The sequence below is a fragment of the Netta rufina genome (assembly GCF_964035555.1).
Source record: "Netta rufina genome assembly, chromosome: 23".
Classification (NCBI taxonomy): Eukaryota; Metazoa; Chordata; class Aves; order Anseriformes; family Anatidae; genus Netta; species Netta rufina.
Genome location: NC_140147.1, coordinates 5,663,954 through 5,731,966, shown reverse-complemented (window position 1 = coordinate 5,731,966; position 68,013 = coordinate 5,663,954). Strand labels below are relative to the sequence as shown.

The following is a 68,013-nucleotide window of genomic DNA, read 5'->3' as shown; positions in this document are numbered from 1 at the left end:
TGGGCAAGTGTCACTTGTCTATGGTGTGTTGGGGACCTAGGCAGGTGCTGGCCACTCCAAGGCAAGTCACAGCGCTGCACAGCCTGGCTGCAGCTGCAGAGCTCCTCTGTTCACAGACACACACCAGCTCTCCCAGAGGGGGCTGCAGGAAGGTTGCAGGGTCCAGACTGCAAGGTACAGGGTGCAAAGTGAATGGTGGTGGAGGGTGAAGGCTGCACGACAAAGTGCAGGGTGCAGGAGGGAGGATGGATGATGTAGGGTGCAGGGTACATGATGCAGACTGAGGTGTGCAGGATGCAGGATGCAGATTGAAGGGTGCAGGGTGCATGGTGCAAGGTGCAGGATGCAAGGTGCAGCATGCACAAGACATGATGCAGGTTAAAGGACATGGGATATAGAGTATAGGATGCACGTTGCAGGATGAATGAAGATGTAAGACGGATGGTACGGGGTGCACAATGCAGGAGGTAAAATGAAGGGTGCAGCGTGCAGGACTTAGGTTGCAGCATGCAGGGTGAAAGGAGCAGGCACAGGACTCAGGTTGTGAGGCGCAGGGTGTAAGGAGCAGGGCAAAGCTCACAGGGCAGGACACACCAGGCAGGACACACGGTGTAGGACAGGATACGCCATGCAGGACACAGCACGCAGGACAGGACACTCGATGCAGGATGCACCACGAAGGGCACAGGACACAGGACAGGAGAGGACAGGACACACCAACACCACACAGGACAGAGGATTCGGGACACAGCACGCAGGGTGGAGGAGGACACACGATGCAGGACTCACACACCAGGCCACGATGCGCTGTGCAGGACGCGCCCTGCAGCGCGTGCCGCCAGCACCACCTCGTGGCTGCCGTCGGGGCCCGCCTGAGCCGCACGGCCCGGCCCTCCCCCGCCTCCCCAAAAGCCCCACGGTCCCTACCGCTCCCTCTGCCCTCCCCCCGGCCCGGTTCGGCCCCGGAGCTGACGAGGGAAGAAGCCGGGAGCGGCCCCGGGGCACAGGTCCCCACCCCCCGTCCCCAGGGCCCCCCTGCGCGGCGTGCGCTCACCGCGGGGCACGGCCCCCCCCGGGGTGCACCCCTGAACCGAGGGTCCCCATCGTGCTGCAACCCCGGCACGGCGTGCACCCCACCGTGGTGCAACCCCTCCTGCTGTGCACCCCAAAAATGCGCACCCCCCAAGCCCCAGTCTCCCAGAGGATGCAGGGTGCAGGATGAAGGACACGGGGTGCAGGGTGCAGGATGAAGGCTGTAGCACATAGAAGCACAACACAGGCTGCACCCCGCTGCTCCCCACACCATGCAGCATGCCCACCCCATCCCAGGGTGCCCCCACTGTCAGGTGCTCTGATCAGGGCTCACTGGGCCTCCCTACCACAAGTCACTGTGCCCCAAAACATTGCTCCCCTGCTTGCACACACACTGTGCCCTCACCCCAGCACTAGGTCCATACCATACATGCCCCAGAAAGCCCCACAGAAGACCCCAGAAGGACAAAGATGCCTTTTTCTTTTTTTTTTTTCTTTTTTTTTTTCCAAACAAGACTTTATTGAGGAGGAAGGGAGAGCCCTGGGGGAGTCAGCCGACCCTCCAAGGCTGGAAGGGGTCACAGGCGACACACAGCCCCCAGCTTGGCTTCCCTCCAGGCTGGCTGGGGAAGCAGCAGAGACTGGCGGCCGGGTCCTGTCTCCTTGTCACAGCTGGTCCCCAAAGGCCCTGCAGAAGGCACCGCGGTCCCGGGGCACTAAGCAAGAGGAGAGCAACTCGGGCAAATGCAACCCTCCAAAGGCCAAGAGGAGGGCAGCTGGAGGCACTGCTGAAGGCACGAGGCAAGCACGGGCAGTGTTAACTGCGGTACAGACGTCCTTAGGGAAGTCCCAGCCCTCTCGCTGACTGTCCCTGCTTGGCACTTTATCCCTTTTAAATCAAGACTGAAAGCCTGCTAGAAGGCACAACCCACGTGCAAAACTTGAGGCTGGGGCCAAGGCAGAGCTGGGGCTGCCCCCGATGGGGGGATGCCCGCGGCCGCCTCAGCTGAAGTCCCGGTCCGGCAGCACCAGTGGAGCCACCAGTGTCCAGGCATAGAGCAGGAGCCCGGCCCAGCTGGAGCAGATCTTCACCCACACGGCCGTCCAGGGGCTGCTCAGCACTCGAAGGCTCTCGTCGGGCCTGAAAGGGCACGAAGGGGGCACTTGTCACCACGCCATGCTGGCACGGTGGCACCCTGCAGCCCCGAGGTCCCCAGCCACGTAATGGGGGATGCAGCCCCGGTGCTGGGTCCCTGCTCCCCCACGTTCCCAGGGTGCAGGGGAGGATGCTGCAAGGACGGGGAGGATGCTGAAAGGATAGGGGGGATGTTGCAAGGACCGGGAGGGGGTGCTGCAAGTGGGTACCCAACAAACTCACACCCAGAGCACATCCATAGGGCGCTCAGCCACCCCCAAATAATCAACCCTAATTGGGATGCCCGTGAAGTTTGCTCACACATGGATCCATCCCCAGCAGCCGTGCCCAGCCCAAGTACAAGGAGGACCCCACAGAAGGGGGGAGCAGAGAAGGGGGACGCCCCCGGGGTTGCTGCCCACCTGTACCAGTTGGTGAGCGTCATCATGATGTAGAGGGCAGCGAGGACGAGGCAGAGGTGGAAGAAGCTGTAGCTGTAGGTGACGCCGTCCTGCTCATTGTCGTAGGCATGGTGCACTCTGCTCTCTGCCGCCGCTGCATCCCCAGCGCTTGCCCCGGCCCCGCTCTCCTCTGTCAGCATCATCTTGTTGACCTGCGCGTGGTCCGAGGAGCGGATGCTGCAGACAGACGGACAGACAGATCAGGGTGACTGTGCCTCAGCATGGGGACACCCCACAGGGGTGTCCCTAGGGTGGCAGGGCAGTCTGGGGGACATGGCTCATGCCGAAACCCCCTGACACTCTAAAAGCTGTGAGCAGAACCCCACGGGGTGCCCAGAGCTGGGGACGGGATGGCTCTGCAGGCAGCACTTGGTGCCAACACCCCAGAACAAGCTGCTGCACCGATTCCCCTAAAATCCTCCTGGTGCCTCTGGGCAAGCAGAGGGACCATGCAGTCCCTGGGGCCACGTGCCACATCCTCACCTGATGAAGAGGGTGCAGAGGATGAAGATCACCAGCCCCACGATGCTTGGGGCATCCCACCACGTTGTCAGCGGCTGGGCAGCCTCTGCTGAGCCCGTGCTGTTCCTGAGCAGCAGCGTGGGGTTACAGTCCTGATCTGGGGGGGCACATAGTGGGGTCAGCATCTGTCCCCAGCCTCACACCCCCCCCGAGCAGCAGGCAGCGAGCCTGAGGATGTGCTGTGCTTACTGGGGACGTTGGCCAGGGCAGACCAGGTGATGAAGACAGTGTAGAGGGTGATGAGGGAGGCCTGCAGCAGCCCCGAGTGCGGCTGGGCATCCTGCAAACACAACAGGGACACTCAGGGCTCATCCCGGCACAGGGGGAGGTGGCAGGGCCATCAGCCTCCTGGTCCCCCCCGCCACCTCACCTGGATTTTGGGCAGGATGGACATGGTCGAGACGATGACGCAGAGGATGAGGTTGATGCTGATGAGGACCTTGCCCTCCGTGCAGCCCTGGGGCTTGGTGTAGTAAACATAGAGCAGCACGATGGCCACAATGGAGGCAGCGTAGAAGATGAAGGTGACAGCGCAAAGGGCTGGGGGAGGAAGGAAAAAAGGAAGGGGGCTGGAGCAGAGCCCCGGGCACCACTGCAGGGCAGTGCCCGGCCCCAGGACGAGGTTCCTGGGGCAGCAGGGCGCAAGGCACAGCCACACCAACCTGCGTACCAGCCCTTGGCACTGCCCTCGCCTGCGTTGCGCAGCCACAGCTGGCTCCAGGAGTGGGCAAAGTCGATGAGGAGGATGAGCTGGATGAGGATGAAGAGGAAGGAGCCGACCACGCCAAAGTAGAACCAGACTTGGGTGGTGGGAGGAAGAGAAGAAGCCGTTAGCCATGGGAATGTGACAGTGCTGGGTGCATCGGGGCAGCACCCAGCGCCAGGACACACGGACACAGAGGGCAGGATGGTGCCCCTGGCGTGCTGCAAACCCTGTGGCCACCCCACAGCCAGCCTGCAGCCCCTCACCTGAGGTGAAGGAGCCATCAGGGATGTAGAAGGCCCCCACCGTGAGCCCCACCAGCACCAAGAACTTCAAGAACCAGAAGCTGCAGGAGGGAAGAGGAGGTAGGGTCAGCAAACGGGAACCATCGCTGCTTGGAGTGAACCCCCGAAGGCTCCCAAAACACTGGGGCAGGGGCTCTGCTGCCCCCCTCCCAAACCAGTGTCCCCAGGGAAACATGCTCAGGGGCTACTCGGCTCCTTGTTCAGGACCCAGGGTCCAGGCATCCCCCAGACAGGAGCGGTGCTGGGGGAATCCCAGATTTCCCAGCATGTTGCACCAGCCAGTACGTGCAGCACTGGGGGGTAAAACAAGCTGGACATCCCCAGAAGTGTTGCATTCGACCCAAAACTTGAGAGTGAGCTCAAACCGCTCTTCTGCTTTATCCCCCAGTTCCCCGTGAACAGAATGGGGACAAAAAGGGGAAAAAAAAAAAAAAAGAAAAAAGGAAACGGGCTCCCCCCAAACATGCTTCAAGCTAAGCGTGGGGTCTTGCTCACCCGTTCTGCACAGCCGCTCGCGGGTCCTTGCTGCTGCGCACGCACACCATGATCACGGCGAAGAGGAAGAAGAAGGAGGCCGCGGCGAAGCCCATGCGGTACACGGCCTTGTGGCCCAGGAAGCCGCTGCAGTCAGCGTGGACTTGGACCCCCAGCACCGAGCCGCTGCCCTTGCAGAAGCCAGGGAGCTGCAGGGGTGAGAAGATGGGGAGTGAGTGCCCCGGCTGCTCCCTGAGCACCCCGCACTCTCAGCCGGCCAGCAAGAGGGTGGCACAACTGGGGACATCGGTGGGGTGACCCAGCCAAAGCCACCCTGCGGGGCACTGGGTAGCTGGGGTGAAACCGGCATTTCCCAAAAGGTCCCAAAATGGGATGTAGGAAACCTTTTGGATAGACAGCTGGGAGAAACTGATATCTGATATTGCAGGAATTTATCCCACTGCATTGTCATCTCCATGGAAAGCCAGGGTCAATGACACCCTCTCCTGGCGAGATGCTTGAAAAAAAGCATCAGAAGCAACATCATACCCCCAAAAAATCACGTTTTTAATACAGCCTCATGTACCCATCCCAAGCTAAACCCCTTCCCCAGCGTGATCGAGTCCGGCAACCTCCGCGAGGGCAGCAGGAGTTACCTTGTACAGCTCCTTCTCCACACCGGGGATGATCATGATGATGGAGACGAGGGTGCAGAGGAAGAGGAAGAAGGTGAAGAGCAGGCGGGACACGGTGGAGTTCCTGGCCGAGGGGCAGCAGCCGCAGAGCAGGCATGATGCGGGGCCGCACAGGCAGGACACCTGCAATGAGAGCAGGGGGGGCGTGGGAAGGGGATCACCTTTTCGACCTAGTAGGGGATGGGGAAAAAACCCATACCAGCACCATGGGGAAGCCAGCTAGTTCTGCCAGCTCTCCCTGCAGGCCGTGCTGCTAAACCCATTTTATAGGTGGGAAAACTGAGGCGCAGCATCCTCAGAAGTCCACGGTGGTTTCTGGTGGTCCAAATCCCCAGCTCCAACAAACCGTGGTGACAGAAGCATTTGGGAGATGCTGTTCGCATCCCTGCAGTTGGCCTTCAACAAGTTTGACTTTGCTGCTCCTTGAAATGTTGTTCCCACTGGATATTCACCTGCTTATTTAACGCCTACAAGGTTTTGGATTACCCTGAGCAACAATCATTGCCCTTCAAGGAAGCACAACCGAGGGGTTTTGCATGAAATCGGGTTTAATGCTGGCTAGGGGGCAGGAGGGCAGCATACAGCCAGCAGCCAGCCCTGGCCACCACGTCCTGGTCTGGATGTGACTGAGCAGGACAGGGACAATTTACAGCCTCTTCATCACCTCCATGGACCCACACATCTATTGGGCCACATCCAAAACCCCTATTTCCCAGAAGGGCATAGAGTTAGAGAATAAACAACGTTAGAAACGGTTCAAGAAACATTTGTGAACTTTTAACCCACTCGTAGGTCATATGAGCAAAAGGTCCCGTGTTAAATATGTGTCCCACTCGCTGGTCCTCACCAAACTGCTCTCCCTCTATCTGCAGGTAACTTCATCAATTTATTTTGCTTCTGACGCTTTTCTTCTTCCCCTCAAGCAGCTTTTTCTGCCCTGCACTTGAGGGGCCTCAGCCAGCCACAGGCCCACAGACACTGGAAGGGCTCAGCTCTCTCCCATAATGGGGATGTGCACGTTGTGTGTTCATTATTACCCAGAAAAGGCCACACACTTCCTTAATTATGCCCAGCAATCGATGGTAATTAAATATCTGTCCATATCAACTAAAATGCACATTCCTCTATCCTAAAATTAGTGGGGGGGAAATGGAGATGGCAGAAAAGAAACGCAGCTTTTCGGGTGGCTGTGCAGGGACATCAAACGTGCAGCTTCCTCCTCAGATGCAGGAGTGTGGAGGTTCACAGCACTCACTGTGACTCCCCAAAATCACTAGAGGAAGCTTTGAAGTTATTTTGGAAACCTCAGCACATCACTGCTCAAGCAAAATCAGCTCCTCCCTGATGTATACAGCATCCAGCCCAGCCAGAGGCTGTGCTGAGCAGGCAAGAGGAGCCCACCTTTCCTCAGGGACCATGAAGGAGCTACTCAAGAGACATCACTTCATGCTTTTGACTTGAGAACATGAAAAAGCAGCCTTCAGTTCAAGATTACTTCCTCATTAAGTGCATTGTTTGCACAAGAATGCATTTAAAATGTGTTGGTGTTACCATATGTAACCTTCAAATTGAAGAAAGGAAAGGAAAGGAAAGGAAAGGAAAGGAAAGGAAAGGAAAGGAAAGGAAAGGAAAGGAAAGGAAAGGAAAGGAAAGGAAAGGAAAGGAAAGGAAAGGAAAGGAAAGGAAAAGGAAAGGAAAGGAAAGGAAAGGAAAGGAAAGGAAAGGAAAGGAAAGGAAAGGAAAGGAAAGGAAAGGAAAGGAAAGGAAAGGAAAGGAAAGGAAAGGAAAGGAAAGGAAAGGAAAGGAAAGGAAAGGAAAGGAAAGGAAAGGAAAGGAAAGGAAAGGAAAGGAAAGGAAAGGAAAGGAAAAGGGCACTGAAAACAGCCTGAAAAATCGTGAGGTTTGTCATTTGTGGCTGAATTTGGGGGTTCAGCCCTCTGCTGCTGTCACATCCCACCGTTGAGGCTGCTCAGGCTTTGTGGTTGCAGGGTGACCACGGCACGCACGGCAAGATGTGCAAAGGCATCACAGCACAACCCACAGCCTGAGCAGAACCTCGTCCCCAACACCCACAGCTTTCTGTTTAAAAGAGAAATGAAGCAACAAGGGCTTGGTTAGAGTCAGACAAAAGGGAGAGAGGCACGGGCTGAGCATGGCCAGGAGATGTGCTTATACTTGGGAATGCTCCTGCACAGCACCCCACGCTTGAGCATCTGCAAAACCCTGCAGGAGACACAACCCCGGGCACCCCATTTTCCCTGGGATAGGTACATCACCATGCTGCAGGTACAAGGTTTTGGGGAGCCCATGTCCCCCTGGAGCTTTCCATAATCATAGAACCACTGAACTTGGGAATGACCTCTAAGATCATCAGGTCCAACCAAAGCTGGATTTAGGGTAGGCTCTTAGAGGACAAGCTCTGTGGCCTCATTTCAGTTTGTATGGCCTCCTGCAAGCACAGGGAGGCACCACCCAGCACAACGGGGTAGGGCGGTAACCTGAGAGTCCCACGTCACCAGCAGGCCCTTCGTCACTGGGGACCTGCCTACAAACTGCCCTTCTCAAACACCTTTGCAAGGGAAGAGGCAGCTCTTGATTTCAGCTTTTTCCTTTGTTTCTCTTGAACAAGTGAGTGGAAAAAAGGCTAAAGAAGCCTTCCGTAGGAATACAGCACTGGAAGTGCCCCATTGCACCTCCCCAGTGGGCTTTCAGGAATGCCCACGAGTACAAAGGTGGATCCAGCAGGACAGAAAAAACAAACGAAGGGAAGTGACCCACAAACGTGGTGGACTGACGAGGAAGCGTCAGGTTTCAGCTGCCGCAGATTAAAGTTTAATCCCGCCAGTTTCACTATCAACATCCTCACAAAATACAGCTCGCTGCCAGAACTGCAGCTGGGGGAGCAGTCGGTGCAGGACGGGCACCGTTTACACAGCCCAAACCCAGCACCACCCCCTCCTGCAGGCTGCCCTCGCCCCCACATCCCCGAGGATGCAGAGACTGAGTCAACCAAAAGCAATGCCAAGCAGCCAGTCATCATCTAATGAGCTGGCAAATTAATCAGTACCAAAGGCAACGAGGTCAGCGCAGGCTGGGGAGGTGGGAACCCCTGGGCACCAGGTCCCAGCATCGCCCCACAGCCAGGTGAAATGCAGGGGCCTGACCCTACACAGAACCTACAAGTGAGTGACTCTATCATGGGCCAAAATGTTTTCTGGGGGGGAAACCATCCAGAATTGTGTCAACACCCTCCACAGCCCTGCCCTGGAGTAACTCCTGGCGTTTCCGATACTGCCAACGGGTCCAAGTGAAACCCTCAGAACTTTGAGGCTGAGTTGCGAAAGCAGCCCCATTCCCGTACCCGTCCCCGTTCCTGTCGCTGTTCCCAGCCAGGTGGGGAGGTTTTGGGGACCTGCCCCAGCCCATGCCCAGGAAGGCAGCGCTGGGTGCGCGTCATGGGGCACGGCACCGGCAGCACCCATCTGTGTCACCGGGCACAGCACCAGGCACGGCACCCGCACAGAGCCCCCCTCCCAGCCCCTCGTTCACAGCCAGGATGCTGGGGATGGTGCAGGGGGGTGTCAGCCCCTGCTTCCCACCCCCGGTGTATCGGGGCAGAGGGTGAGCCCCCTTCCTGGGATTCCCTGGGAGCCCAGGATACCCCAAGCCCTCCCCAGAGCTGGGTGGAGGCAGGACCCTGCTTTCCCTCAGTGCTGTAGGAAGAGTGCCCCAGCTCCCCACAGCCCCCCCAGGTGCATGGGACACACCCCCGGGGGGTGCCCTGATGCTATGGGATCCCCCTGAGCACGACATTCATGAGCTCCACATCTCCCTTGGACGAACCCCACGGGGCTCCCTTGGACACCCCCGGGTGCAGTGAGCCCCCCTGCCATGGGTGTCCCCTGACTCCCCCGGGGTACAGAGGGGGGCACCGGGCGGGTGTCCCCTACAAGCCCGCGGGGGTCCCCTATGACCCCCCGGGTACAGAGGGGGGCACCCTCTGGGGGGGTCCCGCGCATTCCCCCGGGGGTCCCCTGCGCCGCCCCCGCTTCACCGGGCCGCACCCCCCCGCTTCCCCTCCCCCGTCCGGTGCCTCCTGCGCTCCCCCCCGGCTGCAGCGGGCCCGGCTCCCCCCTGTCCCGCCCCAGAACCGCACCGGGGCGATTCCCCCGGGTGCCCCCAGACCCACCCTGGGTGCGCCCAGAGCCCCCTCCGGTCCCGTCCCGGAGCCGAACCCGGTGCTGCTGCGGCTCGGAACCGGTTCGACTCCGGTTCCCCCCGAGGTGCCCACCCGCTGCCCCGGCACTCACGCAGCTCAGCAGGGAGCAGACCCCCAGGCAGGCCCCCATCGTGCGCCCCCGGCTCCCCGGGCCCGGCGCGGCACCTCCCCGGGGCGGGCCCGAGGCTGCGGGGCGGGGGCAGCGGCGGGGCGGGCCCGGGGGGGCGGCAAGGGTACGGGGGGGGGAACGGGAGGGTCCCCCCGGCACGGCGAGGGACGAGGAACCCGGGTCGGTAGGGTGGGAGGTGCGGGGGGGGAGCTGGAGAGTAAGGGGTGGGGGAGATGGGGCTGCTGGTGGAGGTCCCGGCCCCGGGGGTGGGATGGGAATGGGGGTGTGGAGGGGGGAGTGTGGGGATGGGATGGGATGGGATGGGATGGGTGGGGTGGGGTGGGATGGGATGGGATGGGTGGGGTGGGATGGGTGGGGTAGGGTAGAATTAGAATAGGGGATAGGATAGGATAGGATAGGATAGGATAGAATAGAATAGAATAGAATAGAATAGAATAGAATAGAATAGAATAGAATAGAATAGAATAGAATAGAATAGAATAGAATAGAATAGAATAGAATAGAATAGTTCTGGTTGGAAGGGATCAAGTCCCACTGCCAGCCTACTGCCGAAGCTGAAGCACAGCCCCCTCTCTAGGAGGCCTGTTCCCGTGTCTGACAGCCAGGAAAGTTTTCCCCAGCTGTGCTGGGTCTGGCTGGGATGCAGTCACCTTTCCCTGCAGCAGCCCCCCCAGCGCTGTGCTGTGCTGGAGCAGTGCTGGTATCACAGCGGTGTTGTGCCTGATGCTGAGCAGTGCTGGCACCGCAGCAGGACGCCCTGCGACCCCCCAGAGGCAGCAGGCTGGGGGTGGGCAAGAGGGGAGGAAGGAACATCAGCAGGACAGCTGCCCTAAACCCACCAAAGGGATGTTCCATACCATGTGGGGTCACACTCAGCAGTAAGAGGTGGAAAAAGGAAGCAGAGGGGAGGGGAGGGCTCTTGTGAAAACATCTGTCCTCCCGAACAACGGCTACGTGCCTTGGGGCCCTGCTTCGAGGATGTGGTCAAGCATCGGTTGTTGGTGGGAAACAGAGAAATTTCTTTCCTCTGTGTTTCCACATGGCCTTTGTTTTTCTTTCTTTTTTTCCCCTTTTTCCACTTTCCTTTTCCCTTTCGTTAAATTATTTAATTAATAATATTTTTCCCTTGATAATTATTTTTACTTTAATTAAATTGTCCTTATCTCAACCCGTGAGTTGTTTCTTTACTTTTCTTCTTCCCCTCCTCTCCTGAGGAGGGGCAGTGAGTGCAGTAGTGGTGGCGTTCAGCTGCCTACCACAGTAAAACCACCACACCGCCGCCTGGTCCGAGCATCCCCCAGGGAAGGTGAGCGCCTCCCCTCGCTGCTTCCCCTCTGTAGGGAGCAGTGAGGGCACCCCTCAACCTCCAGCTCTCCAAACCAGACCTACTGTTGCCCTCCCCTGAACACAGTCAGGTAACTTAAAATCCTTTTTACATCATGGTGCTCACCCCAGGGCCCAGGGTAATGCAGCTCATGGGGAAGGGCTCAGGTCCTCAGACACAGCTCTGAACCAGGAGCTTTTCCTCCACGCATACCCTAACCAGGAGGTATTTTGAGTTTATTTGCTGTGAATTGGGGCACACTGGAAGCTCCAAGTCAGGTCCCACCCACGTCTTGTCTCTGGAGCAGCTGGTGCTGCCGGGGAGCGCCTGGGGTTTCCTGATGTATGGCTTCAGGAGGGAAATTAATGACACCCCGTGATTTTTAACTGTGGGGTGTCTCCTGTGCAGTGAGATGTGCCCCTGCCACGAGCTGCCAATAGAAGACATGGGGTCGGCAACTGCTGCTCCATCACACGTCCCAGCCCCAGCACAGCCCCCAGCTCCAGCACACCTTGCCCTGCTCTCCCTGCTCAGAGGAGGATCAGTCTGCAGGCTCGCTAATCCGTCCTGCAGGAGCCGTCCACTCCCCATCTCCCTCTTCTCCCCCTGCCTCCCAGCTTCAGTGGGACAGAAACAGCGCCCAGGTGCAGGGAGCTGGGAAACGTGGACGTGCCAACAGGGCTGGGGGGTGAAATTCAATTTTCAAGACGAAATTCATTGTAAAAAGGGCTGTGACCTGAGCAGGAGCTTCTCAAAGGGCTGGGGGTGAGGTGTGAGGGGCTTGGCAGAGCCGGGACACCAGGAGCAGCAGCCGGGGTGATGTCGATGCCCTTTGGGAGCTGCTCCTGGCATCCGTAATTCAGAGGCTGGGACCAAGCTGGCTGCACCAGCCCACTTCCAGGCCCCAAATTCAGGCAGTGCCGGAGGTAGGATCCTCCCTGCAGCAGGATCAGGGCCAGGCACCCGCCGTGCCCTCGGTGTCCTTGAGGAAGAGGAGGGCGTCGGGAGCCTGCGGGCAGCGCTGCGGGGCTCGGGCTCGGCCTCTGCGCGCAGCCGGAGCTTGCTCGAGCCCCCCGGGGTCCCCAGGAGCTGCCAGAGCGATGCCGGCGTGCAGCAGAAATCCCACCCGTGCCCTGTCCCTGTCCTCACTGTCCCCACTGTCCCCACTGTCCCCTCCGTCCCCTCCGTCCCCTCGGCCGGTGCCGCCAGATGGCAGTGCCGAGATGAGCTGGATGCGCTCAGCTCCCGGCCCCGCCGGCCCCGAGGGGATGTCCCCAATGTCCCCATGTCCCTGCCACCACCCCCAGCACCAGGAGATCCCAGCCCCCGGCTGCGTGGACAGGCAGCGCTCCCCACGCGTGTCACAGCACCGAGGGGGCTTCCCCATGGCACCGCCACCAGCCCGGTGCCACCTGCCTCTTGCTGTCCCCATCCCCAAAGGGCCCCCTTGCTTCTTGTCCCACGGGACAGGGATGCTGCCAGGGATGCTTGGGGTGCTGCCAGCCCCCCTGTGCCAGAAACCCCCAGACCACCCCCGGCGCTCAGCAGGGCTGGGAGCAGCCTGGCCCCGAACAAATTCCCCTCCTTCCTCCCCAGCACCCGAGGCACCAGGCTCAGGGGGTGATTTTCCACCTGCACGGGGGGATTTAGGGGCTGGGGGTGGCACCAGAGCGGCCGTGGAGGGACCGGGCTCTGCTCCAGGGATATCCTCCGGGGGGGGGGGGGGGGGGGAAAACAAATGTCCTCATGTGACAGTAACTGGGACAATACCAGCTTAGCCGTGGGCGCAGCCAGAAGGGTTCCTGCTGAGCCTGAGCGATGCTATTCACGGATAAACCTACATTACAGTAATTAATAATAATTAATAATCGAGTCCGTATTTGGAACAAAAAGCTCAACCCATCAAACACCTTCCCTCCAGAGCATTGTCTAGCAGAGGTGTGACACAAGCAGGGTCATTTTGGGGAGACGGGGGCTGATGCCCATGTCCCTGGGGCTCCCTGGGAGCTGGCCCCACTCCTTGATGAGGTTTTGGGGCACCCAGGACCCTTTCCCAGACCCCTCAGGTCACCACCAAGCACATCACAGCCTCATAGTTTGGGTGTTTCAGGGGAGTGCTCGAGACCTCAGGGTGCTGCTCATCCACATGGGGAGGTGAAGGGGTCCCCGGATCCCCCCTGCCCTTCCTGGGGCCAGGCAAGGAGGAGAAGAACGAGGCTGCCCCCTGCCCCCCCAGTGAGGTGTCTCATTCCTGCTGCCCCTCTTGGTGGCTTCCAGGAGGGGACAAGCACAGAGCCAGCCTGGGATGGGAAAGGATAAATGCCAAAGTCCTGAGATTGAAGCATCTCCCCCCTTGCCTAAGGACACCGTTGAGTCGGGGAATTAGTTTTGTGCTAAGCTCTTCTGTAATGAACAGACACGGGACTGGGGATGGGTGATTGCAGGGCCTTTAATTACAGGCAGAGTCATCGTGCTCAGCGTCACGGGAGCAGGGATTCAAACCCAGTGGATAAAAAAAGGAAGGGTTGGGCAGCGGGGCTGTTTGCTGGGAGATGGCTCTCATCAGGAATGATTTTGGGGTGGCCACCGCCAAGCTGCAAAGCCTTCTGTACCTGACCTCCTGCTTTCTCTCTTGTGTTGACCATGACCCTCCCATCCTGCAGCCCACAGCCCTCAACAGAAACCCACAGCCAAGCACACCTTCAGCAGCCTGGACCCTCCTTGAGGCCCTTCTGCCAATTTGGGATGCCGTAAGGGCCAGCGGGGCTGCCACGGCTGCTGCTTTCCATAAGAAAAGCCCCAGACCACCACCAAGCCTAGTGCTCATCACCCAACGGGCTGCGATCCTCTCCCCAAAGCTTCTCCCAGCCAGGAAAGCAAAGAACCAAGAGTTTCTGGCCACCCTCTGCCCTTGAGGCTTGATTCAGCTCGTGCTCGCAGGCAGGGCTCCCAGCTGCCTTCGCATTTCTCTGCCAAGTCGGGACGGAGGCCGTTTGTCCTCACTGCAGTGGCCAGATGCGGGGCCGGTGATGGATGGGAGCATTGTGTAGGAGCTTCTGCACTGTCACAGCGACTGCTGACTCTCCCACGGGGTGGAAAATTTTGGGAAGTTATGCTCCACAATCAGCTAAATTGCATCTCCAAGGCCCCAGGATCCAAATCGATAGAGGTGGAGGGGCAGGGAGGTGGGGGAGCAGGCACTGGGGTGAGGGCACAACCTGGAGGTGCCCGTGCTCCACCTGGCAGGAGGACGTGGTTCTTTTTTTGCAGCTATAACTCCATTTTTGAGACATTTTTGAGACAGCTCCTGCCAGCCCCAGCTCACCCCAGCTCCAGGTCCAAGCATTGCTTTCCCGGGATGTCTTCCCAAAATCTGGAACAGATCCCCCCAGCTCTCCATGTGCATTTCCCACCCCAGCACATGGGGCTGTGTGCACCATGACAGGCTGGTCCCACAGGCAATGGGGTGTCCCCAGTGCCACCAGGAGTCCCAGCAAACGTGGCCCAGACAGGACATGCAGGGGGTGTGCAGAAGCCTGTAAAAAGCTGTGCACGCCATGAGCCATTTCCTACCCTGCTCATTTTCAGATTTAATGATTATTCCTTTTGGAGAAATGTCTAATGAGCCATGGGGATCCAATTAGATTTCTCTAGTCAGCATTTTGCCTCATTCCTTTCTGTTTAAAGGAAGAAAAAGGAAAAAGAAAAAAGAAAAAAAAAAAAAACAGCAGCACCAACGTGGAGACAATTAGATCAGTGTCTTCTTAACGAGTCCGTGGCTCCGGTGGAAGCAGCTGGCTGGCAGCAGAGGCAGAAACCAGGCTGCACCCACGCACAAGGGTGCCGAGGGGCTGCTCCACCCCACATCCACCCCTCTGCAGGCCCCACAACATCCCCACATCTTTCCATGGCACAGGACAGCAGAGAGCCCATGGGTGCCACAGAGCTTGGCTTCACTGCCTGCACCGTGCGTTTTGCACAGCACCCACATGCATCCCCGGAGCCACACGGGGTTTTTTGTAAGCACAGCAACGATCTGGGGCTTTATGCTGTGGTTCTGCTGGCAGGAGCAGGGCTGATGACAAACTCCAGCCACTCCCCATCCTAAAATGCCCCGGTGTTGATGGGTGTACCCCAGGAGACACCGAGCAGGACAGAAATGGTGATGCTGGGGCAAGGAGAGGTGTGAGACCCCATGACATCCATCAAAGCAAGCAGTGCCATGATGCTCACCGTTTATGGGGACAGGGGACAAGAAGACAAGGTGAGCACTGCCACCACCCAGACCCCGCACACTCCCGGCACCAGCTGAGGCTGCAGAAGCGCTGCCGAGCCCCACGTGCCCAGCCGAGCAGATTTTCCTTGCTGCCTGGGCTATATTTAGCTCCCTGTAAAAGGGGTTAGCGAGCAGCGCTGAAGCCGGTGGCACAGCTAGGAATGTCAATGGAAGAGCAGCCAGGGATAAAAAAAGCCCAAGCCGGGCTCTGGGAGCTTTGCACAAATCCCTGCCGCAGCGGGAAGAGGAGGAGGAGGAGGAGAGGAAGAGGAAGAAGAGGAGGAGGAGGAGGAAGCACCATGCCCCACACAGGTGGCACTCCGCGATGGCCACTCGCTGTCCCCATGCTCGGCAATTCCGGTGATTTCGGCCGGTTTGCTGACCTGGCAGTTCCAGTAACTGGAAGTTACTAGAGCACAAACAACAGACTTTAGCTCTTTTTGCCCATTAAGACATCTTTTCAGATGCTTCATTTATGCTCTGTTAACTCATGCACACCTTTTTTTTTTTTTTTTTTCCCAGACTCTCCTTGCTGCCCTGGGCTGCCCTCCTAGAGCGAAACCTGGGCAGCCTCAGCGGAGCGACTGACTCAGCCCAGGGGTGAGCTCAGCTCAGGAATAACCTTTCCTCTACATCGCCCATGTACCCTGCAAGAAATCAGGGCCTAAACAGGGCTGGAAAATACGAGGAGAGGTCTGACAGAGGAATAGCAAAGTGCTGCTCTCCCTCCGAGGTGACTTTTGGCCCAGATCAGACCTGCAGGAAAACAAACCCACTGCTTCCCTGCCTGCCTCTGCCTCGTCACCTCCATCCCTCCCCGGGGGGGACCAGCAGAGGGGTGGTGGCTCAGATCAAACACTCCTGAGCCCATTTCCACCCTCTTCTGGGCCTTTCTCCTTGGGAGCAAATATAATTTAGGGTGGGTGGCAGATGGGGAACTGCCTGACCCCATCCTCGCTGGCTTCGCTCCCCTGATGGACAAAGAAGGGTCTCTCGGGGGCATCGGTGTTGTGTTTCGGGTACCCCCACCAGTGATGCTCGCCCTGCCCACAGGGCTCTGAGCTGGAGGTCTTGCTGCTCACCACAGAACCCAACTGGTCTGGGTGTTTCTGTCCCTGCTGTCCCTTCACCTCTGCACTGCCTCAGTTTACCCAGATCCCTTGGCCTGGCCATCCTCAGGGGCCTGCAGTGGCAGGGGGGTGGAAATGGGGGCAGCGCTGTAGCTCTCCCCCAGCTCCAGGGCAGAACATCCCTTGGGGGCACCCAGAAGGGAAAGCCACCCTTGGGTGCTCCAGTGGGGCCTGCGAACCTCTCCAAAACAGGAGTTCCTGAGCATGCAGAGAGCTGGAGTGGGAGACAGGACCACATCCCCCTGCTCACGCCCCAGTGCGGCTCCCTCCCAGCCCTCCCCAGATAGGAGGCTTCCCCCAGTGTCCCCTCCCAGTCCCCCCAGTGCCCCCTCCCCGCTCCGACTGGTTTCCCGGGGCAGGGGGGTGGCAGCCGCCCCCCTCTCCCTGCGACAGCCGCTGTCACAGCCATCAGGTACCAGGATAAACATCGCCTCCCGCCGATGCCTGGCCCGAGACTGTTCCAGCGAGGGGAGACAGTCAAGGAGAAAGCAGAGCGTGAGCAGCTAAAAATAGCTAAAAACAGCGGCTGGCGAAGGCTCCCTCCCTGCTGGCAGCGCGGGAGCCGTGCGTCGGCCGTCACCGTGCCCGAGCGGCAGGGCAGGGTGTCCCTGGGCGACCCCAGCACCGCGGGGCACAGCAAATTTGCCTTGCTGGTGGCTGCAGAGCCTGGGAAAGCATCGCTGGTGAGCACCCTGTGCTCCTGCAGCCGGGCCCTGCTGAGCCCCAGAGCTTGTGAGCCCCGCTCAGGACTGAGCTCCCCAGCCCTGGGGGCTCCCCAAAAGCCAGGAGGGGACATTTGGGACCCGGGGAGGCGTTTTGCTGCTCCTGCCTGCAAATGTGGATTTCTTTGAACCCTCTCTCCTCCCTCACCCCTCTGGCCCAGATGGGGGGGCCGGGTGGGGAGCTCACATCGCCGCCCCCCCCCGCAGTCCTGCTGCTCCCCAGCCCCACGCGGGTCCCCCAGGAGGGTTCAGCGGCTGGACCCACTGTCCCCAAACCTGGCCCCACACCCCAGGGAGGTGCAGCCGCCTCACTGCCCGTCCTCACAAAGGTTCTGCTCCTGGAAACGGGTCTGGGCTGAAAGGAAAGCACCGAGAGGCAGAGGATGGGGGCATCAGCGCCTTCCTTGCCCCCCCCCCCCGCCTTGACCCGGGGTCGTGGCGACCTCTTTTGTCCCCAGGGCTGCCGCCAAGCACCCGCTTCAGGCATAATGGGGCTTTCGCCCCTTTTTTTCCCAGCGGGGTGCCCGGGGGGGGCAAGGGGGTGCTGGCACCCGACCCCTTCCCTTGCCGGGGGGGCAGAGCAGGATGCGCCCAGCCCCGGCGCCGGCATCCCCGGGCGGGCAGCGACCAAGCGCGGGGCCAGCCGGGGGTGGGCTGCGGGGGGGCCCCGGCTCGGGGGGGGGGGGGGGCCCGTCCCCTCCAACCCCTCCTCCGAGCCTGCCCGAGGCCGGGGGGGTCCCGGCGGGGCCGCGGCAGCCGCGGGGAGGAGGCGGGGGGGGGGCGGCGGGGGGGAGGGCGGGGCGGCGGGGGGGGCCCGGTGCGTGGCGGCCCCCCCGTGCCGCGCGTGGGCCGTGCGGGAGGCGGCGGCGGCGGCGGGGACCCGCGGCATTGTGCGGGCGGCTCCGCGCCCTGCGCCCCGGGGGGGCTGGGGCGGCCCTCGGCACCGGCACCGGCACCGGCAGCAGCACCGGCAGCGGTGTCCAGCACCGGGAGCAGCACCGGGAGCAGCTCCAAGCACCAGGACCCACACCGGTACCGCACCGCCATCGGAACCAGTCCTGACAGCAGCATCAGCACCGGCACCAGTAGCCACACCGGTACCAGCATCAGCATCGACACCGGCGTCAGCACCTAGATCAGCACCGGCATCACCATCAGCATCAGTATTAACACCGGCAGCACCGGCAGCACCGGCAGCACCAGCATCAGCACCAGTATCACCATCAGCACCAGTATCACCACCTGCACCAGCATCACCATCACCACCAGTATCAACCCCAACGCCAGTACCGACACCGCCGCCGGATCCTGCACGGCCCAGGTGAGCAGCAGCTGGGTGCTGGGTGCGGGTGCTGTGGGTGCAAGGAGGCCCCGAGCCCAGGCTGGGTGCTGGCCCCTCCGTGGCAGCAGAGCAGGGCCCTGAGAGGAAGGAGAGGGGGGTGCTCAGGGCATGGTGGTGCTCTGGGGACTGGGGGGTGAAAGTTGGCAGCAGGCTGTGGTGCTGAGCAGGGCTTGGTGGTGGCACTCAGGGGTCCGGTGGTGTCCCCCATCCTGCCCGGAGGCTGGTGGCTCCGGGGTGGCTCTGGGTGAGCCGTGGTCAGGCACTGAGCACGGTTCATCCATCCCGGGGCAGCACCTCGGGCCCATCCTGGCCCCATCACCCCCAGCTCCATCCTCTTTGGCAGGTCCCGGGCTCACTGCCATCCCCTCCACCCCGCTCCATCCTCACCTCAGGTACCTCCAAGACCCTTCCAAGCACCCCTGCACCCAGGCTGAGAGCAGGTTCCCCCCTCGGGGACGGGGAGCTGGGGGAGCGCAGGCAGCGGGAGCGCTGGGACAGCAGGCATGGGCTGAGCACCGCTCCCCTGCTCATCCCACACCTTCCCCTGGGCATCAAGGCATCCCCTCGGGACCGAGGGGTTTCCCCAGGGACAACCCCTCCTTGCTGCCTTCAGGGCAGCACTTTGGCAGGTTGCCCCCCGTGACTGCTTGGATCAGGTCCCTTTGGCCCCCGGAGCTGGCTCCTGTCCCTTGGCTGGTGGCAGTGCCACCGAGGGGGCGGCAGGGGCAGGATGGCTGCTTCGGCTGTCCCCTGCCCCCCCAAGGACTCACAGCCTGTGACCTTGGGGCTGTCCGCTGAGCGACACCTCAGCCCTTGCTGTCACAGAGGTGCCCTCCCTGCCCCAATTTGGGGTCCTCGGGAGGTGGCGGGGACACGGGGATGCTCAGGGGAGCGGTGGGAGGTGGCAGCACATCCCCTGCTGCAGGAGCCCAATGTCCTGGTACCCGTGGTCGCAGCCACCACTGCAGGATAGGGCGCTTTGGGCTGTGGGGTGCTGCCCTCGGTGCTGCCCTGCCTCCACACACACGGTGAAGGACGCCCCATGGTGTCACCAGGGTGGGGACAGGGTCCACCACCCGCTCTGACCTTGGCTCCTGGTGCCCGTGTCCCTCAGGCAGGTGGCTCGGGCTCAGCCAAGTCACAGCTGCTCCGGCTCCGCTCCATCACCGCTGACAGCACGGGGCTGAGGATTTCAAACCATGCCTTTGATCCCAGATCTCTCCCCTCCCTGGCTTTCAATCGCTTCCCTGCCAGCTCCCGGGGCCGGGCAGGCAGCGCTGGGGATGGCTCATGCAGCGGGGAATCCCAGAGATGCTCCCAGCACCCACGTAGGGGGAAGCATCCGCAGGCTCAGCCCACCTCCGTGTGATGTCTCCCTCTCCCTTCCCACCCAAAAGAAGCCAAATCCATCCCCCCGAGGGGATGCTGCCCAGGAATGTGACACATAGGACCCCTGGGATGGTTTCCACCTTCCTTCTTGGGTGAGTTGTGTTGGGAAGGAGAAATCCTGCCAGCTGCCGGGGAGCGGGTGGGCGCACAGCCACAGGGCTGGCACGCACAATGGGGTCCCCAGGAAGCCACAGGTCCCAGCTGCAGCCCGCGGCCCCACAAGCCGTCAGCTGGCTGTGCTCCCCAAAGTGCCCCAAATCCAGGCTCCTGCACGTGCTCTGCTGCTTTGGCACAGCCAAGGAGCCCGCTCCCAGTTCCCAAAGCACCCAGCTGAGCAGCAGCACCCGTGGGCTGAGCGGGGCTCCCCATGGGGTGATCAGCCCGGTTGGACCAGGAGCTGGAGTGTTTTTGGAAGCAGGGTCCCCAAAAGTGTCTCTGGATTCAGCAGATCTGGGGATCTGAAGGAAGGGGATCCTGCGGGGCGGGGAGACCTGTGTGGGGCTGGGATGGAGGCAGCAAGGCGGGGAGCCCCAAGTGCTCCCTGGATGTGGTGCAAGTGTCAGCGTGGTGCTTGGGGATGGAGGCACGGTGCATCACTGCTGGGTGTGCTCACCCCAACCCGGCTGCAGGGAGCAGGGAATGGTCCCCAGCTCCGGGACTGGGAGCACAGTCCCCTCCTGGTGACCACAGCCTGTGGCCAGGGGTGTCCAGCACAGCTCCCTGGGGAGGACCCAGCAGCTGCCAGCCCAGTGGGTGCTGGCAGGGAACAAAACCAGGCTGCAAAGCACCCAACATCTGGGTTACAATGAGCATGGGAACCAGGAGGAGAGGCTGTGAGTGAAAGCAGCATCGGGCTGCAGGAGTGGGGATGGAGAAAGGGGGTTTGCACTGGGAGAGGCTCCATGTGTCCCTGTCCCCTTGGATCGGGTCCATTGGCTCTGGCAGGAGCAGCTGCTGAAGAGCCATTTGCCAAGGAGGGAGCCTGAAACTGCTAAAGAATGAAACCAATTTAGATGTGGGTGACACGTTTATTATGTAAAATTATAGTTTGTACCGTCGTCAGAGCAGCTAACTAAAGGTTACAGTGGGAGCTGTATTACTGAGGGCTCAATCAATGTAATTACCTCCCATTAGATCACCTTCTTTGCAACTGAGACGTGGTGGAAGGGAAGCTACAGGAAGAAATTCCTGTCCTCACGCTCTGTCCTCCTCCAGACACACGGCTGTGCCGGCAATTAGAGGTCATTAGCTGGTGGGGGTGTAGGCAGGGCTGGTCTCAAGCCCTGAAAGACGTCAGGGGCTGGCAAAGCCCAGGGTGTCCCGGGAGCAGCACCCATCCTTCCCTGGGGTGAGGACATCCCCAGATGCTTTCAGAGCCCAGGAGCTTTGGGAATGGCCACTCCTGGCCCTGCTGCTTTTGTGCAGGTGGGAGGGAACCCGCGGAGGACAGGGGGAACCAGGGGTGCTGCAGTCTGATGAATAAACACGATGCCCAGGGGCAAGGAGGCCACTTGGCACCATCAGAATTCATCGATGCAGGGATGTGGTACCAGTCCTGATAAGGGATGGGGTCAGCATCGTGCCTGGAGGCTGGGGGCAATGATTTCAGCCAGCATGAGCCCACTGAGCCAAAAACCTTTCGAGGTCCCCATCCCCAGCTCCCGAGAGATGGGGCTTGGTGGGGGACGGCACTCAGAGTCCTGGGCTCTGCTTTGTGCCACGGGGCCGGGGACTCGCGTGCTGGGGTGTGTGTGTGCGTCCTCTGTGACTGCATCCCTGGGTGCCCGACTGGGACACACCCAGACAGAGCCGTGCCCTGTCCTATCAATAGTTGGAAATTATTAAGAAGAGCACTTCTGAGGAGGAACCAGGGAGCATCTCTCATTCGGGATCCCCGGTGCTTCCAGGCCAGCGCAGGCACCCTTCATCTCGCAGGGGCTGCTGCTCCCCGCAGGAGATGACTCAATTTTATCAATTTATGAACTTCTAGGAAATCCTGGCTCACAGGTGCTCAGCAGGGCTCTGTTGGGATTAAGCTGCTGAGTTCCCCCCAGGCACTTTTCCTGCCCCAGCCTGGTCCAGCCCGGGTCTGCAGGGAATTTCTGCAGCCTTTGGGGGTGGTACTGCCCCATAGTGTAGGGCACAGACATGAACGTATCGGGGTCTGCAGGGCTGGGGGATGCCTCTGTCTCATGAAAGCATCCAGATTCATGTTGGCAGCATCTGGGTTTGCCCTTCAGATGCTCAGGGAAGCTTTGAGTTGGGATGTCGGCGAGCGCACGAGCTGGTCTCACTGTTCCCCTCGAGCAGGACTTGCTCTGATTTGTGTTTTCAGCATTATAAGCAAAAGTGACAGTTTATGCAAACAGCCTGGAATCCTGTCTGGAGAGACTCAGGTTGGATTTTTCCTGGCTTTAATGAGGGCATTAAATAGAGCCGAGCTTCGCTGTCAGCCCCGAGCACAGATCCTGGGACGGAGCCACGGAGCAGGACCACAGCGCTCGCTGCTCCGCGGGACCCGGTGGATTTCGGCAGCACATCACCGCCTGTGCTCACCTCCGGGGTGGCACCCAGGGGTGGCAGAGGATCAGGATGATCAGCCTCCCATCTCGGGGCCCCTCATTCTCCCTGATGGCCCCGTACCGGTTCCAGGTACCAATACTCCAGCAGCCTCCAGCCGGCAGGTGCACGCGGAGGAAGGTGGAAGATGCCCACGTAACCAGAGTGTGGTTGGGGTGGAGTAATTCAGGACTGCTGAATTAGCAGGGATGGGAGGGAGCATGCAAGGGGTCTGGAGAGGAAGATCCCCTAGATGTGGTCCTGCCTGCCTGCGGGGAAGGGAGGGGGAAGGAAGGAGAGGGTTCCCCCAGGTGAAGCAGAGACACTTTGGCGTGCCCAGAACTGGTGGGGGAGGCAAATCCCCCAAATTCAAGCACAAGCAGGAGCCCTGGAGATAAAGGAGAACGGGTCACGCTGCGAGGATGGGTGTAAAATAGCCGGGCAGCTATTTCTCTCATTTTTCTAATTCTCAGGCTGGGCAGCAGTTGGGGTAAGCTCACGGGGCCGTGGCTTGATGCTTTGGGACCACACTGGGGCAAAGGCACCAGATCACCTCCCCAGAACCCCGGGACCAACTTGCTGTGGGAGATCTCCAGCTCTCCAAATTGCCTCCAGTGTTTAATTATGGCCAGCTGCTGTTCCAGGCTCCAGGGGCTGCTGGGTGGGCTCAGATCAGCCCCGTTGGGTTTTGCCTCCCACTGATTTTCCTGGCCGATGCTCCCGTTGTCTTCTGATACGGGGCAGCTCTGTGCTTCTCAGCTTGCAGCCCTCACTGGTGTTCAATGTTATGGTTAATGAACCCTTCCCATTTTTAATTGTGCTCATCATCTCCTAATAATCTCAACATCGTGGGGTTGTGGTGGATTTTTGGAGGCTCCTGGTGGGCTGCAGCTTTTCCAGCCTTCCGTCCACCAGAGGACACAACGCTGACCCTTTCCTTTGGAGCTAAAGAGTGTGTAAAAACCTCCTCAAAAGGCAACCCAAAAACCTTACATGGCCCAAGCCCACACTTCCAGCTTAGTAAATGATCCGTTAACCACTTAGAACTTAAAAAGGAAAATCCTTATGCCTGTGATTAAATGAATCCCTCTTAAGGGCAAAACTCCACAGCCGAGGCTGTGATGCCCTGGACACCCCAGATCATTTATTTTATGTGCCCTGAGGGGGGGAGTTGTGTTTGGCAGCGACACAGCCTGGATAGGATTTGCCCATCCTTTCTGTTTCCCTGTGAGTTTTATGATCCTTGGTGCTTCTCATAAAACTCCAGCACTGCCAGGGATGCTCAAGGTGCTGTGTCCCCGTACCGTGTCCTCCCTCCACCCCACCCAAGCATCCTCAGTTGCAGCCCATCTCTCAGGGGGATTAAAACCTATTTCTGCACCACCCTCCTCTATCCCATTAGGGGCATTACAGCGTGAACCAGCAGCCCCAGGACCTTCCATGTGACTCCCGAAGCCTTTTAAAATAGAGGCCACACTAAGCCTCACAGAAACATCCCTGCTCAGAGGGGAAATCCCACTGCAGGGCGGAGGCTGGGGTTTATGCAACGTTATTTGCCCTGCTGTGGGGTTAATTCCCTTCCTGTGGGGCTGGGGGAAGCTCTGGGCACGGGGCAGCCGTTGGCACCTTGGACCTTGCTCCTGCAGGAGACACAGCACAGGGCCGGGCAGGATCCAGCCGGGTCCTGAGGGATGTCACGGCACGTTTCTGCAGCACTGGAGCCAGCGAGAGCCGCGGGGGCTGCCGGGAAGCAGCTTTGATCCAGCCTTGCAGGGCTCCTGTCTGATGGGATGTGCCTGGCTGGGCAGAGAGAGCTGCTGCATGTGCATGTGTGTGTGTGCGTGTGTGTGTGTGTGTGTGTGTGAGCAGTGTGAGGGCACGTGCACTCGTGTGTGTGCATGCATCTCTGCATGGTGTGCATGCCTGCATGCATCTCTGCATGGTATGCATGCGTGTATGCATCTCTGCATGGGTGTGCAGGTGTGCATTCATCTCCGTGTGTGCACTGCGTTTGTGTGCATGCGTTTGTGCGTGCGTGTGCATGCTTGTGCACACCCTCACGCTCACACCGCCCCGCTGGCCGGGACGTGAGCAGCCAGGTCCTGTTCCCAAATGGTTGCCAGGGCGACACAGCGGGTGCTCCCGCACTGCCAGGGATGCTCCTGCACCAGCTCGGATGCTGCAGCCGTGTGCCGGGGCTGGAGCAGGGCGCTGCTGGGCTGGCGGCTCCTGCCAGGCAGGGCACGGAGCTGTGGGATGCTTGGTGTGGGGTGAAAGAGGGGAATTTGGCCACGTGTGGTGGGATGAGAAGTGCTGTGAGCCAGAGGTGACACTTCTCTGGTGCTAACAGCTTCTGGCAGCAGCCCTGGTGCTGATGGAGGGGTGCACATGGGTGCCAGGGTGCACCATGCATGCACATACGTGGTCCATGGGGCACCACTCATGCACACATGTGTGTCAGGCATGCACATACATGTGGCACAGTGCTCTGTGCGTGCACATTTATGTGCCAGAGGGTTCCATGTGTACAGAGATCCGGCTCAGATCCATATGGACGTGTACATCCGTGTGTATGCACACATACATGCACTCACATCCAGCAGCACAGCCTGAGCGCGCACACACACACACGCACACACACACACACACACACACACACACGCAGCCACAAGGTGCCATCGGTCGTGCCCATTTACAGCCCCAGCCCCTGCCTTTATCACACGTGCACCTTGCTCCCGTGCCTCGGTTTCCCCATTTGAAAGGGCCCGGGGTTTCTTGTCTGGCCCTGAGGCAGCGCGGGGCTGGATCCTGCCCCGTGACTCACAGCCCGGGTTAATCATTCACCTTCTCCTCGCCCGCAGCCCGAGCTGGGGTCACTCATCCCGCTTGCTCCCACGGACGAGGGGACTGTGACTCGCCGCCTGCCCCAGAGCCGCTCCGAGGGGCACAGCGGTGAGTTTTCTCCGGGGCAGCAGGGCTGGGGGACAGCAGCAGGGCTCCTGGGCATCATCTGCTCCCCCCGGCACAACACCGATTCCAGGGGGAGGGAAATCCCGAACTCACCCCATGATGCAACACCCAAGGGGAACATGGACTGGTGGAGGAGCTGCAGGGAGGGGGACCATGCCCACAAGGTCACCTCCTGTCCCCAGTGCTCGTCTGCAGCTCCAGCCTGCAGAAACCCTTGTGCAAAAGCCCCAAATACTCCTCGGTGCTGAGCAAACCTCCCCAGAGGGCCTGGCAGCGATGTGTGCCAGGCCAGCCAGAGATGATGTCCCCCAGCTAGCCACCTCGGGGGGGTTCAGAGGGGCTGTCTGCAGCAGGAGCTGCTCCCCGGGGAACACTGGGGGGTTCGCTTTGTGCGTGACCAGGCTGGGGACAGCGCGCCCTTCGCTCCTGGCTGAGCAGCCGGTCCCTCGGTGCCCTCTCTGCCTCCATTGTGGTTGCACCTCCCAGTCAGGTGCCACCTCCCTGTCCCCAGCTCTGTTCCCCATCCCTCCCTCCCTCCATACCTCTCTGCCTGCCACTGAGGTCTCCCTGCCCTTTACTCCCCATCTTGCTTTGGTCCCTGTGAGACATACAAGAGGAGGGTGCTGGGTGCCACACAGCCTCCCCCCCCCGAGCCAGGGGCTCTCGCTCACCCTTTCCTCTTCCTCCCACAGGTTGGAGCAGGGGGGGACCCAGCCCGCAGCCCCCATCCCTGTGCAGCCCCTGGGAGCTGCAGGCCGGGGCTTGGAGCAGCACCCAGGGCACCGCGGAGACGCAGCCGGGCCAGGCTGGAGGGCGCCCGGTGAGGATGCTGGATGGGGACGTGGTGGGGTGGAGGGTCCCGGACCCCTGAGCATCCCCTTCCCCCGTGATGCTGCAACCAGGGGGGCTTCCCGTGCCCAAATCTGCCAGCTGGGCGCTGGGGATGGGGCAGCCCCATGGGGAAGGGCTCGCTGGGTCCCCACCACCCCACGGGGACGCTGAGCGGAGGGGACGGTGTCTCTCCAGGGCTAGCATGACCGAGGTGGAGCCAGTGCTGGACTTCGCATCCTCCGGGAGGACCGGGCGGCGCAATGCCCTGCCCGACATCCTGGGCTCGCCGGCGGGCGTCAGCCCCTCTGACCTGCCCCTCAAGCTGGCCGAGATGTCCCTGAGCGCAGGTGGGTGCCGGCAGGGCCGGGGGTGACGTGGGGGGGATGCAGCGGAGCCACTCACTGCCCTCCTTCCACCCACCGCAGGCAGCTCCCAGGAGATGCAGTCACCTTCCACGGAGGTGCCCCCGCCGCAGCCCCAAAGCCCCGAGCTGAAGGACACGTCCTAACCCCGTATGGGGCCGCGTTTCTGACCGCCAGGAGAAGGGAGGCCGTGGAGCACCACCTGGAGCACCAGCCCAGCTTTCCTGGCACGGCCGGAGCCTGGTGACCCTCCCTGGGCACCATGCGGCCACCGCATCGCCTGAGCCCCGCGGGAGAGGAGCCACGCGGGGACCTGTGGGGACCAAGGGAAGCTTCACACCCACGCCGGGCGAGGACGGGGATGCTTGCCCTGCGGGAGGACAGTTTTCTGCCATGGCACGTGCTGAAGCATGCGGAGGGGTTGCGCTGGGGGGGATTTTCTCCTCCTCTCGGCAGCAGCCGTGCCAGGGGGGCTACGCCAGGAGCGTGACGAGCAGCCCGGGGGGGTTTGTCTGAGTGTGTTGTTCACTGTGATGTTTTGGGTACCACGTCCATGTCCTGTCCTTTTTCCAGTGATCCAAGATCTGTTTTTTTGTTTGTTTTTTTTTTTTTGTTTTGTTTTGGTTTGTTTTTTTTACTTTTTTTAATTGAGGATACAGAGGGGGGGCATCAATGGGCTGGAGAACACAGCCCCCCAGCAGCCAGCACCTCGCCAAGGGGTCCCCCATGGAGCTGGGCACCCCAGGGTGCTCCTTGCCCAGCGGGAGATGGGACCTCAGCTGCTTCTCCAAGTCCCAGGCACTGGGAGCCCCTCGCAAAGCCATGCTCTGGGAAGGTGACACCCCTGCCATGGGCTGTGGGTGATTTTGGAGGGTGTGAGCGCAGTGATGCTGTTTTGGGCATCCCCAGCCCCGCTCATCGCCCTGTCCCTCCTGCCAGGGCCACCCACAGCACAGGACGGGCCATGCAGCCTGGCCCCAGGGCTGGTGGCACGTCTGGGACAGGCACCCAAAGCTGTCGCTGTGGGACCAGCAAATAAAACCCAAAGCCCAGATCTGCCCAGAGCCGGGGTGGGCGAGGGCTGTGCGGGGTGGGTGGCACCCAGAGCCACCGTGGGTGTCTGTGGGCATGGGTGGGTGCCTGGGGGCACGGGCACCAATGTGTGCGGGCACCTTTGTGCACCCATGTGTGGGTGTGGGCATGGGCGTGGGTGTCAGTGTGCAATAAGGCATGGGGGCCTCTCTGGGTGGCTGCCCGTGTGCGCACATCCACGTCTCACGATCCCACTGCCTCGAGGGAAGGCTGGGTGCACATGAGGAGCCCAGGGCAGTGCGGATTTGGCACACTGGTGCCCAGGGACAGCACTGGGAGGGGTGGAGCAGGGACAGCCCCCTGCTCTGTTTGTCCCCTCCAGGCCTGTCCCCATCCTGTGGCACCAGGAGCGGGGTGTTCAGAGAGCGCTGAGCCCCATGGGGGGCGGCTGGTCGACTCCCCGAGGACTGGTTTGGGTAATAAACTGTGCACATTATCCCTTGTAGCCACGTGCTGTGTGTTCTCCCTCCCCACGGGGGCTGCTGTCTGTCCTCCCCAGGGGACAGGGGCTCCCGAGGGCAGGGGCTCCCGTTCACAGCCCTCCCCGGGGCCCTTGGGAGGAGGCTGAACTTGAGCCCCCGGCTATTTTTGGGTGTCTGCAGTGACACCTTGGGGCCGGGGAAAGGGACCAAGTGTCCCTGGGTCTCACCCAGACCTGGTCGCTTTGCCCCTGATGCCCATCGCTGCGCAGTGCAGGGGCTTGGGGACACCCAGCATCTCCCACCCAGACCCCAAACCCCGTGGGCAGAAATTGGGCAGGAGGTGCCTGACCCCCCCAGGCTCTGCCTTCACCCTTGATGTGTCCCCGAGGTGTCAGCCACCCCCACGTGGGGAGACCCAGCAGGGGTTTGGCTCTGGGCTGGGGACACTTTGACCCCAGGACCCCCGGGGCTGTCACCTCAGGGCACCGCTGGCAGGGACAGGGTGGCACAGGAGGCTCGTCCCCCCGTGAGCTGTGACAGCCGAGCCCGGCTGGGTGCCCAGTGGGGCAGGGGACACAAAATCCCACTGCCACAGCGATCCCTGGCACGCTGCAACCGGAGCCTGAGGCAGGGGGGCGCGGTGGGGCGTGCCACGGATGTCACCGGCCCCGTGGGAACAGCGAGGCACGAGTGGGGACCCTGTCCTGGGGGGCAGCACCCACGGGGCTGTAGAAATATAGGCATGACCCCATCAGGGCTGGGGCCGATTTGGGGGTCCAAAAGGCGTTAAATAGGAGGTGGGGGGGAAGCGACGTGGCTCTTCTCATCCCCAGTGTCCCCCCACAGAGCCCCGCGGCGATCACCCGCATCCTCCCCACGCGGGCACAGAGCAGGGCCGGGGGCACGGTGCCCCCACGGACACCCGGCCCCAGTCCCCGTGCCTCAGTTTCCCCACTGGGGGCTCCCACCACCCTCAGCACCCCGGCGCCCCCCGCAGCCCCACGCGCGTTCGCGACCGCAGCGTGCAGGGGGGCGCCGTGCCCGGGGAGGTGCCGGGGGGTGCCGGGGGGGTGCGAGGGGTGGTGGCTGGCAGCGGTGCCCTTCCCCGCCGGGGTATTTCTGGAGCCCGTGGCCTCTTCCCCATCATGTGATGGGGACGGTATTTAAGGAGCCGGCGGCGCTGGGCGGCAGCTGCGGGCGCGGCGGCGCGGACGGGGCCGGGGCCAGGGACACGGGGACACGGGGACACGCGCGACCTCGCCATGGTGGAGGCTTTCGTGGGCACCTGGAAGCTGGTGGACACGGCCAATTTCGATGAGTACATGAAGGCGCTGGGTGAGTGGGGGGCTGCGCGGCTCGGCAGCCCGGAAATCGCTTTTTTTTTTTTTTTTTTCCCCCTTTTTTCCCCCTTCCCCCCCCCTTTTTTTTTTCCTTTTTTTCTTTTTTTTTTTTTTTCCCACTTTTTTATTTTATTTTATTTTTTTTATTATCGATTTTTTTGCTTGCTTGCACCAGCCTCCCCGCCGGGGTGTGGCCAAGGGGCTCGCTGCCTTCTGCGGGGCTGTAATGGGGGGAAATAAAAAAATAAAATCAAAATAAATCAAAACATAAATGGGAGAGCCCAGCCCAGTGCCGTGCGGGGGAGGGGGGATGGGAGCGGGTGAGGACCCCCCCGGGCAGCCCCCATCCTCTGGCGGGGGTGCAGGGGGTGTCCCCGGGGGGCGCAGGGGGTGCCCCCAGCCCCGGGCAGAGTGAGCCTGCAGCCCCGGAGCGGTCCGGGGGGGGGACACAGCGGCTGCCCCCCGCCCTGCTCAGCACCAGCGTTGCCAGCTGCTGGTGCAGGATGAGGCCCCGAGTGATGCCAGCACCCCCAGAACCCCCCCTCCTGTCCTCCCCCCCAGCGGGTCCCCCTGGGGGTGCGGTGGGCAGCAGCCCCGTGCCCCCTCCCAGGAGCAAGCAGCCCAGAGAGGCTCTGGGGCTCACACGGCAGCACCCTGCCCCAACGCCTCACCCCCCTTTTGCATCATTGTCCCCCCCCAGGCGTGGGCTTCGCCACCAGACAGATGGCCGGGCTGACCAAACCCACCACCATCATCGAGGTGGCGGGCGACAAGGTGACGGTGAAGACCCAGAGCACCTTCAAGAACACGGAGATCAGCTTCAAGCTGGGCGAGGAGTTCGACGAGACCACAGCCGACGACAGGCACGTCAAGGTGAGGGCTGCGCGCTGCCTCCAGCCCGGGGGTCTCCTTCCCTCCCTCTTTTTTTTCCCCATTGGAGCCGTGGCCCCCAGGGCCCTGCCCTCGCCCCCGCGTGCAGCGGGGTTTTTGCGGAAGGCGATGCCGCAACCGGCACCCAGAGCTGCCAAGACGGGTGGCGGTGTTGCAAAAGAGATTCGGGGGCCCCTGTGGGGCTCGTTGGATGCAGAACGCCTTCCTGAGCCGGGGGCCGCGGGGAGGAAGGCGCGAGGGCTGGGTGCAGGGGGAGGACGGGGTGAAATGGGGCGAGTGCGAGCAAGGCGGTAGTGCCGGGCAGACAGCCGGCTGCACGCCCCTGCCCTCCGCCTTGCTGCTCCGCTCAGCCCCCCCAGGGCTGCCCCTCCTGGGGGGGGACCAGGGCAGCAGCAGAGTGTAGGTCTGGCCCCTGGGAGCTGTTTCCACGCACGGCTTCGACTGTTTACAACCGCCCTACCTGCTCCGTCTCGTGACGGCTCCGCAGCGAGCGTACGGCCGCTCTGCTCGGGCTGGTGGAAACTATGCTAAAAGCACTTTGGCTGCTGCTGTGTGGCAGGGACGGGTGTAGCAGCCAGGGACGTGCCCTTCAGATGCCCCTCGGCCGGCGGCCAGAGGGCAAACAATAGCGGGGGGGGGCTGGGGCTGGCAGCCCCCGGGCAGCTGAGCAGGGAGCTGATGTGCCGTGGGGTGCCCCGAGGTCAGGAGCAACCAAGCTGGGGGGGTCCCAAGAGGTGTGGGGTGCGGGGCTGTGGGGCACACCTGGGCTGTGGGGCACCCGAGCTACTGGAACATCTATGCAGTGGGGGCACCCAAACCATGGGGAGACCCAAACTGTGGGGTCACCCAAACCACGGGGAGACGAACCATGGGGATACCCAAGCCACTTGGGGCCCCAACCCACAGAAGAACCATATCATGGGCTGCAGGGACCCGAGCCATGGGGGACAGCGAGGTGTAGGGGGCCCCGTGCAGCATGGGGACACGAGCCATGGGACAAGCCAAGCTCAGTCCCTGGGTACCTGGGAGGGTTCGCAAGGGGACGAGAGGCTGCAGGGGCTGGGGCAGCTGGGGACATGCAGTCCCCTGGGCTGGAGCTGGGAAATGCCACCAGAAGCCCCGCAGTGCCACCGAGCACCGGGGCAGCACCGCAGGGAAGGGGAACAGGGCGGGACGGGGCCAGGCAGCCGCTGCCACCGCGCGTGCCGAGCTGCCCCGTGGCACAGCCGAGCCCGCTGTCACGCTAACCTTGGCACCGGCCGGGCTCTTGGGGCTGAGTCAACAGCAGCGGCTGTGCAAACAGCAGCCCGGATGAGCAGGGGCTTGTTCGCCAGCTCGGCCCCCCCCAAAAGCCCTCGCCAGTCTGGGGGGGAGGCAGGGCTCCGGTTCAAAGCACCCACAGCCGCGCGGGTCCCTGCGCCGCCCCTTTGATCGCCTCCGGCAGCGGAACCAGCGCGGGAGTGGCTGGGAACAGGTCCTGGTGCCCCAGATCCAGAGCAGGATGTGGCCCTGGGCAGGGAGGGCAGGGAGGGCAGGGAGGGCAGGGTCACCGCTCGGTGTCCGCGCTGGGGCTCTTGGTGCCCTCCGCTGTGCTGGGGGCAGCCGGGGCCACGACCCAGCTGGAGGCCAGGGCAGGATGCGGCCCGCGCTGTCAAAACCAGGTGGGTGCCAGCACCAGGGCAGGACCCAGGGCTATCAGGACCCCGAGCTATCAGCCAGCGCCCAGAGGCACCCCAGCACTCCTCCGGCTGCAGGGATGGGGCAGCTGGGAGCGGCAGAGCCACGGACACGAGGGTCACGGCGGTTTTGCTCTCTCTCCGCAGTCCGTGGTCACGCTGGATGGAGGCAAACTGGTCCACGTGCAGAAGTGGGAGGGGAAGGAGACATCGCTAGTGCGGGAGCTGAAGGACGGGAAGTTGATTCTGGTAAGGAAATAGAAAGGATTTTAGACCCGGGGCTGCACGAGCCCCCCCTGCACGTGGTGCAGCCCCCGGTGCTCACCTCCCCGCTCCGTCTTTGCCCCCAGACTCTCACCATGGGCAGCGTCGTCTCCACCCGCACCTACGAGAAGGCGACATAGGCACCGAGCCCAGCTCCCTGCCCGTCACCCGGTGCCGGATCCATCACCGAATTGCCTCTGTCCCCCCACACGGCGCATGGCTCGCCGCGGGGCCGGAGCCCTCCGAACCCCTCGGGGCCGCGTCACCCCGATGCTGCGGTCTCGGGGCTGGTTGGGGTTGGGGTGTTGTGTTTCTTGGATTTATTTTTTTTTTTTTAATGGAAGAATACACGTGGAAAAATAAAAACAACGTTGTTACAGCACTGTGACCGTGTATGTGGGGAAAAAAAAAAAAAGGCTTTTTGGCACACAAACCCGTATCGCTGTCCCCTTTACCCCTGTGCAGCGTGTGCTGCCTTCTCCCAGGGCATCCATCGGTCTTGCAAACACCTCACCCACAGCTCAACCATCGTGGGGGAAAAGCCCAGCGTCAGCCACTGCCCAACAGACAGGACCCACACGAGCCCACTTTGGGATGAGAACTGCAGCCCCCCCGCTGTGCTACACACCTGGGGTCTGTGCCACCACGGCAGCAGTGCCAGATGGACGTGCAGCCTGGCTTTTTTGGGGGAACATTAGGTAACTCCCGTGGCAGCTCTGCTATAAATCATTCAGGATACGAGCACACGCCATGCCAACAGGAGTGATCTTTCCAGCACTCACCCGGCCGGGTGCTGTCTGCCAAAGCATCAGCTGACGTGCCGTGCCCGACCGCAGGGCAGCCAGGGAGTCAAGGTCAAGAGCACACCGGGTCCTGGTGTGGGACAGGAGCAGCCCCAAGGCAGGCTGGGCTGGGGGGGTTCAGGGGCCAAACCGCCACACCCAGCCCAGTCCTGACACGTGGGGATTTGGGCGAGCAGCACTGGAAGTGGCCTGGTTTTAGCAGAGTGCAGGGACATGGGGTGGCTGAGCCCTCCTGCTGTCTTAGTACTGCGTTAGCTGCTGCTAAGGGGTGCGAGGGCACGCTCCCAGTGCCACTCTCACTTCCCTCAGAGCCAGAGGCCAGTGATTCAGCCACCCCCCTTCTCAATTTCAAGCACCCGCCCCAGGAAGGGATGAGTTGCACCCTCCGGGCTCCCTCTGAGGTCACCAGGCTGGAGTGAGGGGCTGCAGAGCACAGCGGGGCTGCCCAGCCCTCCAGGCTGCCTTCCCCTGACCCGCAGCTCCAGTTACGAGGCTGACACCATGGTCACGCCTCCAGGTCATAGCCAAAAGGCACCATGAGCCCCAGCACCTCTCTATGAGGCTTCCTGGGGGGGGAAAATCACATCCTCACAGCACCCCCAGTGAACCTCTGCAGGCTCTTAACCTCCTCTTAACACAAGTCACATCCCCTCCGATGCAGGCAGGGCTCAGCTTGGAGCCTGCCCTTTCATCCACTGCTCAAGATGAAGTGTGGGGTGTACAAAAGAAAAAAAAAACAGTACAAAGTACAACTGGAGATTTGAGAGATTTATTTTCCATCTTTTACAAAGGCAGCAAATACCCCACAGTTAATGTTTACTTAAAATATCTCCACTCACCAATTTGCTCCTTACTCTCCCACTCTCAATATTTACAGACAAAATGAACGCGGCGGGGGGAGGGTTTGTGTACCAAAACCAAATCATGAATCAACCCCCTCCAGGCAGGGTTAACAACACCTCGAGCTGGGAAAGGGGCAAGTGCAGAGATAGCAGGGCCCTTTCTCAGAGCTGCTCTGCAGGGACGGTGTTGGTCAGGGCTGCGATCGGTCCCTGCACTGCTCTGAGCCAGCAGCACACGTGCAGCAGGGCTGGGAGCACAGCCAGGCAGCGCAGCTCCACCTCATACAGGCAGCAGGATCAGGGCTGATGGCACACGGGCTCGGGGCAGCCGCCTGACGCTGTGTGAGGAGCTCACCCAGCCGGACAGGAGGCTACAGGACAGGAGAGCTGCTGCTGGAGGGGTGCAATCAGCCTCCTGGGGCAGGCATGGCTGCTGGCCTTGATGGGAGAAGTGGCAGCCCACGTCTAAGGTAACAGAAAAACTTACAGCAACATCAACAACTTCAGCAGCACAGGCTGAGTGACTTTGGGAAGAAGGAATCTCCTTGACTTGGTGTGAGGAGCACACCGATTCAGTCCCGCTTGTTCCCAACAGCGTGTTCCAGGGATTCACAATACCAGTGCCCGTCTGCCCGGTCACTCCTTGGCCTTCTTCTTATGCTTCTTTTTCTTCTTCTTCTGAGCCTTGCTGGTCTTCCCCGAGTGCTTGGCCCTCTTGCTGGCTGGCTGAGCCCCATCGCTGTCCGAGTCAGAGCTGTCCGAGTCAGACTCGGAGGACTGCTTGCTCTTGTGCTTCTTTTTCTTCTTCTTCTCCTACGGAACGAAGCAGAACAAAGCCTTACACGTGGGAAAAGCATCACTTGTGCTCGCTGAGCCACGTGCCGTCATGAGAGCCTGAAAAGCTGTGGCAGAGCTGAGCCTGTTCTGACACAGGACAACGCCCGCAGCCTCTGCCCTGGCTGGCCTGGATGTAAGCACCTGTGGGAGCCCCCAGCTGCAGCAGGCACCGCACGGCAGGGGTGGGGGTCCCAAAATGCAAACCCCAACCTGAGCACAGCAGGGTCAAATCACAAGGAGAGCACCCTTCAGTCTGACTCTGCCTCCAGAGTCAGGGCGTCCTCCATTATTTAAGGCTGCTCCTTTTTATAGAGGCTGGCAGGGTGAGGCCCTTTGCCAGGTTTCTAACCCAGCCAGCTGGAAGCGAGCGCTGTCCCCGCTTCCCCACAGCAGCAGCAGCCCACAGACTGCCAGGAAGTGCAGTGCTAATGCACTGGAGCACTAACAGCACGGCCTTCTCACTGCAAAGACCAAGCACAGCAGAAAACCCAAGAGGAATGGTCTGGAAACCTTAAACCACCCCATTCACACCTGGGATCCTCTGAGAGAGGGCAGGGACAGCTCCACAGGGCCCCTCAGCCTGAGAGCAGCCATGGACACCAGCCCTCCCGCCCCCAGGGCATGAAACTGCTTTTTCCAACACCCAGTTTCCCTCAGCCCTCCCTAGAGGAGGGCAGGGATGAGGAAAGTGCCCTTTAGCAAGCAGCCCCTTTGCACAATCTCAAAACAAGTTGCACGCATCCACGTGCGGGCAGGGGTCGGGGCATCACCGAACCCCCAGGCTGTTTCTGTGAAGCCCTGAAGCAAAAGCTGCACAGAGCTGGAGAGACCTACCCATGTGTGCAAGAAGAACACGTGGCGCTGGAATAAACCTTGTACAGAGCTTTGAAAGGGATCCCAACTCTCAATTTTGAGGCACCTTGCAACGCCACCAGGCACAGATTGCTCTGAAATCAGTATTGCAGCCATCTCCTGAAATCTCACCAAGGCAGACAGACTTTAACAGCACAGGATGGCAATTTATATCCGTGTAATTAGACAGCAGTACTGAGGGGAGGGACCTGATCCAGCTGCACAGAGCACACACACAGCCCAGGCACCAGCAGAAACCAAACGGTCCCGGCACCAGCGGGGAGCAGAGAAGCACAGGGGCACCGCTGTGAGTGCTGCGTGACACCAGGCCTGAGCAGGAGACATCAGCTCTCCCATCCTGGCACAGGGAGGGACACCCATTTCCAGGAGGTTGCATTAAATGGGGAAACAAATTGCTCAGAAGGCAGCAGCTGGCACAGTCTGCCTTCGGGCATCGATCAGCAAATATCCAGAGCTGAGCACAGGTCAACTCACCTTTCTGTTTCCCTGAATAGCCACAACACTGGCACGTAAACCAGCTCCTGGAGCAAGATGCAAGTCGTCTTCAGGCATATTTTAGGAAGATGGTTTGAAAAATCCATGATCATCTTGCAAAATAAAGGTTTTTTCTCTAACATCCCTTGATTCTGAGAAATAAACTAAAGCAGCACGCAGAGGAGCGTGCCCATGATGTAACATTTTGGGAAGTGCAGCGAGTCTGCCAAGAGCCGTAAAGGTTCCAGCAATACTGGCCTCCAACAAGGACCCACTCATTTCTTCCACAGCCACATCAGCCGTGAATAGAAGCCTTCCCCAGCAGATGGGTACAACGAATTATTATTATAGTTCGAGGACATAAAAAGGACACGAAGAAAGAAGCAAACTAAGGTTTCATGGAGCTGGGATGGGCCAGTGCAGCAACCCACAGCACTACAAGAGGCTGCGATGGGCTTACACAACACCAGCAAGGAACACAGCCCAGCAAGCAAAGCTCCTGCTCTGCGCCGTGCACTGGTGCTTTGCTTGCAGTGAGCTACGTGTGTGCACTAACTGCTCTGGAGCTGCACACATAGGTCTGGGCCCTGTTTTCCCAAACATGCTGCAAACCAGCACCCTGTTCTCTGCTACAATAGCTGTGCAGCCAGGTCCAAGTGACACACGTAGCTGTACGGGATGTTTTCTGGCTCCTGTCTCTATACTCACACTTTACCTTTACTCCCTGAACGCTATTTAGACTCCTGTCACTGCCTCATTTAACAAGTCCTGTATTCTCCACGCTTGGGCCCCCGAGGAACGGCCTCCCCTGGAAGCACCGAGCTGCAGCGTGGGTTTGTATAAACACAGCTGGAGTGAAAGTGAGCTCATGGAAACAGCCTCACCACGGAGCGTGAGCAAGGAGCCACGGCCAGAGCTGGGCACTGCCTCCGGAAGGCTGAGCTGTCAGCAGCGAGTGTGCTGAGCCTCTGCCAGCAGGTGGGAAAAGCCCAGGGCACTCACCTCGCTTCTGGACCAGAAAAAGGAGCCTTGGTGAGCCAGACAATAAGCTGCGTTCCCCCCTCACCACCTCTAATTTAAAGAGGCTGAACGATGCCGTTTTGGGAGCACAGCACTGCCCAGGCTTTGGGGAGATGGACAGCTGTCAGACAGCCCCAAACACAACACACTCAGCCTTTGTCACATAGAACATGTTTTACATTCCGCTGGGGAAAGGAGGGTAACAGGAGAAGCCTGGAGCCCCCAGGCCACCAGCTCTGCTGCTGTTCTTTGCCAAGTGTTCCCAGTGACTTCAAGGTCATCCTCGGGCTTGCAGAGTTTTACTGGAAGAGGCTTGCTGTAAGTCACCCCGCCTTGGCAGGGCCGATTGTGCCATTCCATGAGGAAACCAAAAGCAGCAGCAAGCCCAAAGGCACAGTTGTGCAAGCCCCAGGACAACAGGCAGAATGAGTCCTCTGGGAGGCCTCCCCCTCAGCCAGCAGCGCTGTACAGCCCCAGCCAACCCAGCAGAAAGCCAAGGGAGAGAGCAGGAATCCACGGTGAGGTGAAGGGAACAGCAGCAATCAGCCCCAGGTACTTGTACAAAGCCAGAGTGACTCACATGGGCGGGCATTTCCACCTGCTCCAACAGAACCAGGCACCCAGCTGGGCACTGAAGGGCTGAACCCAGCACTGACACCGGTCCTGTGCTTGTCCTGAGTCACTGCACCTCCCTCGGGTGCCTGCAGCGCTGCCCAAGGCTTGCTACATACCCACCCCACCCAGGGGAAAACACCCACCTCAGCTGAAAACTGGAAACCATTCACCTAAAGACAACTTGCTTCACAGGAGGAAGCCTGGGAAAGGCACTGAGTGCTCACTCACCCACATGCTGCGAGCTCAAACCAGCACTCACCCGTCAGAAACAGCTGCCAGGAGCAGCTGCTGAGCACAGCACAAATAGTGAGGCAAAGATGGGGAGCAAATCCCCTGCGATGATTTCTGCATCCCAACCCTGCTGCAGCTGCTGCTGGCTTGAAGGTACCTCACCAAGGCAGGTGAGGTCAGAGCCGAGCCCACCCTGCATTTAGGGGTGCTTTTATGGGGTATTTCTCTTGGTTCCTGGTAGCCCTCCAGTGCCACACCACAACACACAAGTCATCTTATGGCTGCTTGGGGAAAAAAGTGCCCCAACACAGAGAGTGCAGAGAAAGCTGGGTTCTCCCCCTCCTCCCCATGAGACATTTCTTCCATTAGCTTCAGCCACTTCCAGGCAAGAGCAGTTTCCATATGAAGATTAATTTACTGGCTTACAGGAAGACAGAAGTCTGTATGTGTTTCATTTAAAACCCACACGCTCTCCTATTACAGCGGGACACAAGCAGCCCAGCTGAAGACATCAATTTCACATGGGCTGCGTGGCGCAGCACCAGCTACACGCTGCCAGTCGAGGACAAAGAAGGAGGAGAGCTGGTGGCTTGTTTAATATCGAGCAGAATGACTCTTTCAGGGAGACAGACTAGCAAAGACAAGGCACGGCGTGGAGCTGGGCATTGAGCCTCTGGGACCCAGGGAAGAGAGCAGAGGCTGAGCTGCCTACACACCTGGCAGCCTTCGGGCAGGTGTCAGTTTCTGCAGCCCCACAACAGCGTTACAACAACGAAGTTTTTCTGTGGGACAAAAGCAAGCTCACTGCAAAGTTTCCTGCCCATGCAGCAAGGTTAGAAGCAAAGCACTGCCATCATCTCCTAGAGACTGTGAAGAGTTAAACCTTCCAGGGAAAAGGATGCAGCAAGGAGAATTTTCTCAAGCTTTTGCAGTCTGTGCACATGGTGAGAAAGTCTGAGCAGACCTCAGGCTAAGAGAGCATCATTCCAGAGCTTGGGAAACTTTCTCAGCATGTGAAGGCTGAAGATAAGACAGGATGTCACATCAGGCCCTTCAGGACTACAGGGAGCAGTGCACACGTGGATGTTTTGGGGATGCTTTTCAGCCAAAACACTCCCACCAACACAGGAAAAGACCTTAGGCTACAGGCTTCTCTAAGTGCTGGCATCCCAGCACCACCGGGCAGGCATCAGCTGCCTTCCTGCACCTGCTGGGCGGCCACAGCTCTCCAGGAAACACTGGTGTGGAGGTGGGAGCCCTTCTCTGGGTTCTACCTCAGTGCCAAAGTTCAAGCCCAAATTCTGCCTTCAGCACCAGCAAAGCCTCCCCACACCCAGAGCTGGGGCCAGGTCTCCAGGAGGGATTGGTGCTGAGGGACGGAGCCAGGCTCAGCTCAGTTCTCAGGCACACCCAGCCACTCCCCCAGCACTGCAAACACTGCATCTGTGTGAACATCCTGAGAGAGTTCTGCCCAGGCAGACTCCAAGTGGAAAGAAAAAAAAAAAAGTGACACTCAGAGGGGGACAAACCGAGCACGAAGACAATCACAGTTCTTTGCAGGTCCTGCTCAGTGTGGTTAACAACTACAATTCTACCAAAACAGAGCACCAGCTGTTCTGAGATCCCTCAGATACCAGAGCTGTGCTGAGCTACAGCCCGATAACGCTTGCCTACTGCTGTAGGTATTTTGAAGCAGCCCCTACCAAGAGGGCCCACATCAGCCCAGCAGGCTGTTTCCTGCCCTTTGTAAGGAAAGTTGCTCAGGGCTGCATTCTAAGAATGTTACAACAGCTCATTCCTGCTAGAAGTGTTTGATTTTGAGATAAGAGGGGAGTGTCCAGAGCTCTCCAAGAAGTATTTTCCACTAGCACTTCGCAGGGTTATGGTTTTATTTAGAGGATTTACGTCTGTCCTTGTAAAGAGAATAAATTTCCAGATATATGTCCACCTGCATCTCCACAGAGATGCCAGCATTCCTTCTAGGTTCATTCAAAAAACAAGCAACGAAAACAGCAACAAAAAAATCCACCTCTCAGCTTAATAACAAAAAAGATTAATTCAAACTCAAATGGAATAATACAGTTGGGTTTACATAATTAATCTGATGAGAAGAATCCAGGCTATGGCCATTAAATAAATGCAGCAAAGGTCAGAGACAGATAAGGACATTAAAGGGAAGAGCATATTGTGTGAAGAGCGTGAGCATGACTCTGCCGTGCCCTAAGCCAGTGCCACTGAAGAACTAGTAAAACGAGTACTAGCTGCAGGGGAGGATGGATTAAGACTGGATGAGCCACAGGTCACTGAACAAACACTCCACGAGGTGTGGCTTTAAGTGGGGAAAAAAACACGTGCAAGATTTCATGGAAATCTTTCACATGGGAGAAAGAGCAGCAGAGGCTGCAGACAAGCTGTCACAGGTCACATTTACCACACAACTCCAAGGACCATCCCAGAGCTACAGCGGGGCCAGCTTAATCACTGAGCAGACAGGGCACTTTCTGCAAGGGGCAAGTAAGAGGCGCTACTCCTGGTGCTGAAGCAGCAGCCCTGTTCTCAGAAGACAGGAGAGCAGGATCCGAAGGATTTATTTTCTCTCAGCACGCCTCCCTCCTACGCAAGCCCAGCACAGGCACACCGCCGCGTTCCCATAGGAGCTCCTTCACCCAGTGACCCACGGAGTAAAAGCGGAAGGGACGCAGCAACGTGCCTGCACAGCTGTCAAAGGCTCCTTAGATGCTCTCTGTACTTCCGCACAGCGCTGTCACAGCGGCAGCTCGGCTTCTGCTGCCAGCCCCTGCCTTCTCACTGACTACTGGAGGCAGGACAGCACTCCCACGTGCCCAGCACTAACGTGGGCACCTGTAAGGAGAAAGATTTGCACCCACTGTCGTGCCAGGCGCCTGTTCCAGCTGTCCCTTAGAGGCCCAGAGAGGAGAAAAGCAGGGAACTGAAGAACTTTGCATCTCCATCGTGGCATGGAAGAGATTCCACTGGTACGAAAACTCTTTGGGTCTTAAAGATTATTTCCCTGGGAGTCTTACAAACTCTGTCCATAGCAGCAAACCAGATGTCTCCAAACAGGACCGGTCCAATGCCAGCGCTGGGCAGCCACACAGTGACCAGGCTTAAGCTACCAATGATGGTGACTATGGGGATGGCAAGCAGACAGAACAGGGAGAGCCAGGACCACAGAGCATCTCCATGAGGAGAGGGATCTCTGGGGAGAGGGGAGGGCACCCAGGAACCGCAAGGACACAGAAAATGCTGATAATGAACTACCAGAAGTGTTGGTACTGTTATTATGACACTAAACAGATCCTTGTTAGATAGGAGATAGCGGTTTCCTCATTTAAAGATATAATTTCTACATCTGTGTTACCAACCTCAGATGGGATGGGGTCAGCAAGGCAGCTGTCACTAGGTAGATTCAGCTACTCCTGTCCTGTGCAAACCCTCCTGGTGCTCCAGACAAGCAGGGAAGCACACGGTGGCTCCCAGACAAGATCACAGCAGGCAGCTGGGACAACAAGGGAGCTATTCATTTCAAGGATCCCACATCCTGCCTCCAGAAAGCTCACAAGTTTTGTTTTCCAGTGCTGGAAAACATCTGAAAATGTTTGATCTCCTCCTTGAGAAGGGAGAAGATCAAAGGAAGAAGCAACATTTAAGGGAAGGCTGTTAATCCACAGACAAAAAAAACTAGTAACAAGTTTAGGACAGTGACCCACATATCCTGTAGTGTCAGTAGGGCAAGAATCCACAGGGAATCCCTGCCCCAGTGGACAGACACTGATACAATCAAGCACTATTTGTGCACCTCCCAGTACAGCTTTTCCCTGTACCATTTTAAGTAGCAGTTACACTGCAAGGCAAAGTGAGCCAATACCAGATAAACCATCATTATTCCTAGATGGAGAAGAACCCGAGGCAGAAGAAGCCAGCCCTGCAGAGGTGTTACCAGCACCCTGCTCTTACACCACACCATGGCAGGACAGAACCAACCCCCGGAGTCCCGGAAGGTCACGGTTAGGTTGGGGTCTGAGAGCCAGCTCAGTTCAATTGCCTGCTTCTGAGATCAGAACAGAAAGGAAAACGTGTACTCTATATTGCAGAGCAACAACACTCCACAGACAAGCCCGAGACATTCCTGAATAAAAGCCTATGTGCCAGGAACACAAAGAACATCTCAGGATTGAACCAGGTGCCACGACCAAGTGAAACCCCACTCATGACCAGATCAGCTCTTCAGAGCACTACTGGGCAAACAAGGGCTGCAGAGTAAGCACCAGATTAACACCAACTTCGTTTTGCACTGACTCTAGGACAAGCAGGTGTGCCAAAGGCCAGAGGCTATGGCAAGGAAAGCCACCACACACCCAGCTCCTGTTCTGGTGCGGTCACAACTTACAGTCCCACAAGCAGTACCAGTTACTCCTCTCTCAAGGGTGTACTAAAGTGCCAGAAACCAAATGGTCAGTGAAAAACATGACTGGAAGTCACGATCCGAGTGCTGCCATCAAAATACACTGACGACTCCTTTCCCTGTAGGCAGCATTTGCAGTCTCCCCCACCAGTACAGTAAGCCTGTAAGAAATAAGCCCTCAGAAGTTCATTCTTGCCAGGGAATTGCTGGCACAGTCTTTGTGCCTCTCTTGTGAAAAGGGAGCTACTACTTCTGTTGGTAGAACGCATGCAACACTTCATTACCTCTGCCGTTTTCCCCTTCTTCAGCCTAACCTGTTTCTAAATGTTGGAAATCCCACCACCTTTCCTGGCTGCTGCCCCTCTCCAGAAAAGGGGACAGGCCACAGAGCTGAGGAAGGAAAGAAAATTGAAAAGCTCTGGAAGTGTAATTGAGAGCAGGACTCCAGCTGTGAAAGGGGCTGAGAGTCTGTAATTGGAATGCTCGCCTCTGTATAATGAGACAGAGCACCAGGCAAACAGCCTTAAAAAAGGAAAAACAGAGAAGTTCTCTTACCCTGGAATTTTATAGCTTTATGGCCTGGAAATGGAGCACGCTCCCTGGGCAAACACAAACCCTGATTTTAGCCCAGCACACACAGACATGCCCAGTTCATGGCACACAGCCTGGGTCAGAACGTGCTGCAGCAAGGCAGCAGTGGGTGCCTGGTTCAGACTCAAGGAAGTTGATAGGACAAGAGCAAAGAGACAGGAGAGGGCTATTGACAAGAATCAGAAATTCAGGAAACCCACAGAAGTTCTATTGAGCCTCACAAACACAAGGAAAAAAATTCCCCTCTCATTATAAAGAAACTCTTTTGAAAGCTGTGCATTATTATACATGTATAATAGCACAAAGCCATCTTAGGGACGGTTTAACAAGGATAAAAAGAGGATGTGTAAGAATTACTACTAGAGCCTGTAGAAGAGGTTCCTGTTTTGCTACTGCACATGCACAGACCTGAGCCACTTTCTCAGCCCAGAACTGCCTGCTCCTAACTGTGACATCTGTGATTTACCACAGCGAATCTCAACAGAACAATCCAGCTCACTGTTGCAGGTCAGCAGCAGGGCACCTCGTACCTTTTTCCTTTTCTTTGAAGAATCATCAGTCAAGCTGCTCTTTTTGTGTCTTTCACCTGCTGCTGCTGTCACCTCCTCTTCCTCCTCTTCTGGAATCAGGCTATATTTGGTTCCTCCAGGCTGCATGAAACACTCCTTGGCAAAGTGACCTGCAAAACAGCGTTTGAAGCTGCAACCCCTCCTCCCACATGCTTTTTTTGTGCAGCTGCATTTCAGACACCTGAAGTGCCAACAACCACCTTATTACTGGTCACCTTAAAGAAATCCACACTGTACAGCTTTTGTCCAAGTGTTTCTACTACTTTAACATGCCCTAATTAAACAAGACATGAGAGCAAGTACAACACAGAATTCTGGAGACATTCACCAGGCAAAGCTAAGGCACTTGTCTGAACAGGGAAATCTGGGTGAGGGCTTAAGCAGAACACTAAAGCACACGGGGAAGGGAGTCAGCTGCTGGGACAGACATCCAGCAGGTGAGATGAAAGCCACAAACACTAAAGTCAGCTCATTCTAGTTCTGGACTTTTTACTCAAGACTTCAAAGCTGAAATAGTGGTGGCAGAAAACGCAGATAGCCAGCATCTGCCTGCCTGTTCGGAGCAGACATCATTAAAAAGCAAACTAGAAATATGCAGAATCTAGCTTAAAGTGTTGGGGTTTCTTTAAAATGGTACTTCAAAGACAGTTATCTACCACTGCACAGAACCACACTGGTGTTTAACAACCACCCTTATAAACCTCCACCAAAATAGCATCAGCTCCAGCTCCACCACTTTATGATAAGAAGTATGGTGCAGCAAGAACTCCACGTATAAAAGACTGTCTTACACCTCAGCAACTTGCAAAAGTACCACATAAGTCAACTTCTCATTCCTGTACGAGGCAAAATACAGAACTTATCTGGTAAAAATGCTTAATTTGAGCCCTAAGACAGCTGCTCACAAGCTTGCTGGTTAGTTGGGAACGCGATGTAAAGTTGTTTCCACTGACCTTTTTTTACCATCGTTAAATGGCCTGGTGAAGGCATACGTGTATTTCTGAACATGCACAACTGGAACGGAGCCTCAGCTACGAGAGGCTTTAACACAGGAAGAACAGCCTGTACTCAGAACTGTTCCTTATAGAAATGCCAGGGACACAACTTTAAGAAACAGAAGTCTTTAAGGAGTTTTAGCTCTTTCCTTTGCATAACAAGTGATGGAAAATGTAGCTCTCTTCTAAGAAAGGCACTGCAAAGCAAAATTCAGTCCTTACGTGGCAAGACAGAAGAACAAAACCCTATAAAAACATACCTTTGCAGCCGCATTTCTTACACACAGTGTTCAAGACAGCTTCAAGTGTGATCTTCTGGCTAGTGTAGTCTCTAAACATGCGTTTTTTCCTCTCATCCTGTCTGGAGAGAGAAGGAAAGTTGCAATTGCAATCCATCCTCACCTGGTCCTGTGTTTATGTAGACACTCTAAAGACTTTTTCTCCCCTCCCAATGTTGCTGTAAGAGCACCTCTGAGCTAAATCAAAGAATGAAGCCAACCAACTACACATTAGAATAAACCACATCATTAAGAGCACGTTAGTGTCATCTGCTGCAGCTCTGCCAGCCTCTAAGCAGCACAACCAAGGGGGTTCCTTTACTCAGCCCTCCTCCCAGCCAGGGCATCCCCCAGGGGCTCAGGAGCAACCCCCCTCACCCTCCCAGGAAGGGAGGACGCAGTTCAGTATGGCAGGAGGGCCAGGAATGAAGGCCAGGAAAAGCAGGTAGCAGCAACCTGCCCGACCCACCACCCTGTACTCAGTAGATTTACCTACTCAAGGGCAACATTGTTCGGATCAAGGTCTTTTCCTGTGCCTTGGTTAACAACCTTCATGGAGAGGGAAAGCTTCAGTTTGTCATCCTTCATCTGGAAGATACGGAACAAGAAGAGTTAGTGACAATGATGTTCATTAATACAATCCATCTGGAGGCCTACAGAAAAGGAATGAAGTTGTCAGATATAAGAAGACATCTAGATATATAACATTTCTTTAGGATATAAAAAGGATACTATATGAAAGTGATTTTGTTCTTTCATGCTATAGATACATTAACATCAGAGTAGTCTCATTAACAGCATCATAAATGGGATAAAATCAAATTATAAATCCCTTCAGATTAACATTCTGCTTTCCATACAACCAAACCTGTGCAAGTTTGGAAGCTTTGCTACAATTCTCAAATAAATCAGCTGCAAGGGATCTGGTAGTCTGGCTGACTCACATCCTGAAAAATGAAGCTATATATGTGTATACATATATCCATCCCTTTTCCCATATCTATGAGATGGGAAACATTCTAAGTACCTGTTTTAGAAGCTAGCATCTTCTGAATCTTAATATGCCCTTGATCACTACAGCACTGCTTTAGAAGCAAGTGCAAAGTGTACATTTTAAGCTTCTCTCACAACTTCCTGCATTTTTACCAACACTGCAATTAAAGGTTTTTGTTTTGTTCATGTGTGAGTTCTATGCAGTTATTTGCAGGCAATCAAACAACAAACTCTTCTGTTGTTCACCTCTCCAACATGCTTCTTCCTCTACAACAAAGAGGCCAGGAACCCAACAACTGTTTCAGACAGAAAACAGCTGTTTGATAGAAATTTATACAAACAGCATTAAAAAGAAATGTACACTGCAGATGGCTACAAAGGATCTGTAAAGCCTTTCATGCATCCCTTCTTTACAGTAAAGGAGACTAAAATGTTCTCAATGCTCTTCCCTTACCTCACACAAAATTAGGTACTTGTTTTGTACATCAACCCCATCATCATCTTTCAAAAAAAAAAAAAAAAAAAAAACACTCCAAAGACACAAAGAGCTGTGTGGCTCTGAACTGAATGCTTCCACCATGCTCCTAAATAGTCATCTTCCTTTGCTTTCACAGCTCACCAAAGCAAGAGTCTTTAGTCTTTGTTCCACGTAATCTCTAAATAGAAAGGACGTGCCTATTGTCACATCTATGTAATAAAACGCAGTGTAGGTTGTAGGAAATAAATTCACATACAGATATATATTTAATAATGTCTCTCAAAAAAGATAAAATCCCCTCCTCTTGGGCCTAATCCGTTGCCAGTGATGCCCTCCTGAAAAGAACAACAAAAAAGTCGCAGCTTCTAAGAACAGGCCTGTCTCTCAGAAGTTATTGAACCCTGTTTACCAGCTTTTATCTTGGGATTCTCCCTAATTGCTCATTTAGCTACCAAATCACACAGCAATGGCTGAGAATGGGTGAATGGAGACAGAAAGGGAAGAATTTTGTTGCTTGCAAGTCAAAAGCTTTTATGAAGTCCCTCTTCCTGAACTCCATTATTGTAAGTCACAGAAACCCAGACCCCGAAGCCACGCATGAAGGCAGAACTCAGCCCCTGGTAAAAATCAGTACGTTGTACCCCGACAAAGTGACGAGAACACATGGCCACTGCACGCAGACATTCATAGTTTATTGTTCTTGCAGTAAACTTTATCACAATGCATTTTATCTACACAGAACCAAAGGAACAGGAATTAATGTTACCTCTTTTCCAATAACCTTTACCCACACTTTGTCTCCGACATCCACCATCTCCGAGGGCTTATCCACCCGGCAGGAAGACATGTGAGTCTTATGAACTAGGCCTGGGCAGAATTTGGGAGGAAAAAAGAGAATGAATTTTTGCACCATTAACAAATAAAAACATAAGTGTTTATTTCAGCTCATCCTCTCTAGATTTCTACTTTTGTTCACATTTTATGATGTACAGGAGTAATACAACACACATCATTTATAAGTCAACATACGTATGCTGAGGGTGCACGCTCAAGAATTTTTTTTTTTATGGCTAGAGGTGCACGATCAACAGAACAAAGAGGACATTTCATGCCCCAGCGACACAACGCTGCTGGCAGTGTCAGAAGCATTAAAAACCATGGCTGCCCTGATCTTCTGTCGTGCTTGCGAGGTCACGCAGCCAGAACACTTCATTTCTGATCTGCACAAATAACCCACGTGGGCCACAGGGTTACCAAAAAACTGATAAATATGGAAGCACCTTGCTGCTTTGGCTCATAATTCAAGGCGTGTCTGCACCTCAAAGCAACTTCCCCCAGCAGCCACACTTCTGTCTAAAACCTTTTATTAGAACTGGCACTAAAAGTAACTGGGCATGTCAGGATGACAGCAGGGAAGGGGCTACTTGTGGGCCTCCAGCAAATAACAGAACACCAAGCTTAAGCTGCTCCTTCTGTAAAATTAATTTCTTTTACTCTGCAAGTTTCCCACAAGCATGAGCAGAGCTTTAAAACATAAATCAGAACAGCTGCCTCATTTGAGCTTTGTTTTAGTTTTCATTAAACTCATTCAAATTGGCGATTAAGGAAACAAGTGGTACGAACCATGAAGCTGTAGAAATTCTCTAGTGCCTATCCCAAGACCTTGAAATGATTCTCTGAAGTATACCAAAGTTACCAAAAAAACACATTTAAAGAGCACTGAGTCATTTCCTTCTTCATGCAAGGATACCACCTAAATTCTCAAGTTCTGAGAACCTCCATTTCTTCCTTATTTAAATACGCTTTTTCTGAGCTTTTTAGGAAGTGAGAAGTCTTAATTCTGAAGCTGACTGTTTGGCTTCTACACATCAATGTGAAACCAAGTGTGAATAAAAGAAACAAACCTTGCCTCCTGCAGCCTGGGATTTTTATAAATGCCCCATATTCTGTCACAGACACCACCTGTGGAGAAAAGCAACACCCCATTTAAAGGAAAGCCCTTCCCAAAACACCTCCTTTCAGAGCACATGCACAAAAACCCCAAGTGGTTCCCAGTCTTCCTTCGGTTGAATCATCAGAGGTTAGAGAGCAGCGCTTGGGAGCTCCAGGGCAGGAAAGCACAGCAGGTGTTTTATGTGTGTGTAAACACACAGGAACATACGTTTTAAAACAAGAGGGTTGATTTTCTTTAACCTTAGTGATGTTAGGTGATCTACAGAAGCAGGAAATATTTCAGAGAAAATTTAGCACTACTTACATTTTCTCTGCGACCCGATTTACACAATTTTTTGCACAATTCACAATTTTACAGGCAAGGTAACGCAGCCTCCTGGAACGAACAAAGAGCTGGGCACCAGCTCCACACCTCCCTGTGACTGCCCAACCATCAGCTCAGGCCGATAAAGCCAAAACATGAGACACAGCGGGAACCGCAAAGCAGCCCTGAACCCAGTAACACACACTTAACCTACATCAACAATAACCTGACTTACAAAAGCTCTGTTACCTTCCTGCCTTTAAGCTTTAAGGTCGTTGTAATGGTTATAATAAAATGATGTAAAGCGTTATGCAAACCGCCCCCCGAGGCTCCCCCTAACCCCGGGCCTCCCCCAAGGCACCCTCAGAGCCCCCTCAGGGCCCCTCACCTCTCCCTGCAGCACTGCGTATAGCTCGGGCAGCGCCTCCATCCCTCCGCCCGCTGCAGCCTCGCCTCACCGCACGCCAGCAGCACCTTGAAGAGAAGCAGGTGATGAGTTAACGAGCTCGTTAGTTCATTAGCTGGCTCGTTAATTAATTAAGATGCGAGATCGCCCCCACCCCCCCCGCTCACCGCCCCCGCCCGCCGCCATTTCGCTGCCCCCGCTCCGCCCTCACCCGCAGGCCCTCCCTTCCGCCCAGCCAATCGCTGAGCTCCATACTAGCAGGCGCCGAGCGCTGCCCAACGGGATCCACCCGTCTTCCGCAGCGCCACCAATCCGCGAAAAAGAAACAGCGCCGGGCGGCTCGGCGCCGCTTTGGCGTCACCGCCGCGCGCCGGAGGAGACGTCAGGAGGAGGAGGGCGGGCCTTCCCGCGGCTCTCGGCCAATGGGCGCCGCGGGAGGCGGTGGGGCTGGCCAATGGGGGGCCGGGCGGGCGCGCGCGGCGGGCGGCGATGCTGGAGCAGCAGAAGCGGAAGGGCCCCGCGCCAGGCCCCGCTCCGGGCCCCGCTCCCGGCCCCGGCCCCGGCCCCGGCCCCGACCTCCCGCTCGTGCCCGGCCCCGCCCCCGCCAAGCGGCCCCGCCATGAGGCGCCCGCCGCCGGGGGGGGAGCTGGGGGGGGCGGGCAGGCGGCCCCCGGGGCGCTGCTGCAGGCGGTACGGGCTGGGGGGGGGGGGGAGGGGCTGAGGGGGGCCTGGGGGGCTGAGGGGGGGGGGAGGAAGGGAGATCGGGGGCTGGGGGGGCAGGGGAAGGGGGCTCAAGGGGCTGGAGGGGTTGAGGGGAAGCTGAGGGGGGGTTGGGGGGCTTCTGAGGGCTGTGGGGGGGGGCTCGGGGCTGGGAGGGATCGGGGGGGACAGGGGAAGGGGAAGAGGGGATGGGGGGGCTGGAGGTGGCTGGAGGAAAGGGGGCTGGGGGGGACCGCGGGGTCTGGGGGAAGGGGTTTCAAGGGGATGGGGGGGGTTCAGGGGTAGCTGGGGGGGTTGGGAGGGTTGGGGGGCTCAGGGGGCTGGGAGGGATCCGGGGAGCTGGAGGGATCTGGGGGTACAGGGGAAGGGGGGCTGGGGGGCTCGGGGTGGTGGTGGGGCTGGGGAAGGGATCGGAGCAGCTGGGGGTGCCCAGGGGGTCGGGGGGGACTGGGGGAAGGAGGGCTGGGATGCTCAGCAGGGTCAGAGAAGGGGGGCTGGGGGGGCTTAGAGGAGTCGGGGGAGCTCAGAGGGCACTGGGGGGTCGGGGGGTGCTGGGCCTCTTGTTCCTCCGAGCTGTCCCCTCAGGCATTGCTGTTGTCCCCCCGCAGGGCCCGCCGCGCTGCTCCTCGCTGCAGGCGCCCATCATGCTGCTGTCGGGGCACGAGGGGGAGGTGTACTGCTGCAAGTTCCACCCTGGAGGCAACACCCTGGCCTCCGCCGGCTTCGACAGGCTCATCCGTGAGTACGGCAGGTCCGGGGTGCGGTGCTCAGCCCTGAGCTCCCAGGAACAAGAGGGATGTGGGGCTGCTGGAGCCAGGCCAGAGGAGAGCTGTGGAGATGATGGGAGGACTGGGGCTCCTGTTGTGGGGGGGTGGGCTGGGAGCTGGGCCTGGTTGGCCTGGGAAAGAGGAGGCGGAGGGGAGAGCTCATCAGTGTGTGTAAATGTCTGAGGGGAGGTGTTGAGGGGATGGAGCCGAACTGAATGAACTGAACTCCTTTCAGTTGTGCCTAACGACAGGATAAGAGGCACAAACTGAAGCCCAGGAGGTTCTGGCTCAATGTGAGGGGACATTTCTTTACTGGGAGGTGACAGAGCCCTGGGACAGGCTGCCCAGAGAGGTTGTGGAGTCTCCTTCTCTGGAGATACCCGAAGCCCACCTGGATGCCATCCTGTGCAAGGTGCTCGGGGTGATCCTGCTCAGCAGAGGGGCTGGACTGGCTGATCTCCAGAGGTCCCTGCCAACCTCGGCCGTGCTGGGATTGTGATACCAGGCCAGGCCCCGGGGGCTTTCAGCTTGTGGGGGGGGCTGGCCTCTCCAGCCCTACGGGTGGCTTCCTTTCAGGCATCAGCTGGGGTCCTGAGCATGAAGGGTGCAGGGGCAGTGCTGCGGACCCTGCTGAACTCATCGCATCCCTCACCTGCCCAGCTCACCGCAATCCTCCCAAGGCCCTCGCAGAGGTCGCCATGGGTCTGTGCTGGACAGCAGCACCCTGCAGGTGCAGTTATTGATGCGTTGGCTTGCTGAGGTGAAGATCCGGTGACTTATTAGTAAAGTCAAGTTGATCTAAAGTTGTAAGGCAGCTCAAAGCGGAGTCTCTTCTTCTGGGGCTCACGTGGTGCTTCTTCACTGCTGTGCATCACCCTGGCTTTGAGGTGGTGGCAGCTGTGGTCATGTGGGAGCTCTGGAGAATCCCTCTGTGCATGTCTACACGCGTCGTGCACTTTCATAGGATGGTTTGGGTTGGAAAAGGCCTTAAAGACCATCCGGTTCCAACCCCCTGAGCCCTCTCCCTTTTCTCGTAGTGCTGTGGAACGTCTACGGGGACTGCGATAACTATGCCACCCTGAAGGGGCACAGCGGGGCGGTCATGGAGCTGCACTACAACACGGACGGCAGGTGGGTGGCTTGCCAGCACGTTCCTGCCTCAGCCCCCGCTGTTTCTGAGGGAAGGTTTTTCTCTGCTGGCCGCAGCCCTTCACAGCCCCTCTGCTCAGCCACTGCCCTCACAGCAAACGCTCGTGCTGTGGCTTTGCTGGGTTAGGAGTGGTGTCTGCTCGAGGCTGAGCAGAGGCCCTGGAACCACCTTCAACACACGAGTGCCATTGATCTCAGTCCATAGAAACTTGAATATTTGTGTTGGCTGTGTGGGAAACAGCGGTGCTTTGGGGAGGGAAGGAAAACACCTGAGTAATTCAGAATCATAGAATATCCAAAGCTGGAAGGGACCCACAAGGATTATCAAGTCCAACTCCAGGCCATGTGACTAAGTGCACAGTCCAATTGCTTCTTAAACTCAGACAGGCTCAGTGCAGTGACTGTGTCCCTGTCCCTGGGGAGCCTGTTCCAGTGTGCAACCACCCTCTCAGTGAAGAACCTCTTCCTGATGCCCAGCCTAAACCTCCCCTTCCTCAGCTTAAGGCAGTTTTGTCCTTTGGAAGGCTCTTCTGCTACTGCGTCTGAAGAAAGAGATGGCCAAGCTTTCCTTTTACTTTGAGAACTTTTACTTCCTTAGAACTTTTCAGTAGTCTTGGGACCAGTTTCGTTTAATGTTTGTATCACCAGTCTTAGTGAGGGGATCAGGTGCACCCTCAGTGAGTTTGCAGACTGCCACAGTTGGGTGGCAGTGTTGGTCTGTTTTGGGGTGGGAAGGCTCTGCAGAGGGAGCTGGACGGGCTGGGCTGATGGGCAGAGGCTGATCTCATGTCCAACAAGGCCAAGTGCCAGGTGCTGCACTTGGGTCACCAGAACCCCACGCAGCAGCAGTATAAGCTTAGAGAAGAGTGGCTGGGAAGTTTTCCATCCAAAAAGGACCTGGGGGTGCCAGCATCATGCCCAGGCGGCCAAGGAGGCCAACACCACCCTGACCCGCATCAGAAATAGTCCCGGGGCCAGCAGGACCAGGGAAGTGGTTGTCCCTCTGTCCTTGGTGCTGGTAGGAGCACACCTCAAGCACCGTGTTCAGTTGTGGTCCCTCACTGCAGAGATGAGCAGTGAAGCTGGTGAAGGGACTAGAAAAGACATGCAAGGAGCAGCTGGGGGAATTGGGGGGGGGTTAGGCTGGAGAGAAGGAAGTGGAGTGGAGACTTCATCACTCTACAGCTATCAAGGAGGTTGCTGTAAGGAGGGTGTTGGTCTCTTTTCTCAGGTGGAAAGTATTAGGACATGAGGAAACAGTCTAAAGTTGCTCCAGGAGAGTTTTAGCTTGGATATCAGAAAGAATTTCTACACAGAAAGAGTGGTTAGGCACTGGAACAGGCTGCCCAGGGAGGTGGCAGAGTCCCCATCCTTGGAGGTATTTGAGACGTGGGTGTGCACTAAGGGACGTGGTTTGGTGATGGACTTGGTCAGGTGATGGTTGGACTTGCTGATCTTAAGTCTTTTCCAACCTAAGTGTTTCTATAATTCAATGACACATTCCCACTTGGTATCTCAAGCTTTGATCTCAGGACTAGAGACTAACAAAGTTGGGATGGGAGAAATGCTTCTGAAACTGAAGCTCACGGGGATTCTTCTCCACAGCATGCTCTTCTCAGCATCCACAGACAAGACGGTGGCTGTGTGGGACAGCGAGACTGGAGAGAGAGTGAAGAGGCTGAAGGGCCATACCTCGTTCGTTAACTCCTGCTACCCAGCAAGGCGAGGACCCCAGCTTGTCTGTACGGGCAGTGACGATGGGACAGTGAAGGTCAGTGTGTTGTACGGGGAGATAGTCTAGAGTGAAAATTAGGTGGGATCTCTGAAAGAGTTGTTCTTCTTCTTCCCGTTTAAGTTGGCTAAATTCACACTTTGGTTGCTCTTACGGTTTTGTGATTGAAAAACTTTGATTTAAAAATGAAATTTGCTTGTTCCTTCTGTAATTTTTTTGGATGGGGATTAGTAAGATTGATCTACTCAATGGTACTTTTTCTACTAAATCATGTTAACAAAGCATGAGAAAGGCAAGCAGTTACTGAAATCTTTTATTCAACCGCCTTCTTTCCTCCTATTCTTGCTTCAAATCAAGAAAGTCATGTGCTTTAATCACACCAGCCTTCTACTGTGTTTTTTTATAGAGATCTTTTGAGATCTAAAAGTGAATTTTAGCAGAGTGGTTTGAGTCTCTGCGAAATACATATATGTGCAACTTTCTGTAATTTTATTGTTAAATATCTGTACATAATTTTTATAACCACCGTGTCTCTTCAGCTGTGGGATATCAGGAAAAAAGCAGCCGTCCAGACGTTTCAGAACACGTACCAGGTCTTGGCTGTAACCTTCAATGACACCAGCGATCAGATCATATCAGGGGGCATTGACAACGACATTAAGGTATGATGTTTGCGTCCTCCTGTGCCTTTCCAGCCGTGCTCACCTTTTCCATCCCATCAGAAATCGCTTGCAGCAGCGTGCAAAATGTCGTGGTGGTCAAGGACAAATGTGGAAGGCCGTTGGTTGATTTTACAGTCACAAGAACTGTGCCAGCCTCCTGTGTCCAACCTCTCTTGATCTAAGGCCAAGAAACTCTAAGGGAGTTGTTCCAGGGCTGTTTGCCACGTGACTGGCTGGGCAGCCCTGGCATTCCTGGCCACACATCTTAGCGCTGCTGTCACACTGGAGCTGACGTGGTATGTGAGCTCTTCTGGCAGTCGGTGCCTCTCCCAGAAGCTCTAGAGCCATATATGAGGTAGGCTAAAGAAAATCTGGTGACACATCCAACTCCCTGCCCTCTGCTCCAGTATGCTGTTGTAATTTACTTTGTCACCTGCTACTGTGGAAAGTTCTTATTTAAGAGCACGCTCAGTGTTTCATTCATTTGGTAGCTGAGATTCTCCTGATAGCTGCACAGCTCAGTCAGTCTTGCTGTCTTCTTAGCCTCAGGCTCCAGTCTTACCTAGGCATGGGGAGCATGTTCTTGTCAGAGGGCCATCGCTAAGTGTAGCACTGAAAGGACATCTGTTCTGACTGCCCCATGAACGGCAGTAACTCTTGGGGAAAGAACAGCATGAAATTTTGGGGGTTTGACAACTGCTGCGCTGTGCCATGGTCAGTGAAATTTGGGAGCTGGGAGAGCTGTAGCCAGATTGAAAGGGATTCCTGCGTGCATGGGGCAGCTGTAATTTAGCTCCTTGCTGCTAACGCAGTTGGACATGTTAAGTAAAAAGCCTTCTAAAGGGCAAATCCTTTTTTTTCCTACAACACATAAAATTATAGCCGTATATTTTAGCCAGTGAGACCCCACCCAACTGAAATTGAGAGGTGATTTCATCAGATGACTGATCAGTACTTGTATGAAATGGTTTGGAAACGGTATTTCTGATGGTCTTGGCTATCCTTTTGAGCTGACATTTTGTGTCTGCTGTCTGAAAGGTGTGGGACCTTCGCCAGAACAAGCTCACGTACACGATGAGAGGACACGCAGACTCGGTGACAGGCCTCAGTCTGAGTTCAGAAGGCTCTTACCTGCTCTCTAACGCAATGGACAACACAGGTACATCCTACTGACTGTGACAGCACAGCTGTGCAGACAGCTGTCAGCCCCTGCTCTCTCCTGCTAGCCTTTGGATAGCCGCATTTATGGCATTTTGGAAGGAACAGCTTGAATTGTTCAGTGTAGAAGAATAAAAGAGTCAGACATGGGGATGGCTCAGGGGAGATGAGCTCCGCAGATGAAGTTTGAATTCCTGTTGTTGCAGTGATGACAGTTACATCCTTTGCAGAGAGGGAGCAGCTGTATCAGAGGTTTGTCATGTCTTCCAACGGGCAAGAAGGATTTGAGCCGTGGCACAAATTATTTGCACAGGCAGTTGAATGTAATTTTGGTCTTGCTTTTGTCAGGTTGGTTCGGCTGCTTCCTCGCAGCAGGGAATGGCGGTGCTGTTTCCAAACTGTCTCCTGTGTATGGCTGCTCAGTGAAGCAGATCTCTTAGAACTGTGATCACAAAGCATATTATCATAAAGCAAATGCTCGTGTAAGGAGACAATGGTTCATTTGTGTAATAGTTGTTGGGGATTTTTCCCTTCTCGTTGGCAATGGTCTTGATACCATTATAAACTTCTGCATTTTACCTCTCGTATCAAAGCTTCCTGCAAGAGGAAAGCTGCTACCTTCCTTTTGCTTCTGGGGAAACCTATTTATGAAGAGAGCAAGGAATGTGACCGGGTCTCTGATCATTAGAAGCTGACCTTGCCCCCATCCCTCTGCCATCCAGCTAATTACTGTGAGCTCTCTGTTGCAGTTCGCATCTGGGATGTGCGACCATTTGCCCCTAAAGAGAGATGTGTGAAGATTTTCCAGGGGAACGTGCATAATTTTGAAAAGGTGAGTGTACTATGGGTTGAGAGGGTATTTTTTATAAAATGCTGCCCCTGCCTATTAAGTTTTCTGTAAATTGTTTTTAAATTCAAGTTTAAACCAGAAAGACTTTAATAGGGATTCAAAGAAAGATTAATGCACAAAGTTGGATTCTAATTAAAGCCGCAGTAACACAATTTCTTAGCTCAGTTCAGCTATAATTAGCTGTAAATTAAGTATTTTCTACATTTTACTATCTACATTGTGTAAAATAACAAGACACTGGATGTTTCCAGCAATAAAATAAAATCTGTAATTACCTTCTTATCTTCCAAAGGGAGATCATTATAGAGGTGCTCGTGATATTTAAAGTCTCTTGGTGATTTTATTTCAAGCAGAAGGGAAAAGCTAAACCTTCTTTTGGAAATGGATCTGTGCACATTTTTTTTATTTTAGAATCTTCTGAGGTGCTCGTGGTCCCCAGATGGAAGTAAAATAGCAGGGGGATCTGCTGACAGGTGAGTTATCGCTGTGTTTCTCTGTTACCATCAGTCCCAAACTGTTCTGCAATCACACCTGAAATGAGCTGGATCATCTCTAAAATTACTATGAAGAGCCAGAACTGCGCCGAGAGGTGCGAAGACCCAAACAACTCCCTGCAGTCTTCTGCAAGCATTATCTGCAGCGATTGTAGTACTGATGTGTTTATGCTGCCTTTGCGTCAGCGGAGGAGCTCTATATGGTTGTAAAATCCTTCTTATTATTGTCAGAAGCCTTCTAGAGAGCTCCAGTACTGCTTATGTTCAGTCTCTGCATCCAACAGATGGACAAGCAGCTGACAGGAGCAGAGCTGGCAGGAGACGGGGTCTCTTGCAGTCGTACCACCCGACTCGTGTGAGACTCTTCTAGAAACAGGAGTGTAGAGACGTGGTGCTGGGGTTGTGCTGACCGCAAATACCAGTCTGAGTGCTGTGTGGCAGCTAGCAGGGAGCACCAGTGGTGTTCCGAGGATCATTTGTAATCCTTACTTTAATTAACAAGCGCGAGGAAATAGATCTGGCTAAATTAGCATGTATTGGACTTTTAAATCAGAGATTCTGTAAACTGAGGTTACCAAGGATTAAACTGGGTAGAGGGAGGAAGCCAACAGGGGCTGTGCCAGACATTGAAGGTCGCAGTGAAGGATACAACCCCCACTGGAGCAAATCCAGATGCACTCTCGGTGACATCGAGACAGGAATTCCTGCAGGCCAGAGTCCAAGGCATGGAGCAGCAGTAATCAGCAAATTAATGAGTTTCTGATGGAGGATAGGAAGAACTTGAGTTCTTACTGTCCAGATATAGTGGGGCCGGCTGTCACAGCGGGTGGCTGAGACGTGACCCTTCTTTCCAGTCCTGCTGGGCTGCAGCAGCAGTGCACGTGGTGATGAATACCTGCTTGTTAATGCGCCGGTGCTGTGGCAGGTCCCAGGGCGGGCAACCTGACACGCTGAAGTGCGGCGTGAAATATTGGGCCATTAGGTTAGTCCTGCAGATGCTGCTGTAGCTCTGTGGTCTGACAGCAACTTTGTTGTGAAATTTCATTGTGAAGAGCACACAGGCAGGTCCCAGGGCAGGTTAGATGAGGCCACTCCAAATCTTTCTGCTATCTCTGAGTTTTTAGTTTTTCTTGGAGGAGCATCTGCTGGAAAGGCAAAGCAAGATTAAACATTTCATGTGTCCGGGTAAAAAGTAATTCCCCAATAGTTACTCTGTTTCTCTGCAGAGTGCGTGTGTTTGTGTTGGAGGGACAATTATCTGATTTTTTTTTTTTTCTCTGAGCCATTCAGAAGGTTTATTGTAAAATCAGCTACTTAAAGTGTTTTCCTGCTCTACCATGCCATAGAAAATACCTTAGAGCAGAATGCTTTGAGAAGGCATCAGGTACAGCTCTTACCTGCTAGATTAAATAGTTGTGCTTGCAGAAATGCTGCTTTAAATTATGTTCACGACATAAGTGGGATGGTTTCATTTTTCCTTTTCACATGTTTCAAGAAAATCCAAAGAATAGCACCGGCCTGAAAATGAAAGCCTCTAACAAAGCGGCTCTGCTCTGTGTTGCTGTCGGTGTCCTCTCTGCCTTACCAGCCAGTGCTGTGAGGGATTCAGTGCTTTTTTTGGGCAGCGATGAAGCAGACTTTTGTTCCAACCAGAAGAGAGGCCTTATTGTAAAAACAAATCTTGTCCTTCGTAAGATCTGCAACGCCCTGTCAAAGCGAAGGAGCGGGAGAGGTGAAGTGGAGGCACTCCCTGCTGGTGGCACTGGTCCCAGCTTGGCACTCAGAGCCTGGGTTACGTGCGGGGCCGGTAGAGGGCCGCTGATCCCAAGCACGTTTGAATCCAGGCGGCAGAGACGTGGTGATGCACGGTGGCGTTTGCAGCAACCTGCCTTTGGAGGAAACGTAACGTTACAGATTGCTTTTACACGTTTTACTCTCGCCTGGTTGTCCCTTGTGCCCTCACCCTCTGCAGCGTCCCCTGTAAGCGAGGACAGCGATGCCTCTGGAGCGTGAGGGCAGCAGAGCTGCTCACCGCGCTGAGCCGGCCAATTACTGCTCTGCCCCTGTCTTCTTCTGCCCCCTGACAGGTTTTGTTTTAGATGCCAGTCACCTACCTAAAGAGCAAAGCGAGAAGGCAGTATGAGTGTAATCCCGCACTGGCAGCTTTCCCAAGCCGCTGATTTTTCTGAAGAGCTGTGAACCTTGTAACAAATGACATTTCGTGTGGTGAAGCTGTTAAGTTTGGAAAGGAGGCTGTGCGGGTGGAATACAGCGTCACCTCGCCTGGCTGTAGTGCATTTCTCAGAGCTCTTCCCATTCTGATTTATAAAAAAAGCCTCTCACTCCTACGGAAGCTCTCCATAATGGGTCAGAGCATCGCTTTGTTCCCTGGTGGAACGAGTGCTGGCTGCCAGGTGGCCGCCGCACCATGCAGGCAGTGACGGACACCCACGGGGGACAGGCTGTGTTCTGTGGCTAGCAGAAAGGTGCTGTTTTCCCCCCTCGGAGACCACTGATAAGAACAGTCTGAGAGCTGCGTGGTGCCTGGTGCCAGCAGTTTATTTCTGACCCGCTGCGTGAGGAGCGCCGGTGTCTCGGCGCTGTCCTTCAGCCAAGGTGAGGCACACGGGCAGCACCCGGCTGCGGTGCGGCACACGGACCCGGAGGAGATCAATCAAAGGGCTCGATGCAATCTGATCAGCCCCCTAATAAATGCTGGGAAGTGAATTATGACTTTAATGGCCCAGCAGGAAGAAATCCATATATACAGGTTGTTGGCTGGGAGGGGTCGCATTGTAGTGGGGACTGGGGGGGAGCACCCAGGCTCCTCCTAAGCACTTGTCTGCCTGAACTGGGAGCACCCCTGGGCTTGCAGGCAGGTATTTGCAAGAGTAAGAGGTGTCCTCCCCTCTCCTGATGCTTCTTTTTGTCCCTTAGCCCGCTCTATGGCTGCGGTGCCGAGGGTCTCTGTGGCCTCATCCATCTCCGTGCCGCAATGGATGAGATGGTGCCGCAGTGCTGTGACAGCAGAGGCTTTTAGCACAGAGCTGGCATGTTAGCTCCTACCTGCTCAGACCTTTGCTCTTCTGAATTCAGCAGTGCAGCGTTTTGCTCCTGACAGGCTCCTTGTTTATCCACGCTAACAGCTGTGGTTATTACAGCCTGGGTGGTGAACCGTTGCAGGAAGCAGCCGTTGGTGTGGGAGGCGGCTGCTCTCCCTTTACGAATGCCTGCTCTCATAATGACTCTCTTGTAGGTTCGTCTACGTGTGGGACACCACATCCAGGAGGATTTTGTACAAGCTGCCAGGCCACGCTGGGTCGGTGAACGAACTGGCTTTCCATCCAGAGGAGCCTATCAGTAAGTCGTTCCCAAATCAAGTCACCTGGGGAAATAGTTCCAGGGCTGGCTGAACTGGTCCTCCAGAAAACAGCTCAAAAACTGGCCGAGAGCCCTGAGTGTCAGAGACAGACCTGGGGGAAGGTGTTATCCGTAGCTCAGGGCTACAAAGGGAATCCATTGCAGGCATCCATTGGAGCTGGGCCCTGGGGACCTGGGCTGGGTGAGGAGGCTCTACCCGTGTGTCCTGCCCAGGTGGAGACCTGGGTGAGCAGCAGTGCAGCTCTGGCCTGTGGTGGTATGGCCTGTTCATGAGCTGAGGGTGACATCAGCTACTGCCACAGTCCAGGACTTCGCAGAGGCCATGGAAAAATACTTTTGGTACTAGGGTTTGTTATAACCATAAATCTACTGATCTCATCGTGACAGTTATAGAAACCTGGAAGTATGTGTTCAGCCCAGGGTCTCTAACTTTCACAGAAGGTGTAAGAAGCAAACAAGGCTCTTTGTGCAGCCCTTTTCATCGCCATTCCATAAACATCCTGCTCCAGGGTGAAGGTGTGGCACTACGTACCACAGGTGGATGAGGAGATGCTCTCAGTGGCATTTTTGGAGTTCTTTCAATCACGGAGCATTAGCTGAGACCAGCCTTGGTACCGGTTCCTCAGCGCAGTTTGTGGCCTGGGCAGGACCGTGGGGCACTGTTTGTTTCTATAGAAACACTTGCACCATCCGCCAGGTCACCACACTGCTTCGGCCAAAAATTGACACAAGTCAGCCCTGAAGCGAAGCCAAGAGCTCAGTGGTGCCGAGGATGACAGTCTCTGCAGCAGCCTGGGGGTGGGGATTCAGGGCAGTGAATTATGGGCTTGTTCCTTGGTTATTCATTGCTCTGTCTTCAGATCAGAGACGGTGCTGGAAGAGCAGAGCAATCTCTGCTCTTCAGTTTGGAGCGGATTGTTTGTAATTGTATTCCACTGAGCTCCTTTTTGTGAATCAATCACTCATCTTAAAGTAAAAAATTAAAAACCCATCCGCTCATTGCACGCGAGTTCAGCAGCTGATTCCTGTTAACATCTGGGGTCATTAATCCTGGAAGTTGCTCCACCCACCCCACAACACTCAACTGCGTGGAAGGACGCCCAGAGAGCACGATTACAGACACCAGTCTGCGAGCTTCACGCAAACCCCCCCAGGCCTTGCATGGGCTTGAATGAAACAGTTGTCAGTGTCGAGAACAGCACTTCTCTGATGGCGTTGTCATTACCTCGACGCTTGGATGTTGAATCTGCTCAACAGCCTTTTCTGAATTAGGGCTGCTCAGTGTCTCGTTATAGCAGAGAGCCAACTGCAGTTTGCCGCCCTTCTGATAAATAATAGCAACCCGACCGAGCTTTCCCAGCGAGCCTGTGCCCTCTAGTGGCGTGTGGTCCTGCTGGCAGTGCCTGAGTCGCAATCCGAACGCTCCTTGCAGAGAAAATAACACTGCAAGATATTTGAGAGCATTAACAGTGTGTTGATGTGCCTCTCTTTACTGTTTTAATGCGTAGACATTACAGGCGGCATGCCTTTATGTCTGTCTTGGGAGAGGGGAACGGCAGCCAGAACGTGCAGCGTGTGGTTAGGTGTCGGAGTGGTAATCCAATGAAGCATTTTTGGGGAGCAAATGAAATTTGGCTTTACAGATAGCTCACAGTGAGAGAAATGAGTAGTTAAATCCAAATGGTGTGCCATTAGTGCAGTTCTCAGGCTGTTCTGTTTAATTTTTGTATTCGTCTCTTCCCTTCCTCCTCTCTCTCGCAGTACTCTCTGCATCCAGTGACAAACGGCTGTATATGGGGGAGATCCAGTGAAGCTGAGAAATGGTGTGATTCGTGCCCTTGAAGCCTTTGGTTTACAGAAGTAGGATTGACTTGCTTCTCACCGGTGCCAGCCCCCTCTCACACTTGCGGTAATGGGAAAATGTTGAAGCAGCTTGATGAGCCAAGCAGCCCTCTCTGCAGGCTGCGATGTCTGCGTGGTCCTGCTGTACAGCTTGTTGGTTTTTGTTTTGTTTTTTTTTTCCCTTCTTTGGGAAGCAGGAAAATTTAGAATTGAAGAGATTTTGATTTTGGCTGTACAACAGACTACTAAACCTTACTCAGATCACCTGAAATTTGTACAATTTGTTTAAATTCCATCTGTGGCTTGTATATTCCCTGTCCAGTTTCTCTTGGTTGTTTTTATATGGTCAAAACTGAAATAGACAGATTTTACAAGAACTGTGTGGATGCTATTTATTGTTCTGTTTTACTTTTCTATTGTACAGTGCTAAATCAAGGCCCACACTCGTATATAACCCAGGGAAGCCATATACTTCAGAAGAGCAGCTTTATTTTTTATTCATGGCAATAAAAATGACCACACTGGAAATAATTATCAGGCTACTGCTGAATCCTATTTTCTTGTTTTGAGCAGAACCAGCCTTCTGCTATAAATAAACGTAAAAGGAGGGAGTTCTATGGCACGCACAGTGTATTCAGGGCTCAGCAGCGGAGGAACCAGCCTGGTCGCCTTTCTCTTTGCCCTGGCTGAGCAGCAGGGACAGTAGCAGGCCCTCAGGCAGGTTTGATGTATGTTACGTATTTACCATGGTGGACATCAGGACTTGCTATGGGAGAAGACAATTTCCCTTCCAGAAATTTAAGTCCATTCCCCACTGGTTTGTGCCCATCCTTCAGTGGTCAGCTGGGTGTCCCATGTAGTCTGCACATTTCCAAAGGCTCAGCCTCCCTGGAAGGGACCTGCAGGGCCTGCACAATATCAGGCACACAATAACAGGCACGAACATCTCCAACCTTGATACCCGTGGCTGATTGCTGGGACAACGTGGGCTGAGCACACCTTGCATCAGCTCAGGAGGAGCTTTTGGGGCTGCCTCTGCCGCATCTTGCCCTGCGTGCCACTGAACACAGCCGCAGGGTCTCTGTGAGCACTCCCAGCAGGGAGAGGTTCCCTGTGCTGCAGGGGGTTTTCTGATGTTAATTAACTGGCCTTGAGTACACGCTGCCTTCCTGTTCTGCACGTGTCCATCTCAGCTTCCAGCTGTTAGACTTCTCATCCTTTTCCCCCTTCTTTTTTCCTCCTTGTGCTGCCGTGGCTCAGATGTTGCTCACATCTCACTGGCTTTCTGCCTTGTCCCAGGGGAGGGCTGCAGTTCGGGTGGGATGAGGAAGAGCGAACACATGCTGCTTCCATGCCAGCTGTAGGACTGGCCCCTGCAGTCTCGGTGTGATCAGGAGGAGGCCTTTTTTGCAGCCACCAGATATTTCGGAGGAGGAAAATTGGTGTGTTTTGCACAGCAAAAAGGGAAGAACCGCAAACACGTTCTGAGCATTTCTTGCCCCTACTCTCCCCACTGTGGGGAGAGGAGAAAGGCTGGAGGTTGGCATGCTTGGGGCCAGAATGGACGGAGCAACTTTTAAGGAGGATTGGAAACGTGGCTGCAGCTCCCAGAAGGCAAGGTGAGCCTGTCCCCTGCTGTGGGGTGTTTGGGTGTGTGATGCTCCCCTAGCCCCACCACCTGGAGCAGTTCCTGTCCTGGTGTTGTGTCCTTCAGCTGGCTGCTGCCGGCTGCCCACAGCCCTCGGGAACACAGGAAACCATCTGTGACTGTGTCCCCTTCAGTGGCCCTCTCTGCAGATGGGTTGAAGGATTCAAGCATCAGGTCCAGACTCAGCAGAGCTCCAGGTTCACTTCCCATCACCTCCCAAGACCAAATTGGTCTGATCCTGGTCCGTTTTCAGCCTCCACCTCCCAACGCTCCCCTGACTCCCAGCAGGGACGACTCAGCCCGGCCAAACCTTTCTGGCCACAGGACCCGGGTCTGGACCCGGCTCTGCTGCACCCCAGGACCCTGCGGGTGTCCTTGCAAAGCTGCTGCTGCCCCGACCGCGGTCTGTCCCCGCGGGGGGACCCGGCAGAGGCCAGGGCTGGGGAGGGGACGGTGCAGCCAGGGGAGGACCTGTCGCCGGTGGTGGTGAGTGACTGTGTGTGAACACGAACAAATCACCCTCCAGCTGAAGAGCCAGGCGGAGAGAGCTGGAGGCAGGGGAAGATTTATTTTTAACTCTGCGGAGTATTAAATAACATGCCCTGAAACGCATGTAAATGAGAGCTGGGGATCGAGCTGGGAGCGCGGGGGCTCAGGCCAGCCCTTCCCGGAGCCACCCGGGCAGCGACACCGCAGCGACACCGCGCCTCCGTCCCCTGGCTGGGGCCGCCCAGGCAGGACGTGCAGGCACTGGCAGTTAGTGCTTAATAGACCTTATTACAATCCTCAGAGGGTTTCTTGCTTTATTTGAACGTATGCCCAAGTGTCAGAGGGAAGAGAGACTCTTGGGGCTTAGCTGGTGGTGACAAGATAATAACTGCTTTTTTCCTGGCTCGTGTTTGTTTAAAAAAAATAAAGGAAGAGTGGAGTGCTGTGGGTTTTTTTTGTTTTTTTTTTTTTGTTTTTTCCTAATTAGCAACCCAGGAACCTGCAGTGAAGCCAAGGAGGGGGCATCTCTTTCCCCCTGCCCCAAGTCCCTGGTTTTGTTGTGTTGCTGGGGCCTCCCAGTGACGCTGTGCTGGGAGGGGGAGCCCTGCCGCCTCCTCCCGCATCCCCGCCTCGTGCCCACCTCGTGCCTGGATGCGGCCGGCTGCTTCCACCCACCTCGGCCTCCAGGATGAGCAACACTGCCAAGGCTCGCTGCTGGCTCCAGCTCTGCCTGAGGAGAGGAAAGGGAAGAGGAAAGCAGCTGATGGTGGATGGATCCACTCTGCAGCCGTGACCCAGATCAGGGAAATGATCTGGATTAACACTAATCCCCCTGCCCCAAGGGGGCAGCCAGGGCAGAGCAAGCTCTGCAGTGGGGCCAGTTTGCTCTTAGGGCATCTGTTTTCCTAAAAGCAGACCGGGAGAGCCCAGCGGTGCCACCTGAGCACGAGCAAATTCACTGCACAAGTGAGTGCCCCTCTCCTGCAACCCCTGGGGGGTCCCTGTGCCCATCCGAGTGCTGCAAGATAAATCTGTGCAGTGCTGGGGGCCTTGCTGGTCAACTAAACAGCCGACGCCAACAGAGGGTGAAGAGGGAGACACAGGCGGCCGCAGATCTGAATTACTGCTGCCAATTACCATCTGCAATTAGGGCCCAGTTCCCTGCGTCAGGGAGGTGGGAGATGAATCGGAGCGTTTGCCCATACCCTGGCCCCCGGAGAGAGCCGAGAGTTGATTTAGGAGCGGCACCCACCTGCTGGTAATGGGACACGCGCTCAGCGAGCCATGACTATGGCCCCGTCCTAACAATTTGTGGATTTAATCTAATTTGCTGTGGGGGTTGGAAGGGTGGCGAGTTAATGGGGGTTCTCGCTGCTAACAGCCCCCAGAGGGGCACTTGGAGCCGAGCAGCTTTCACACTCTGCAGAGCCAAATCCCTGCACCAGCGAGCACGGCCACAGCCCCGCGCCACCTCCGTGGAGGTGCAGCCCCAAGGCTTGGTGCTGGCCCCTGGGGACCCATGGGGCTGGAACTTCACGTGGGGCTGGCTGGGACACAACCATGGCAAATCCCTCCCGTGCAAAGGGCTTGCAGCTGGCTGAGCCCTGCGTGTGCAGGCATGCACACTCATGCAGGCACACATGTGCGTGCACACCCAGCCATGCACACCCGTGCACACACATACGGGCACTCGCAGATGGTTTCTCCACACCAGAGCATCATGAGCTGCGGGGCACTACAGCAGAAAGCCATTAAAGGCGTAATCCGGGCACGGAGAAAATTGTTTTCTTAAACAGGTTTATTCCTCCGAGGGACGTATTTGCTTGAGAGATTTCCTCTATAAATTAAATCTGTCCCATGATCCAGATAAACGGCTGCGAGCCCTGCTGCCTGCCTTTGCACGGCATGGCTCTCCCCATCCCTGTCCCCATCCCGTGTCCTCCTGCACAGGCACTCCTGGACAGAGACAGATATGGGGCATCTGGAGCACCACAACATGTCCCAGACTGGGACACGGGGCCGGATCCTGCACCGGGTGCTGCTGAGCCCTGCATTGGGCACGACCTGGGCACCCCCAGCAGGTCCCGGAGCAGCAGTGGCATGGAGCCACGGGCAGCCCCGAGCCTGCCGCCCCCTCTCCATCCCCACCTGCCTCACTAATTGCTGCCCTGTCTTTCCACCAGTGCTTTTCACACCTTTTCCCATTGCTGCTCAGAGGCTCATAATGAATTTTGATAGTTACAATACGCAAGTGATAATTTCTAAAAGAATGGAAAACAATTATTTGCTCTGTTGGGGGATTAGATGATATTTAGTCTCTATTTAATGGAAAACTAATTAAATTACATGAGAAACTGAATAGAATTTTTTTGTTAATTATGAATATTGCAAGCTACAAAGGCTAAATGATGATGGATTCTGTAATCTGCCGTGCTTTTAGCTAGACACTGAGATAAGATGACAACTGAGAAAGAATGGGAAGAATGCATTTTAATTTCTATATCGATTCAATAACAGCCGGCTGAACAATGATCCGTTAATGGTGATCTGCAGGAGCTGATGTTGACTGGCAGGCTGACGGGTAATTATGTTAAAACTGGGGAAACAGTGGTTAAATAGATGTGCGTTTACTCCTGGAGGAGGCTGGGGAAGCTGCAGTGCCCCGTGTGCTGAGCTTCCCTTGGGTTTGCCCCATCGTGTCCCTTCCCTTTGCCCCATCATGTCCCTTCCCTTTGCCCAGGCAGGGTGGGGGATGTGCTTCTTCACCAATGCCCGGTGTCCCCTGGGGGGCCACATCGGGATTTGGGGCAGGGTGAAACGAGGAGGGAGTGGTTCAGGGTCTAGGCCAGCTGCTGTGCTGGTATCTGTGCTGGAGGTGCAGCATCCTGAGCTCGATGCCCAGATTTGGGCTCTCCAACACAGGCAGCATCCCGGCCCCTGGTGCTGGAGCATCCCTGATCCATCCCACGACTGGGACATCCCTGATCCTGGGGCTGGAACATCTCCAACCCCATGGCTGGAACATCCCTGACCCCTTGGCTGGAATATCCACGATCCCTGGCTCTGTCCCAGCACCCATCCGGGACCCAGTTTCACACAAAGCCACCACCTGTGTCACACCTGCAGGGCTGCTCTGCCTCTCCATCCTCTGGTTAATTAGGGGCTGATTAGCATGGATCCAGGAGACCTTCAGCCCTTGAGTGTATGTATCATGGCTGCTCCACCAAATTTGAGCTGCCCACCAGCCATGGGAGGGATTTAGCCTGAGCGAAGTGGCAAGGGCAAACGCAGCCCCTGTTAAAGGCACCAGATTGTGGTTTTGGGGTGTTCCATCACTGCCCGCGCTGGCTCCAACCCTGATCCACAGTCCAGCTCTGCCGGGAGCAGCCAGGCAGGGGGGTGCCCGCGGGAGCCCCAATCACCCACCCTGTTTAATTGTGTGTGACCTCTGCCTGCACAGCAGCGGCACGGAGATTTGCACGTGCTCACCCTGCACTGATTTGCATAATGGATGGAAATAAATATCCTCTCCCCGTCACCGTAACCCAGATAGATGGGTCCTCTTGGAAGATTTGTTTGCCAATAAACACGCCAAAACGATCATTTCGGCTTGTTCCCAGAGACCGCTCGGCGCCGTAAATTCCTGCCCAAGTTGCTAAAAGATGCTCGTGGGCACCGCTCGCCTTTGGCTCAGCAGCCAGGTCCTCGGGGCTGCCACAGCCCCTCTCCAGGGGACGATCCCAAGCCCTGGGCATGGATTTGATGCTTTTTTCCCCTAAATATTTGCTGGTCTGCTCGACCGCGAGTGCTGCTGCCTCTGTTCCCAGGGGCTATTTTTTGGCTGTGCTTGGAAATATTGAACAACTCTCGTGCTGGACATGATTGCCTCAAATCCTGGTCCTGAGGCTCCCCGCAGCATTTCCTGCAGCCACCGAGCAGCCCTGGCTGCAGCACCGGCATCCCAGCTGGGATAGGAAAGCAAAAGCTGCCAGTGTTGTGGTTTCTCTCTGTTCCAGATTTTTTTGGGGAAAAAGAAAACCAACACGTCCTCTGTTGGTTTTCTTGAACTAAAAATAGAAATTTTTAGTAAAAATACCAGTTAAATGTCTAACATTTCTGTGTGCTCTTCTTAGATCCCTCGCAGATATATCTCTCTCTAGCAGAAGG

At 56.2% G+C, this 68,013-nt stretch overlaps 5 protein-coding genes across 5 annotated transcripts; 3 read left to right on the top strand and 2 right to left on the bottom strand.

Annotated features, from left to right (window-relative positions):
- Positions 1-1,510: 1,510 nt before the first annotated feature.
- SERINC2 (serine incorporator 2) lies at positions 1,511-9,725 on the bottom strand. The gene is made up of 10 exons (XM_084300505.1): positions 9,638-9,725; positions 5,289-5,450; positions 4,654-4,841; positions 4,120-4,199; positions 3,813-3,950; positions 3,521-3,690; positions 3,340-3,430; positions 3,112-3,247; positions 2,590-2,805; positions 1,511-2,173 (listed from the first exon to the last, which is right to left on the bottom strand). The coding sequence occupies exons 1-10, from the start codon at positions 9,674-9,676 to the stop codon at positions 2,035-2,037; spliced, it is 1,359 nt and encodes a 452-aa protein (XP_084156631.1). The 5' UTR covers positions 9,677-9,725; the 3' UTR covers positions 1,511-2,034.
- Positions 9,726-26,421: 16,696 nt separating this feature from the next.
- On the top strand, positions 26,422-26,727 carry LOC311218049 (cAMP-dependent protein kinase inhibitor beta-like; the record flags this gene model as incomplete). Its single annotated transcript, XM_084300512.1, has 2 exons — positions 26,422-26,566; positions 26,645-26,727. 2 exons carry the CDS (start codon positions 26,422-26,424, stop codon positions 26,725-26,727), a joined length of 228 nt encoding a protein of 75 aa, XP_084156638.1.
- Positions 26,728-29,271: 2,544 nt separating this feature from the next.
- On the top strand, positions 29,272-32,645 carry FABP3 (fatty acid binding protein 3). The gene is made up of 4 exons (XM_084300856.1): positions 29,272-29,430; positions 30,136-30,308; positions 32,150-32,251; positions 32,353-32,645. The coding sequence occupies exons 1-4, from the start codon at positions 29,358-29,360 to the stop codon at positions 32,404-32,406; spliced, it is 402 nt and encodes a 133-aa protein (XP_084156982.1). The 5' UTR covers positions 29,272-29,357; the 3' UTR covers positions 32,407-32,645.
- Positions 32,646-33,824: 1,179 nt separating this feature from the next.
- On the bottom strand, positions 33,825-49,156 carry ZCCHC17 (zinc finger CCHC-type containing 17). Its single transcript, XM_084300869.1, has 8 exons — positions 49,122-49,156; positions 48,937-49,022; positions 48,196-48,253; positions 47,058-47,158; positions 45,317-45,408; positions 44,803-44,903; positions 43,509-43,657; positions 33,825-34,724 (listed from the first exon to the last, which is right to left on the bottom strand). The coding sequence occupies exons 2-8, from the start codon at positions 48,976-48,978 to the stop codon at positions 34,548-34,550; spliced, it is 720 nt and encodes a 239-aa protein (XP_084156995.1). The 5' UTR covers positions 48,979-49,022; positions 49,122-49,156; the 3' UTR covers positions 33,825-34,547.
- Positions 49,157-49,415: 259 nt separating this feature from the next.
- On the top strand, positions 49,416-62,086 carry SNRNP40 (small nuclear ribonucleoprotein U5 subunit 40). The gene is made up of 10 exons (XM_084300884.1): positions 49,416-49,644; positions 50,283-50,412; positions 51,479-51,572; positions 53,196-53,361; positions 53,862-53,984; positions 55,023-55,143; positions 55,892-55,974; positions 56,404-56,465; positions 59,743-59,846; positions 61,629-62,086. Exons 1-10 carry the CDS (start codon positions 49,444-49,446, stop codon positions 61,676-61,678), a joined length of 1,134 nt encoding a protein of 377 aa, XP_084157010.1. The 5' UTR covers positions 49,416-49,443; the 3' UTR covers positions 61,679-62,086.
- Positions 62,087-68,013: the final 5,927 nt, after the last annotated feature.

Coding starts and splice junctions, on each gene's coding strand:
- SNRNP40 (XM_084300884.1), top strand. CDS start 49,444: ATGCTGGAGCAGCAGAAGCGGAAGGGCCCCGCGCCAGGCCCCGCTCCG. Junction 49,645..50,282: donor CCGGGGCGCTGCTGCAGGCG/GTACGGGCTGGG, acceptor GTCCCCCCGCAG/GGCCCGCCGCGCTGCTCCTC. Junction 59,847..61,628: donor CCATCCAGAGGAGCCTATCA/GTAAGTCGTTCC, acceptor TCTCTCTCGCAG/TACTCTCTGCATCCAGTGAC.
- SERINC2 (XM_084300505.1), bottom strand. CDS start 9,676: ATGGGGGCCTGCCTGGGGGTCTGCTCCCTGCTGAGCTGC. Junction 3,248..3,339: donor TGCCCTGGCCAACGTCCCCA/GTAAGCACAGCA, acceptor GTGCCCCCCCAG/ATCAGGACTGTAACCCCACG. Junction 2,806..3,111: donor CTCTGCACCCTCTTCATCAG/GTGAGGATGTGG, acceptor GTCTGTCTGCAG/CATCCGCTCCTCGGACCACG.
- ZCCHC17 (XM_084300869.1), bottom strand. CDS start 48,978: ATGGAGGCGCTGCCCGAGCTATACGCAGTGCTGCAGGGAGAG. Junction 48,254..48,936: donor ACGCAGTGCTGCAGGGAGAG/GTGAGGGGCCCT, acceptor TTTTCTCCACAG/GTGGTGTCTGTGACAGAATA. Junction 47,159..48,195: donor CCCAGGCTGCAGGAGGCAAG/GTTTGTTTCTTT, acceptor AATTCTGCCCAG/GCCTAGTTCATAAGACTCAC.
- FABP3 (XM_084300856.1), top strand. CDS start 29,358: ATGGTGGAGGCTTTCGTGGGCACCTGGAAGCTGGTGGACACGGCCAAT. Junction 29,431..30,135: donor TGAGTACATGAAGGCGCTGG/GTGAGTGGGGGG, acceptor GTCCCCCCCCAG/GCGTGGGCTTCGCCACCAGA. Junction 30,309..32,149: donor CCGACGACAGGCACGTCAAG/GTGAGGGCTGCG, acceptor CTCTCTCCGCAG/TCCGTGGTCACGCTGGATGG.